Raw genomic sequence first — 60,948 nt, forward strand, 5'->3', positions numbered from 1 at the left:
ATGAATGTAAGCACAGCAGAAGTGTTATTTAGTAAGACAGTACAAGAATAGGAAGTGTGATGAGGACACTGACACATCAGCTGCTGATGAAGGCCTTATTGCTTCAGCTTTAGCATCAGTCTTAGATAGTCATCTTCTATGATGATTAAAAATACATTAAAAAGATATTTATTCACAAATATCATTGCTAGGCTCTGTTCTGACTGTACTCAAAATCTTTGCGGTTGTCCACACTGATATCTGCAAAATGGATTTGCATGTCCAGATGCACCAAGTCTGTGTGGGTTGCTGTATTAATGATATAGAGATCAGTGAAAACAGCTATAGTGGTAAAACGGTTTTCCAGAGGTCCTTCCATCGTTTCCTCTACAGAAGCTGCTGTTCTCCATGCTGTTCCTCCACACTGCTGCTAGCAGCAGCTTTGATTCTTCTAAGGACTTTATGGTTTTGTTGTGTATTACATTTCAGGTGGTTTTCAGTCTTTTTTTTTTTTTTCCAGAAAAAAAAAATTGAATGGCTGCAGATTTGTGATGTTGTAACTGCTGGTGTGTCCAACAGCCAATGAGGTAACCATAAAAGCAGCTTAAGAATTACAGGGGTCAGCGTTCAGAGATGTAAAAATGCATGTATAGCATTTTTAGAAATTACTTTTATGTAACTGAAAACTATGAGTACGCTGTTATCTTTTGTATAATTTAGCTCTGCATGTCCATTAACTATTAATGCATATTTTTTTGAGTTATGGTGCCCATAAAATTTTAAGGATAGGTATCTAGGTTTTTTTTGGCTATACAAGAGAACTTTTCATATGAGATGTGTTGTAAAGTTGTCATTGAGCGCATTTGCAGTTGTTAAAACACGGTCCTGTCCTGGCAAATTAATCCACTCCATCATCCCAAGAGTAAAATCCAGTCTAAACTTTCAGAGGTTTTGCTCGCTTAAAAAAAAAAGCAGACATTCTGTCAGATCCACTGATGAGGAAAGCAACAGAACATTTCTCGCATCTTGTCTCTAGTCTTAGCTGTCAAGTCTTCTTTTTTCTTTCTACAACCAGAGGGGAACACAGAAGTGACAAGAAAAGGAGGAGATAGATGCAAAGACAGAGAACGTGTGGTGGCAAACAAGCAGGGAGATGTAATCTTTTCACATGCTCAGATCAAGTGCACTTGGAAAACAATAGAAACTCAAAGGATTGTTAGCCCAGGCAGAAGTATGTATCTGCCATTTTGGGCACTGATGCACACAAAGACAATACAGTGATGCTAGCAGGATAACTAAAGGCAATTTAAAGTCCAATAGGCACTCACCAATTAAGACTTAAAAACTGAGCATACACATACACAAAATTTCAACCAATTATCACTTCGGAACAAAGCAGACTTCAGCCTACTCAGTGTGATCTGTGTCAACCATCAAACAAATTCGAGAAGGGGAAAAAATATCAACTGACACAGGAGCAGAAGAGGCACTCTTCATGCTTCCTTCTCATCTATTGTGTCTATGTGCACTGTCTTGGTTGACTCCAAGGGAGTTGAGGGCTAGGAGGCTAATAGGCTGGTGGCAAGCAACTTATAGGCATCTGGGGTTCTGGTTAGCGGGTAGTTGGCTAATGTGATGACTCAGGAGTTAGACCAGGCAGAAAACTAGTCAACCGCAGTAAAGTAGTTTTTAAGAATCTCTCATTTCCAGCCTTTACCACAGCTGACTAGTGTCCTGCCTGCCCTAACTCCTGAGTCATCACATCAGATTGTGACCAAGTCTGCAAGGCTCACATAGATTCTCAGATAAGGCTTGAAGGATGTTTCCTGCAAAGTACTGTGGGAGCAGTTTCTTTGTACTCCATCCTAGAGGCCCCTTTACAATCACCATAAATAAACCCAAGGGCACATGACAACTCAAAAAAGTCTTTAAATAATGATTCTGCTCAGTCCACAACTGGCCACAATATACCGATACACTGTCACACACTGTGTGAGACGTCCCTGCTTTTTTATCTTTTCGCTACTATCCATTTCTTCCTTAGAGATAAAGATTGTCCTTTAATATAGCATGACACAATGATGTGTCAGTATCTGCTGTGTGATTTGAAAGTTACTGCCTTGAATGTCTGCATGCTGTCAGGATATTTAAACAGTCTCCCATAGAAGTTAGAGGCACTCATTTACAGTCGCATGAAAGAAAGTGGGGTTGTCAGTTTTCGCCTACTTAATTCTTCTCCTTGCTATGAGCCAGAAGGCGGGTAGAATTCCATAATACCCAAGTGAGTGTGTAAGATGCCTCTCTAGACAGCGTACCTGCATAAGATGCTGCACTGCAGCTGATATACCATTATGCAGCTCTCTCTTTATTCCTCCCTCTCACAATGCACTTCCATCTCTATCAAAGGAGAGATCGGATTTTGTTTGTTGGTTAAATTTAATTTAGCGTTTTCCAGTTACATTTTCAGTTGCAAAATAATGTGCATGCCATGTCATATCTAAGTATTTGAATGTTTTGCTAAAGAAAAAATAACTCTGTGTGTGTTGATAAAAATGTGAGCAGCATCTAAATGATGGAATGAAGGAGTCATGCAATATGTCAGTAATATTTCAGGTTAAGCAAAATATCCCCAAATATTTTAGATATTAATTTTGAGGCAGTTAACAAAACGCCTGACTCTTTTAATGTGCACATTCCAACCAATTAAACTCGCGAGGGCATTCAACAAAAGCCATGTTCTTTTTTTCCTTGACAAGTTTGCACTCCCTGCCTCCATCAATGCCACAAATTCATCAAATATTCACACGATGCTGAATCACTTGAGGACAACTCTAAAAGTTACTGTTACCTTGGACGTGACTCTACAACAGAATTTACTTGCTCGCGAACCCATTATTTCTCCTGTAAAAGAATTGTTCACGACAATCCAATCTGCAGAGGAATTTTGCTATTCATAAAGAACACAAATTAAATCTCTCTTAGTCTCCCAGTCTGATCGATGTTGTGTGAGTGATTACAGTACAAGTGTTGTGCAAAACTGGACTGGAGTCTGTTTGCATGTGTTGTTAACAACACAAGAAACTATATTGATCATTTCACTTACTTTGGATTACATTTGATGAACACATTGACATAGATTTGTAGGTTTAAAGTTAAGGACTGTAGTTTACATTATATAAACCATGGCTACAGCTTTTAAATGCACACAAGTCGTAATGCTAATTATTGCTATTGTCAAACCAATGATCAATGTTAGGTAAAAATTTTGGAAGGCTGTATGAATTTTAACTGAAACTACACGAGAAGAAAACTGACCAACATTATACTGAGCTGATTATCTCAAGATTCACTGTCAGTCCAAGACTGACTTGACAGCAAACCTCCGATATCTGTCCATTTTATGCTCCTTATCAGGTCTCCAGATCATGAGGGTAGCAATTTAATCAGAGATACCCAGAAGTCACTCTCCCCAGACACCTCCTCCAGCTTTTCTAGTGGGACACTGAGGTATTTCCAACCTAATATTATCTCTCCTGAGCTTCCTGGTTAACCCCAGGACATCCTTCTAGTTGAACATGCCCAAAACATCTCACCTATAGGAGAAAGCCACCTCCGCTGACTGCTTTTAGTGTGAAGAGGTAGCAGCTCTACTCCAGGTGCTTCCCAGATGATGGAGGTCCTCACGCTATCTCTAAGGGACAGCCCAGATATTCTTCAGAGAAAGCTCATTCCCCATGTGTCCATCTAGTACAGGTGCTACACCAATCCATTTGTCATTCTACTGCGCTGTAGTTCTCCCTCCATCAAGAAATAGCCCCAAAATACTTGAACTCCCTCAGTTGGAGCAGCAACTCATTCTCAACCTGCAGCGGGCACAACACCCTTTCCCAATTGAATGTGGCATGTTGTATAGAGCACTTTGAGTACTCCGGGAGAGTAGAGCACGCTACATAAGAATCTGTCCATTTGCCGTTCACCCCACCTGTCAGACTGAGTTCGTCCTGTTATTTAAATGGAAAATGAAGCTGAAAGATAACTGTTTCTGACTCAGTAGAGAATTGTGCAGGGTGCATCATAGAGGCAAAACATGACGCAACAGAATCAAATAAAACAGAGAATGCTGTGGAATAGCAGCTCCACTGGAAACTACCCAGACGTGCATGTGAAGATGCCCTTGATGGGGAGATTGTTGAATTTTAAAGGGCCCCTTTACCAGAGCCTTTGCTTACCTGGACCTGAGTGGATGTTTTGTGTTTTGTGCGTATTATTGATATTTACATATATGTGTGTGTGTGTGTGTGGGGGGGGGGGGGGGGGGGGGTTGCTTGCGATTTGTGTGTTTATTAAGCAAAGCCATGTTCTCAGGAGAATTCTTGCTTTTCACATAATTTAAGCACATCCTTAACAAGCAATCCCATTATATAACCTTATGGTATAAAAGGCCCTCACCCTGTTTATCTTAATGATCCAAATAAGTCTAAATAAGTCAGCTACTTTCTTTTAATTTGTTGTCTTCCTTTTATCCTCTTGCCTTTGTCAGCAGCTATGTTAATGATGTTGACGGTGGCCTGCTTGGCTTCAGGCGTTGTTGATCAAATGCCAGTTAATAAATGGGATTTGAATAGCACTTGTTTACTGTCAACTCTCAGCTTATATCTGCTTCATTCTGTCTTTGTCCCCACCTATATGTGTGTGAGTGTGTTTGTTTGTAAGAGTTTGTGGGTGTGTGTGTGACTGTGTTACAGGTGGCCGCCCAGTAGGTGGGAAAATGCAGGAAGTCTGCTTGTCTGTGTCCACATGTATCAGACGCAGCATGTTTTTCCCTTTCAAAGGCGAGGTATCCTGTGTGTGTATGTGTGTGCGTGCATGTGTGTTTATGTATGTCGCCGATCACGTTGGGCGGCTGACTTCCAGGAACCCCTGCAGCAAAAACAGGCACTGTGTGTTTCCTGCTCTCGCACACCATTATCACAGGACACACACACACACGCATACACGGATCATTGCCCTATTCTCTTTTCCCTTGCAGGTTTCCTCAACGCCTATCCTTGTGCCTCCGGCTGTCAAGATGTTTCACTGTGATTGTCATGAGAGAACTTGCTCTCTGGGAGCAAACTAGAGAACACAAATAGGCGAGGAGTGACAGCATCCTCACAGCTCTGCCACTTTTTCTGACCACATTAGGTTGCTCACCTCGAGTGGGCACCTTTCTTCTGCACCTATTCTGACCTTTGGTGTATCTTATTCAGCTATGCGCTCACAACAGAACCTCCTTCCGTCATCGTGACTTACGTCTCATTTTCTTTTCCTGTCTCATTATCATTCAATATCACTTCCTTACCTTTCCATTCCTCACCTTCAGCATATCTATTCGCACATCCTATCACTCGTCTTGGCCCATTGCCTTTGTCAGAAGCTTGCAAAAGGACCTAGATGCAAAAATGTAAGTACAGCACGAGTGCTAGTGACACTATCTGTCGATATTGCCTTTGAGAACACAACCCACTCCTGAGACGGTGCAGATGAGAAGTAAGAGATGAGAGTAAGAAGAGAGAAAAAAGTGAGAAAGAGAAAAACTCAAAGAAAAACTATTGCAAACGATTGCCGTTAATGGCATCATTTTTACCACACAGTGATTGCATTGAGGAATTCACAAGCTTCACATTAACAATTCGCTAAATGCTTTACATTCAGCACACAACTGACAAATGTAGTAAGTTATGATGATGCTCCAAAATCCAGATGATCCAAAATGGCCAATGATTTCAACCTAAATCAGAATGTGACACAACACAACATTACACTGTCACGTCATAGCACACTGTCCTCCAATTAAGTGATGCATAGAAGAGGACTACAAGTGTACAAAAATTGCAGAATAAAATAAAACACAATGGAAATGATTACAACAGAATGCTTTATGAGATGTTGTGAACAGGCAATGGTGCATGACTTGTTCAACCGTGCAGTTCAAGTCGCCCGGTTGTTATCACCGAGTTGTAAACGTAGCTTCTGCTCTGTACTTTCGCTGGCTCTGCGGGTGAGATGATTTCCAGATGGTCCCGGGAAAGTGTTTGCCTTAGGTTACTGCAGGCCAGCCAGCTTGTGCCTTTTTCAGCTGAGAGAAAGATGGAGGTGCAGTGTGTGTGTGTGTGTGTGTGAAAGAGAGACAGAGAGAACGAGAGAGAGAGAGTGTACATAAAGTGGAGACATGGCTCACACAGCTCTACTTTTTTTTTTTTTTTTTTGGCTTCAGACATCCACACAATAGTAAACCAGGTCCTCGAGCACCCAGCTGGCTGGATTCGGTCCATGACACTCAACTGTGTGTGTAAGTGGTTCAGTGGTCAAAGGGCTCCCCAGACTAAAAAATAAAAAACTAGATCATTTATTTAGAAGATAAGAAGAATGAATGCATGTTTCTATCCCCTACTGTTAATTGCATTTTGATACCTCGCTGTGTGCCCTTTCAGCAGAAGAGGGCTCAGTGATGACTCAGTTAAAGGAGCACCTGCCAAACCTCCAACAAGCAAAAACAATGCAGAAAAATATGGTATTTACTTTGTGCATAAATTCATGAGAGCTCTCCTCATTGGTCGAAACATAGCTAGAGTTTTAATGTGGAAGTTTCTGTCACTGTTTAAGTAAAAAATCCTTTTCCCTGTCAGACCTGTGGAACTATATTTAGTAGCATTAGAGAACATTTTCCACGTCAATATAACAAGATTTTTGTTTTTTTTGAGATTCTGACATTTTCACTTGGGTTACATTTTACATGCAAATTGAAAATACAAATTCAAAGTATTTTCAGCATGGTATCCTAACAAAAACTCGGAATTTTAAGCACTTGGATGACGCCTCAGGGATATATTTTTAAAAGAGTAGCCTACACTGGACCGACTTACCCTTTAACTGAACTATGAAAGCTAATCGTGACTGCAATGGCTAATGATGCTGTTGAATATACATGTACTGGCATGTAAATTACGGCAGACTTGGAAAATCACCTACCTATCCAGTAATGACTAAAGGACTTTAGAAAGGAGTTTTAGGGGCTACCTCGCTTCAAGTGAAAATCCTTTAATGCCACAGACACTAAAGAAAACACTTCTGACCGGAAACTGCGTTTTCCAACCTGTTTAGGGCACACAGATGCTGGCTGCTGCCCAGTCGCCCCCACCTCCTCCTCCTCCTGCTCCCCTCCTCAGCAGCGCTTCAGTCCCGCCCATCGCCACCTGGCTCTGCTGCGCACCGCCGACTGGAGGCAGAGTGTCGCTACTCCTCTTCCCCACGCCAACGGAGAAGCAGAACACAAGGAGCCCGAGTCCGAGGGTGTGTGGATGATTTTTTTCTCACATATAAAAACTGATTTTTTTCCGGAATCGAAACTGACGCTTAAGGGATTTCGGAGGAAAGTAAGAAGACGGGTTTAAAAAAAGAAGAAGAAGAAGAACTCAGACAGGGTGCCCCTGCGCAGTACAGCATCCTCCCTCTGCATCTGTTTCTCATCTCTCCTCCTTTACCTCTGCGCTTTTTACAAGATTCCCGATTCTCCCACACTGCATATCCCCAGTGACTGATCACTTATTGCAAGCCGAGAGGTGCCCTTTTTCTTTCTTTTGTCGGAGTTTGAACCACATTTCTGAGCTGCTGGGAGTATACCACCAGAGCCCCTGAAAGCTGGCTGGACTGTAGTTTTCGTCTTCCCGATACAGGCGGATCATCGAGGGGACCTTGCGCGGAGTCAAAAGGACTGGAAATTATTTAGCCCTCTCACATCGACGTGCCGCATGGTGGGAATTTCTGCCTCTTTTCAGTGTAAGTGTTCTCTCTATTAATAATAATGTTAATATTTCCCAATTCACGCCTTATTGGAGTGTTTTGTGACTTCGTATGCACACGTGTGCGCCCGAATTACGAAATATATCACAAAATACTCAACACACCTAACTGAGATTTTGTTTTATTTCTACTTTGATATATATTTATATATTAATGTAAATTAAGCAGACTGCGCTGCAGTCCAAACCCCCCTAAAAATTATAATACAATAAATACATAATCGCCAGGGAGTGCATTTCTTTTTTGTTAGAGAAATGTTTTTATTGCCCGAGATTATGTGCAGATCTGTTTCACATAGAAACGGTGCGTTTGTTTTGTGCATAATCGTGTTTCATTCTAATGGGAGAAAAAGACCGAGCAATCAGCGCTGATGTGTCTCACATTACATTTATCGCTCAAAAAATTAGAGAAAGTGAAAATACTCCGGCTATTGCCTGCTAATTATCTAGAAATGTAATTAATGAAGACAGTTGGCTTTCTAGTTTGTTTAACCAGCATGCTGCTGTCTTAATAAAAAAAAAAAACAGCTCCCAGTTCAAGAGCTTGTGCCCAAGATGCGCAGCTGTTCTGGGGCAACAGGCAACTTAAGTTTACGGACCAAGTCTCGTCATCACCTTCGTTTCAGGTGGAGCAATCTTCACATTAAGTGTTGATCTTCGAAAGACATTACACAACGTCTTGGGAGTTTAAAAAATAAAAAGTCACAATTTTTATTATTCTCACTGCAGAAACGGAGACAAATATTACAAATATTTCCTGCAAGTAGTCAACAATAATCCTACTACTGACTACTTTATGTTTTTTTGGGGGGAGGGGGGGGTGTTTGTTTTACTTTTGCGTGAGGATTTTGAACTCAGCCTGAGCCTCTCAGTTCTGTTCAGTGTAGAGCTGCTTCTTCTAATCTTTGCCTGGGAGTCCTAGAAAGCATTTCTAGAGACTTTGCATTTCAGACTTTGAATTTGAAGTACAAAAAAAAAGAAAAAAGAAAAAAAAAGGAAACATCATCCGGAGCGCTGACACAACTCTCAAACGCATCTTCTCAAACCCATGTGAAGTTTCCTTCTCCACCCGCTGCGACTTTGTCATCATCACATAACCGAAAATCTCCAAAAACGGAAAACGGATTCCTCCCCCCCCCCTTTTTTTTTTTTTTTTTTTAATGGAGTGGCATAGGGTTGAAATTAAAGGCTTTGGGCTATATTTACTCCAGTGGGAATCTTTTCCCCCGACTGGGAAAAGAACAGACATGCGGGTTAGGGAGGGAGGCTGCTATGGCACAACATGCTGTCGATGCCCGACTGTTCTCACGGCTCAGATTAGAGAGAGAGGAAAATATCTTCTGGAAAACCATAGGGCTTTGGACATTTTTTAGGCATACCAAATGCTCCCCACACAGCATCGTACACATTTGTAGACGTCCAAGAGAGCGCTTGTTAAGTCCTGTCAAAGGCATGAAACAGAGCAGAGGTGGCTTTAGATGAGCTAAATAAGGGCGACCGGGTACAGAATGAGCAAGAGACACTGATATATACTGATCAACAAGAAAACAAAGTATGGCAGCAGTTTAAAAATGCTCCTCTCAAAGAGATATTTTATTGGGATATCATGATGCAGGTGTATCCTGTGTCTGTGAGTCTTTTAAGTCATTGAAATGAAGATTCAGGATTATTTTTAATTCTGTCTTTCTTTCTTTTAAATCCCTGTTTAGTCTAATAATTTACTGCAGTGGCGATGCCAGGTGATGTGGTTGTTCTGGCTGTCATTTATTATGCCATCAGTTGTTTGTTTCCCATCCTTTTAACACTGGGACTTCCATTAAAGTAGTGACTTGACTGAAAAGACCATTACCTGGAGTGTGTGTGTTTACAGAGATAAAGAGGGGGGGAGGGGGGGGGGGTAAATGAAAGGTAAACAAAGCTGCTGATGAGGGGAGAGTAAATGATAAGTGCTGTTTGCAGGTTATCTCTGCATTTGTGTGTGCGCGCACGTGATTGGACATGTGTGAGTGCGTGCTGCATGTGTGTGCACTGTATAAACAGGCTTGTATTAACGATAGCTGCTAAGTCTCTGCGGTCCATGCTCCCCAGCATTGCACTTCCAGGGGCCATCTGCCCAGCCACCAGCCTGCCTCACACCTGTTCTCCCTCCTCCTCCTTCCTTCCTTCCTCCTCCTCCTTCTCCTCCTCCCAGCTCTTGGGCTATAGGGTCAAATGCATCAGACCGCTGCTCACACACATGGACGGCCTTGCAAAAAATGATGGCAGCCATTTTATTCTCGCCTTCACACACAGCCAGAGAATCACACGTAGACGTACCTCTGGTTGGCAGATTGAACAAGTGATGCTGAGAAAGGCTGTGTGTGTCACATGCACACTTTCACAATGTGGCATAGATATCGTACACACACACACACATATGCACACACACTCTTTGGTTTCACTGTTTCCCCTGTTTTTTCATGTTAAGCGCTGGTAATAGCTTCCTAGCAATTTATACTACATATTTAAATCACAGCAACAAACAATGAAGTACTGCTTTTAGAAAGAGAGAGAGAGAGATTTTTTTCATGTCTCGCACAGAGTTACACTGAGACTCCAGTGCTGCGATGTAGTTACAAAGCACTTCTTTTAAGTGTGTCACACAGACGTTTGGATGCAGTCCAGGTTTGCTATACGGTGAATAAGTGATGATGACTCAACACAGTTCATATGCTGACTGTCTCAGGTTTAATACAATCCACTTCAAAAGCAGCGCAACCCGGATCACCTGTAATTTTTTCGGCATTCTCAATTGGCTCTATCAGAGCCAGATTCTAGTATACAGAACTTAACACAAGCTCCCTCGTTTGTATACAGCCTACAGTATATGCTCTAAATTATGTATGCTCTCAAAGATTTTTGGTTGTTTGTTTATTGTATAATTCAGTGCTTAGAATAAGTGGGCTTTCCTGGCGCTACTACTACTTGGGATTTTCACATAACTGCTGTGTCAATCTAGAAGGTCTGTTCTTATCTAACTCCACGAACAACATAAAAACTTTACAGTATTCGTCATTCTTTTCACTGGGTTTTGGTGCACATTTACCACAGCTGCTGTTACTGCAGAAATGTGTATAAAGATCGAGATGGTGGAGCCTTGGACACAGATTGGAACTGAAGCAATGCAGTCAGGGGGCAACTATCAGCTGCCGAACCAGATACTAAAATCAGTGTTGCATGCACTCCTTTAAGATGTATAGATCTCTTCTGATTATTCAGAGCTGTCTGTTATCAAGTCCCAGAGTGAATTATAGTGTGCGTGCACGTGCATGGGCATGCACATACGCATGAATGCTTTTGGAGATCGATAACCCCATTGATGGTTATCAGTGAGAGGGCAGTTCTCCTCACTGCTTATTGAATTTCATCGCCCATGAAAGAGCAGCGGTGGTATAAAAAGGACTTGCAGGTAGGTGTGTTTGTGTGTGTGTGCGTGTGTGTCCGTTTGCATTGTATACGCAGCGCTTGTGTGTCCACACTCTCTTGTGCTTACAGAAGCAAGAGGTCTTTGTTTTATTGTAGCTGTGAGATGGCCTTTACAGGGTCTGATTTAATGTCAAAGTGAACGGTGAGCGCCACAAACTGATTTTATTGGCCTTGTTCGTGTTTTTACTCTGGATAACATAAGACTTATAGGTCAAGTGAAGAAGAGGCCGACAGGGAAGGGCCTCACAGTTCATAATTTTTCATGGAGGATTTTTACCTTTCTAGCATTTTTTTAAATTATTATTTTAACTTACTTTTTCACTTAGCCAGAACTGATAATAGATTGGTTCCAGAGCAAATCTAAAAGCAGCCGTGTCATGGGAGATGTAGTTTTTTCATATGTTTAGGGTAAATGGTTAGCTGTATCTATTGCACTCAGGTTTCTGGGGCTTAAAGTACACACTCAAAATAGACACATCCAGGACAATATAAACCCACACACTGTCACACATGCAGAGCGCTTCCTCAGTCCTCTGTATACAGATGCGGATTGAGTTGCTAATTAACTCTACTTTCTCTAACTGTATCGCTCACAGACAGACCTCCACACAAACAAATGCACACATATAGAACCTCTCTCTTAGGCTTCTTGTCATGATGTCTGTCCCCTTGCTCTCGCTCCCTCTCCCTTGCTCTCTCTCTCTCTTTCTCTTCCACTGTTTATTTTCCTGCCTCCATCTGGAGTCGGCTGATATTGTAATCGCCCTAATGCACATTGCCTTCCCTTCTCTCTCTCGCTCTCTCTCTCTCAGTCACACACACACACACACACACACACACACACACACACACACACACACACACACACACACACACACACACACACACTTACTCAACACACATACATACAATGTGCCATCCTGACAAGCCCCTTTTCTTATTTCAAAAGATAAGCAACTGGATGTGATTGTGTGTGTGCGTGTGAGTGTGTGTGTGCAGGTGTCTATACAGTATGTCCAATGAATACAAAAGGACATACCCACGACTGTGTTTCCCCCTACACTCTGCCAAAGGTAATGATATTGAATAGGCGCTTCTTAGTGATGTGGAGCAGCGATAAAGTGACCAAGTGAAGATGTTACCCTTTATCTCTCACCTTCTCAATATTCACCTGTCGCCCAATTTACATTTAAAGATTAAACAGAGGACCTGGTGGGCTGGGGGTGGTTTATGTCTTCTGTAAAGATTCATCTGAAAAGGAACAGAGTGTACTGTATGTAAGAGAGTCTGAACTGCCATCTCTAAGCTTTTCTTCATGATTCAGCAGAGGTTTGAGATGCTATTCGGTGGGAATGTCTACAAGCACAAACAGACACACACACACACAAACGCTCGCACAAATCCCGAGGACACACAGAGAGGTTTGATTGATGGGAAGTATGAGCTGTGAAGCTGTGCGATTAGGAGCCTTTTTTCTCCCCAGTTCACGAGAGGACAATTGCTGAAGAATGGACCAGTTTGCTTTGCTACCAGTCCATAAAACCTGACCATAAAAGTCGTTTTTTTGTGTATGTGTGCGTGTGTGTGTGTGTGTGTGTGTATTAGAGAAAAGAGAGAGAGAGGCGGTGGAGTGGGCCCAGACAGACAGCGCTTAAAACAAACAAACAGGCAGGCAGAAAATCAGACAAATTGACAAAGAGAGACACAAAGAAAGAGGAAGTAGATAACAAAGAGAGTGAGAAACATCATCTCACCCCTGTCACGCTTTAGCGGTTTTTATCACCTAAACTGAGGTTGCTTCCTCTGTAAAAACTTCACATTGTTAACGCTGACCTAAATGAACCCGTGAGAATAATTCTCTCTTTTTTCCTTTTCTTTTTTTGTTTTACGAAAAGGGACTTATGTAATTTACGATCACCACCTCGGCTTATCAGCTTGGATATTTGATTTACAGCTCGGTTCACTCTCATTAATTTTGATGTATGGATTTGGACAGTACATTTTATGAAAAGGGCAGCCGCTAGATTGGAGCCCTGGCTTGGTAAAAAGGAGTGTAATTAAGATCAGCAGACAGGGAGAGAGAGAGAAAGAGAGAAGTGTAGATCAATAGATGCAGACAGTGGACCCTCTGTTTTTTTCCCTCCGAGTATTGACGTGCTCAGTCAATTACATCTAGAGAGTAGAAGAGAGAAGAAGAGATGGGGATGTGGGAGGCTGTGTGTTCAAAAATGCATGTTAGCAGACAGGAGCGTGCGCGTTGTATATTGCGGTGGTCTACTCTGATATTTGTATACAAGCGGAGGTTCAAACAGCTAGCACCAATCTACACTGTGTTTCTTTAATATTCATAATGAAATAGAATCGGCACCGGCAGAGCAATCACGTGCACGGCTGTTTTTTTGGACGTCCAGTCGCTGCCAGCCTTTTATGTCCCATGGGCAGACACAACTAAATCATTGTTTCCTCCCCTTGCTGGTTAAAATCACACCACTACAGCCAAATAATGAGGCCCTTTTCTTTTGTGCTTGAATTTGACTTGCATGATGGGTATTGTAGGAAGAGAGGGCTTCCAGCTGTTGTCAGTTAGTGTCACAGACAAACAGGGAGATGGGACAATGGGACGACGGCCGGTCGCTCCATCTGATTGTCTTGTTGTCAAACCAACAGCAGGTGCCTCAAATGATAAACGCAGAGTGTCAATTATTTCAAGGGAGGGCCATTTTAGAAATTGGTTCAAAGAGAAAGAGGGAGAGTGGCAGAAGGGACAGTGGGGGTAACATAAAAAAATGGAAGGAGCTGGTCCATTTTCTCCAAATGGGGCCAAGTAAAAAGCCCCATTTTGTTTAACTTCTAGTGCGTCCCGTCCATCCTGTCCATAAAATTTCAGTCCCTATACATGACCGCTCACTGCAGTCTAACCTTAAATGGCCCGAATCATTGCTTCATTGCTAGCTGTCGTGCTTGTTTGAACAGAAACAGAACAAAACCACAGTCGGTTTTATCTTTAAAAAAAGAAAAGTATATTTAATGGCAGTTGTGTCCACCCAAAAATTGAGAATTACACTTACAGGCTTCAACCTCACTGCTGTTTCTCTCAAAAGGGATAAAAAGTCTCTGAAAATGGAGAAAGCTCTCGCAGTTCAGTCAGACTGGGAGATTAGTTGTGAGGCTGTAGCTGTGTATCGATGAACAGATAGAGATCTGTAGAGCTCCCTCTCCTCACAAGTGTCCATGTGAATGTGTGTGTGTTTTTATATCTGCCTACAGTATAAAAACATATATCTTTTTGTCTGGCTTGCTCGCTGTCTGTAGTGTCATCTGATATACATCCATGACCCCAGCTGCTCTTATGGATTTGCGATTGACAGCCCTTTAATCAAGGCATCTGTTCCTCCCCTCTGTCGTACTCTAACCATATGGACGTGCCATCCTCAGCTGCGCATTTCATACTAGCAATAGACGATGGGTCTCCATGGTAACCGAACTCCGCTTTTAGAAATGGGATATGAATGATATGTTTTTGGGCCTCACATGTGCAGGGATGTACACACATGCGTCTATATTGCAATGTACCTTGACATTTATAGTGTTTCATATCGAGTTAGTCTGCATGATTGTGGACCCCATCCCGCGGCACTCTCTGAAGTTTTATGACTCCAACAGTGTGCAGACGTGTTTGCCTTCTCTACATGATAGAGCCATTTGTGGAAGAATCCAAGCTTCTTTTTTTTTTTCCAAGACTTAAACAGCTCCAGATTGCGGCAAAACTTTTTAGTCCTGGTAACACTGAGAGCAGCACAGCACAGGAGGGAGAAAGGCTCTCACGGAGCAATGAAAATCCAAGATAGAGAGAGAGCATAAATCCATCTCCTTTTGTAAGGTACCTTTTTTTTTTTTTTTTTTTTTTGCAGATGTTTCAAGATGTTTGGCTCAAGTGTTGGTAATTTTTTGCCCATCTGTCTTCTCTCCTCCCCCTATGTCTCTTTATCAACATCTGGTTTTCGGTGAGGCAGGGAAACAAGTATCCTTTATAAGCCAAGGGTTCCCAGTTCCCCCTCTGCTTGTGCTATTAACTTAACCTCAACTACTGCTCTCTCTCTCTGTGCACACATATTCACATATGCTAACCATTAGAAAGTCATACCATTCAGAAAATGTAATAACTTTCAGTTAGAGGCGGAGATAAAGTATTTTAGCTTTTTTTTTTTTTTTGTTCGCTCTTCACTTTTTCCATAGCTGCAAAGAATTCGAGGCTCTGGGTTTTTTTATGCCTCCCCTGAGGGAGGACAAATTACTGCCTAGATGTTAGTTTGAGGATGCTTTAGTGAGTGGAAAGCCCCTTCCCCTTAAGCATTTGGGTTGCACCCCTGGGTCTCCATCTGCACCTCTTCTACGCATTTATGAGTGACGAGCATAAAGCTGCTACTCAGGGTGATAGCATCAGAGATGCACTGCATCGTTTCACTTTGTAGGAATTTTATTTGAGCATGGATGCACACAAACATTTTGCCAGACACTTTAGCAGTGCAACAAAAGTACGATCTTAATTTCCTGTTTCCTCTTTGGCAGCATTAAATTGTCCACATAATAATTCACAGCTGTGCAGGGATCATGTACTGGAGTGCAGCTGCAACTTTATATTTGCTAATGTAGCTATCTCACACATAGGACTGAACTACACATATGTAAAAAAAAAATTAAAAATACACAGGTGTGCGCTTGCTAAATTGGTCTCTCATAAACTCAGACAGTGAGTGGCTGAATATGCAAACAAAGACAAAGCTCAGCACCATATGGCAGGGTTGTCAATCTAAAGTGAAGGCATGCAGAGCTCTCTTTGTGTTTGTTAGGTGGTCTACAAGTTTCTTGGTGTGCGTTTGATGTGATGAGTGATATTTTTAGCGTTATGTGGCATGCCATATTAACAGGCAGCCAGACACGCACACACACACAAACACATTCGTTCGCTGCCATTCCTCGTCAGAATGAACACAACATACACGCACCATCCTTTCCCACCACATACCCTTGTCCTATTTCTCGTCATTTAGTCACTTAACAAAAGCATGCTGAGCTCATTGTTACTGGCAATTATGTTCTATTAAATCAGTGTTGTTCTTGTAACACAACACCGTCTCATAAAATTTCATGAAGTGAACATTTATACTAAAATACGGCATCAAATGCATTTTAAGACCACAGCATGCAACATTTTTACCACTTCGTCAAAATGAAAGGCGTCTCAAACTGTTAAGAAAGTAGAGCTTTGGTTATTGCCAGCCATATGTAACAAAAGAGTGTAGACAATGAAGACAAGCAACCAAGTAGGGGAGTTAAAAACTACGCGCAGCAGAACCGGAGACAATCTGCATCTGTTTCTATATTTAGATAAAACACGACTCTTTGTATTTGCCACTTTGCCCCAGGCTACATGATGCAGCGACACAAAAGCATGTACACACACATGACAGATGCCCCGAACTGCTAAAGACGCTAATGCATTAGTCGTGCACCGCCCCGGGCTTTTGCCTGGCAGGGCAATGACAAGCCCAAGTCACCAGCTGATCAAGGGTAAGGGACACACGCAGCACACATGTACGTTCATCCTGATCCCATCATAAAAAAAGGATTACATTTCTACCTAAATGTAGCCAACATGTTTTAATAATTCAGTGCAACTCCTTAACACTTATTTCGTTGCTTTCTGTCTTTGACGATCTGTTCTGTATTTGATACTTGATATGGTGTTAATTTAAGTGGTTTTGATTCGAATGAACGAAGATGTTCACAGTCTGTCTGATCCAACCAACGTGTAACAAAACATAATAATAGTGTGTTGAAATGATTTTTGATCCTGGTTTTGGTTGCTTTTTATGTCTTGCAGACATCTGTTTGCTTGGCGCACTGAGTGTGTGTGTTTGTGTGTGTGTGTTTGCCTGTTTGTGTGTGTTATTTGGGTCGGGTAGTATCTTCATGGGGAATTGATTGCAAAGGATTAGAGTGTGATTACAAAAAGGGTGGGGAGCAGAGGCAGATACTGGGGTGCGAGAAAGGTGAACGGTGACAAGTGCAGCAAGGTGAAATGGGGAGAGGCAGTAGGGGAAAAATTAGATATCCATCATTTGAGGATGTAAGGTGCAGACAGTGGAAGTGTCTTTTCTAGAATAAAAATATCTACTATTTTGCTCTCTTTTGTCTAACATAGAGACAGATATATTCAAGAAATAATTATTTGAGATGAAATATTCAAAACACAGGGGCTTGGCTAATTATTGTAGACTAAATGCATTTGTTTAGGGCACGTTTCATCGGATTTGAGGCATCAGGGATAGAATAGCTGTGTTTTAGATTTTTAAAGAACACATTATTAGATGGTGAGAGTGAAGTTTTTGTGTTTGCAGATCTGATGTCACCTTGTTTGCCTGTGCCAGCTCGAGAACAAGAGTCTGAAAACAGAAAGTGGGAAACAGAGATGAGCTAGTAGGACATAGCCGTGAGTTACTTTAAACTGCTAAAGGGCCAAAGCCAGAAGCCACAGAGTCAAGCAACCGTGAGAGACGGAGGCAGTGACAGACAAAGGACAGAGAGAAATGACTCATATACAATGTTGAATAACATTTATGAGTTTCAAATTGCTTAGCTCGGATACAAGCTTCTGCTTTTAGACCTTGAGCTGCTGTCTCGTTTTTTTCTTCTTCCTCTTTTAGACAGCCAGTAATGCTAAACTGCATTTGGGGAAAAATAACACATGAAATCATTCAAGCTATATTTAACCAGCCCCTGTCAAGGAGTTCACACAGCAAGCGTTTACCACAACTGCATGTGAGCACCAGTATATACTACACACATATATATATCTGCCCTACTGTAATTGAGAATTATAGTACAAGGGGGGATTGTGAGGTTAGGCGAAAATACTGCATGGTATGTGGATGTGGATGGAAGCTTGTAAAATGTGACATTCCCTGCAGCTAAGAGTACTTAGCTGAGACTGCTTTATTTCACGATAAAGAATAGTTGGTTGTGTGTGCGTGTTTTTTTGTATATAACAAGAACAAAGACAAAACTGCTCTTGTGTATGTGTGCGTGTATGCTTCGTGAGGAAAGCAATTTTGAATTTATTGCTTCGTCTCATTTGAAATGTGTGCTTTCATTCCCGCGCGGCAAATTAAATCAGAATCTGGAATATGAATATGACAGTGTAAGAAAATTCATGAATCCACCAATACCATAAAATAGCCCCTGTACTAAAGGAAAATTGATATGGTATTAATTTCCCCATGAAAGGATACACTGGTGTATACGTGACACACAGACCTGAAACAGAAGCGATCTATTTCCTTTCACCACATATCACACGGGTAATGCATGCGCGGCACAGACGGATTTAGAAGCAGAAATACGTGTAGGTTATACATTCGTGTAACGGCGTGTGGCGTCGACATCCCTCTACCCCCTAAAAACCATCAATTCAGATGACGCTGAGAGGTTTAGATTTAGGACAGTCTGTCTTTGTCTCTATCTCTCTCTAGTGTCTGAGAACAGAAGTTATGGCACACTTGTGCAAGAGGAAGCAGCAAGGACACCGTGTTTTATTTTGCCAGCCAAGCCCAGTGACTCTAGTTCACAAGTTGCAAAGGAAAAAAAAAAAAAAAGATTTCATACTTATTTTAAAAAAAAAATTTCAATTCAGCTTTAGCAAAATTGCTTTTGGTGTCTGTAATCATCATTGGCAATAAAGCAGCCCCTCCTAAGCACGACTTCCAAAGCCAAAGTCGGCTTTCTGTGCAAAAATATATTCAGCATATTTTTTTTAAGTTCAGCAGCAGCTGTATCTATCCTGCATTCCTGGCCTGTTTCTTTTTTCTCTGTTTCCTTTTTGGTTCCTGCCATTGTCTCTTTATTCTTCAGTCTTCTTTCTTCTGTCACTCCGGTGATGACAGCCACCTATGAAATGCTAAAAAAACACTTTAGTACAATCTTTCTTTTTCTTTTCACTGCACGTGTATATATGTGTGTGCGCGTGTCCTTTGACAGTTGAGAGAGCATATCTGCTCCACTTGTTGTCATGGAAACAGTGGGCGCCATGTGCATGTGTCTGTGTTTTATTGAAGAGCACCCCCACCACCTCTAGCCCCCCTCCCAAAACAGAACTGGGAGCAGGTACACATCACGACCTGCTTCTCACTCTTATGTAATTTACTTCTTCCAGTTTGTCCCCGGGGTTAATTCCCATCATTAGGTTCAGAGACCAATGCTCCTCTGGACTGACTCACTGTTTGGGGCTCCAGGCAGTTTAAGAAAGCCAGATAGGACACGTCACTTGCCAGGGTGGGTGCCAGGTCCAAAAGCCACTGATCCCATCGCCATTCTCCAATCCTGCTTCCCTCTTATATCAACCACTCCCCCATGCACCTTGCATCCCACTGTTGCTGTCCCAGCATTAATTACCTGTAAACAAGCTTTAACTTCCTTAGAGAGAAGAGTAGCAGTATGTGTGTGTGTGTGTGTGTGTGCGCGTTTGTGTTATTTTTGTATGGGAGCAAGGCATTTATCTGAACAGCTCTACTTTCTTTCACACAGACACAAACATTGTCCCCTTTACACACATCCTGACCCCAACCAACCATCCCCACCCTTTCCCTTGCTGCTTGGGTTTGCATCCTTAAGGCTTACACACACACACACACACACACACACACACACACACACACACACACACACACACACACACACACACACACACACACACAACCACCTCCTCTTCTCCCTCCCAGGTTTCTTCTGGTTCCTGACCAGCAGGGCTATCTCTGGATGGCCGGAGGTTCCTCTCATTCTGCTGGCCCATTGTGTGGCGAGCTGGGCTGGGCTCTGGGCCCCAGAGGCCGGGAGGGGAGCCAGGAATGGCCTGGTTCCTGTTTCTGTACTAGTTAAAGGAACTGTGGCACCATTTCCATTAGTCCCACATAACGGCTATGAAGCTGATTTTAGGGCTATTTTTGTAGAAACAGTCACATCCATGCAAGTTGTTTTCCTCGTTTTGGGGGAACTGTGGCTTTGATAAGGGGAATTGGGTAGCTTAATTGGATGCCTTGGGTGTTAAAATGACTTAATAACACAATTTGTTCCACAGCTGTTGCAGGACAAATCTGTGTTTTACATGTGCAAAATGCAGCCCTCAAAATGGATGGTTTTCCTCTTGAGCAGGATTTAGTGGGAGAGACACAAATAGGCAGCGATGATATATAAATCTTGCGCTGGCAGATATTTTTTTTGTTTTTAAAAAGACACCACATTTGAAATATTTCTTTATGATTTATTTTGTTTGTTTTGCATAATTAAATCAGCAAACCTCTAAACCGATGCCTTAAAAATTTGAATTCCTTGCAACAATAACAGACACAGAGAGTTGTATTTTAAAGGATAATTTGTTACCTTTGGCCCGACGCTGATTTAATCAGCAATGTCTGACCAGAGGCAGTGATCCTCGAAGAAGCCTCAAAAAGTCCTTCTCCTTTCCCCACCTGTGTATGTGGCTTAGTTGACTGCACACTGTCACTACACACACTATTAATCACACACACACACAGAGGCGTGCACACACAAACATGACCATCATGCCTAGTGGCAGCTCTCACTATGAGCAGTCCTCTCTGTGCTTGGCTCACTGTGGTGTGTTGCATGGAGTGCTACACTAGCTAGTGCACTCGGTTAATTATGACTGCCAAGCCGGGCTGTCACAATGATTCACTATGGAAAGACGTAAAGGGGGAGGAAGAGGGGGAGGAGAGGGTTGGCAGGTGTACAGATGTATCGTTAGCGCCACCTAGTGATACAGGGCGAATGAAAAGCAGCTCTTGCTGAAGAAAGACTCGAAGGAGGCTCGGTTTTGACAAACTGTTTGTCATTCTGTCTGTATTGCTATGCATTTTTCTTTCCCCTTGTTTTCTCGCTATCATCTATTCTTTTCAAGCGTCCCCTTTTTCACTTTGCTCTCCTCTTCTCTTCCCTTCCCGTCTTCTGTATTGCTCCTCAATCTTTCAGCACCCTGGCACTCCCTTTTCTTGCCTGCTTGTTTCTTATTTTTTCTCCCTGTCACCACTCCTCTTGCCGATGTCAGTTGTGGTGTCTTGTGTTCTGTTGCGACAAATCAAGTGCTCCATTCATCTCCTGTCATCCGTGCTACAGAGAACTGTAAATGTGCACTCTCTCCCCTCCTCTGTCTCCTCTCCACTTTATCATCGCCGAGCAGATCAGATTGGAACTGGGCCAAGTCACTCAGTGGAGGATAAATAGAAGGTGGCTGGGTGTGAGGATATATAGGACTGGTGGAGGTTACCCTAGCTGGAATTAAATGCCATTGTGTTTATATGGTTTGTTTGCTATAGGTCCTTGAGACACAGTGGTAAATGCATTAAGACTGCGGATTCCTGAGCCTATGTTTGCGGTGCTCTAGAAATCAAGCATCGGTGCAAAGCAACATCAGATCAGGTGTCAGTAATCTGGAGCTATTTTGTGCCTTCAGGTGAGAAAACAAAATTGGTTTGTGCACAACCATTAACAACTCTTTCGACAGTTAAGCAAGTGGTTTGGAAACGAGCAGTCGAGATTGGAAGAATTCAGCAACCCATCCACCCACCCACCCACCCACACACACACACACACAGGGCCGCACACATGCATGCACCCACTGAAAAAAAGTCATTTGTTCTACCTCATTAGCATGTATTGTGGTGAGCGGGCGTAACACACTGAAAGGTGAAATGGGTCCGCCATGAATAGCACACCAGTCGGCAGAGGAGAGGGGAGGAAAAGGAGGGTGGAGGAGAATGGTGGGTGTGGAGGGCGGGGTGGGTTGAGGAGGGGGGGGGGGGGGGGGGGGGAGTGTCCAGATGGCTGGGGACCTGCCGCACACACAGGGAGCCTCTTGCTCGCTTTTTTTTTTCCGCCCCTCTGCTGATTGCACCTTTTCGACTACACTCACTTTCACTCGCTCTCTTTTTGCAGTTCGCTTGCCTTTTTCTCACTTCCATCAACACACAGGCACACAAAGGCCAAGCCCATATGTAACCTCCCTTCCTCCAGAGTTGCTGCTCAGATGCAGCCGTCGTGCTCGCGCGTGCACGCGGACGCACACATCAAATATTCTCAGAGGTAATGTGTGTCCAGGAGGCAGAGAGCAGTTGAGTGCAGCCCAGTGGAGCGCCTGTTGTGGCCAACTGCACCTCTATACAAGCTGGTCGCCTTCTTTCCTTTTCTCCGCCTTCTTGTCTCTTTTAACCACCTCCTCCTGCATCCTCTACATCAATTTTTCTGGCTTCCACCTTGTCATTCGACCTTTGTTTTTCTTCAGGCGTCTCTTTATTCCTGCTTTTCTCTTCTCCTCTCAAATGGGGTGACGCGTGTATGCCGATATACGCTTAATTAAAGATATACACTCGAGTTTGTTAGATAACACTAAGTGTTCACCTTAAAGTGTGACACATTTTGGAGAGATTTCACATATCCTCTCTCTTCAGTCTGATGACTGTGGTATGACTATGTTTGATGTGCAGCATTGAAACTGTTTCTGGCGAGTTACATCAGATTGCACTAAAGCTGAGGCCATCTTTGGTCGGTTTGCGAGAGGAAGAGAACTGACGTTTGCCCTGATGTTCCCTTTCCCTTTCTTTCTGTATTATGTAGCACTGCCAGAATATCTGTTCATTTATCTTCCCATCTGTGTGTGTCTGCGTATCAGTGTGCCAGTCTGTCACTGTCTCTTTCTCTCATCCTTCTCCTCTTGATTCTCCCCCCGCAGCCACCCCACCCTCTCTCTCCCCTTCTCTCCTCTACACTTTTGACTCTTTGCCTGTGTCTCTCTCAGACTATGTGTTCCCTCTGTGTCTGGTAGAGGATCACTAATAGTCTCCACTGGGGTGTAAACTGTGTGAGGTTCTGTGTATTCTGTAGCCTGTGCAGACACACACACACACAGGCACTCCTCACATGGAGACAGCACACAAGCAGGGGTTAGTGTGCAGGGAAGACAGAAAAGGGTGTAGCAGAATGGAGGCAGAACTGTCTAGCTTATTGGTGATGGTGTACAAACATAACCATGCATTGCTCTCTGCGACTAGCTAACTCTGTTCTCTCACGCACATATCACCCTGTGCCATTAAACATGCTGACGCTGAGTGGCCAGAAGCTGTCCCGTGGGACTTTGCTTTGTATGTGTCTGTGAGAGAAAGAGATTATTTTCTGTGTGTCTCACTCCATCAACTCCGCCATTCAAGTGCACCTCATTGACTTATCATTGAGTTGGCCCTCCAAAGCCCCATTGAGTTTACCAAGTCTTCCACAAAAAAAGTCACTTCAGTTCCTTCCAATAGAACCCCTCATCACACACACATACACACACCCTTCACCCACAAAATGATATACACAGGATGGCTCCACCCCACACAAAACAGCTTTGACGCTCCATTGAAATCTCCTTAGCAAAACGGTTTCTCCTCATCAGTATTGTGTGACTATTCAGTGCGTTAATGCGCCCGTATTAAGAAAGCCTTTTATTTGCCTGTTTTGAATTTAAGCACATATATTAACCCATATATAGAGAATGAGTCCTTATTAGCCTGCGTGGGGGAGGTGTCAGGAGGTTGCAGGAGGACACAGAAAGAAGGCTATACAGTACAGTATATGCAAGCTTACTTAAAGCCACAGTATTGACTTGTTTAATTCTTGAATGAAATAAGCCCCTGATGCTCATTCACAGACACACTCACACGCAGAGGGAGTAATTTAACTCAGCACGGTTTGTATCCCAGTTTGCGGTGCTGGTGCCACTGATGTATGTGTGTCTTTATTTTATTTGTATTTTTTTTTTTTTACAAAAGTGTTCAAATGGCAGGGGATGCCATTATAACAAACTGGTCAGATTATGGGTATTACAAACATAGACCAATGCAAACAACCATCAGTGTCTGTCTGCAGGGTTTTGCAAAGCTTTTGTTGCAGTCAGCTGGATTATGCGTTTTGGCAAGCCTCTCGACAAAGTAGTTGTTTGGTTGCCTACGTCGGCTGCTGTTGTTACCTGCTTTTGTTGCAGATGAGGCCGTGAAAGTGGGCCTGATTCCAGGCAGTTTTGGGCAGAGGAGAACAGATGATTTGAAAAGAGGCTTTAGCATCCTGCAACACATATGAGATGATTTCATTGATGCTTTAAGCCGGTAAAATCTCATCAGGTAAAAAATCTGATCATGTAGCCTGACTGTTATGGGCTGGTGATAGTTAGGATGAGATGTCTTCCTGTTACTACTGCCGAAGCTAATCAGTACGAGTTCTCTGGTTGCAGTAACTGGAAGTGGGATATGAAGTTAAGCTCCCAACAGTGTATTGAATAAACTCAAATGCATTCTATCAATTCCTGTCTCTGAAATGAAACTTGAGCTTAGAGAGAGAGACTGGGTTTGCTAGTGCTTTTAGGGGCCACGTGTCTCCGGAGAGCTGGAGCAGCTATTGCTTTTGTTTATACGCTCCCATACTCACATCTTCTCTCTTTCATCTCGTCTTTGTCTCTGTCCTAATATAATTCTTTTTCTCTCCTCCCTTACTGGCATTTTTAGCAGCTCACTGAGGGAACATTAGTGCTTGTTGTCTTGCACTAACATTAAGGCGCTTTGTCTCTGATCCTCCCTGTTGTGGGCACGCACACGTTCACGCTCAGGCGGCGTGGGACATAAATGTAGCTAAAAGGAGGATCGTGAAAATCTGCTGCCATTTTTGTCCTTTACACTCTTGAACCTGAGACACGGTTTACGAGGCTGCGTGAATGCGAGCGCCTCTGTTAGTTCGCATGTGTGCAGATGCCTGCAAGCTGACAGGGAGTGAAAGCCCAGACATATGTTAATCAGATGTTGCGATGATGGCAGAGCAGAAGGAGCGAGCGAGAGAGGGAGGGAGAAAGAGCACTGGAGGGAGGAATGAGGGGTAAAAAGAAAGGAAAGGCTCTTAAAGACAGAGTGAGAGAGGGGAGAGAAATGAGAGCCAGCTGAAGAAGAAGGATGCGGAGAGAAGATTTCAGGAGTAGTCTGGAGAAAATGACAGGAAGTGCTGCAGTGATTAATTTTCTTACTGCTAAACCACTGCTGAGAATCGATTAGTTTAACTGAAGGGGCCCACACAATAAGTTTCAGGTCACTAAACAAAAGTGATTAATGTTTCCTGTAGGCACATGAGATATACATACTAACACACACAGTGCACAAGGAGGTGTTTTTTGTTTCTTTAGATCTTTAGTATGACATTGCTGCCCAATTTAAACCCAGGAGCACCATTTAATTGTTTGCCTTAAGGATCAGACAAATGAAGCTTAATGAAGGGCTGAACATTCACTATTAAAGCTGCTGAAATCATTTCTTTGTATTAAAAACTATATCTTCAAGTGAGCCTCCAGATATGCAGCTTCCCTTTGCACCATGGAAAGGCTGCTAACTGTTTGTTTCTACTCCCGTGAGCTGAAAACTTTATCAGTTTTAAATTTTATAAAATTCTGATAACTTCAGTTGCCAAAAGCAATAATTCAAAGCGATAAAATTAAAAGTAAAGGGGATAAGACAGAGTTTCAGTTTTATAGGTGGGATGAGTCTTATTTAACTGACAGCGCTGACACGAGTCAGTTGCTTTATTTTGTTTGAATTCAGAAGATTCTGCACACTACCCAGCTTGATGTCTGTTCTCAGATTTCATGAATCCAGTGTCCGCTGTTCATCCTAACAACAGGGCTCTAACACCTGGTTATGATTCAGCCGTAAGCACGAGCGTCGTCGGGAGCTCCGACAGCTGTTTTTGACATAGCTCGTGTATTCTGTGATGACTCTTGGGTCATGAAGGCAACTCATGAGTTGACTCATTGGACACATTTTCAACTTTGTTTGTCCTTTGTTATGTTCATGGCTATCTATTATCATATCATTTATTTGCTGGAGGTCCGTCGTTCTCTTCAAATACTGTCAACTGTTGCTAATCACCAACTAACCCTGCTGATTTTGTCCTTTGTGTTTATAGCAGTTTTCAACCAATGTTTTGGTTGAAGTAATGCCACCATTTGAAATGTGTGTGCATGATCCAGGTATAAGGAATAATAGATAGATAGATAGATAGATAGATAGATAGATAGATAGATAGATAGATAGATAGATAGATAGATAGATAGATAGATAGATAGATAGATAGATAGATAGATAGATAGATAGATAGATAGATAGATAGATAGATAGATAGATAGATAGATAGATAGATAGATAGATAGATAGATAGATAGATAGATAGATAGATAGATAGATAGATAGATAGATAGATAGATAGATAGATAGATAGATAGATAGATAGATAGATAGATAGATAGATAGATAGGATTTGGTGTCTAGATTGTGTGAATGGATTATTACTTTATCATGGCCTGTCCTAGTAACTGAAAATCAATTTAAAAACTGAATAACTTCATCTAATTTTTCATCTATTTTACACATGAATCGGTATTTAAATTCTACTCTGTATTGCAATGTCGACACCTTACCTGGTTGTGTGAGAACACAGGGACCATAGTGGCGAGAGAGTGAGTTGCTTAGGAAACAGAAAAGGCAGAGAAACAGGGATAAATAATTAGAGAGAAAGAGGGGGAATCCACGACGGAGAGGAGGCAAGAGCAGAGATGTGGGCCATTTTTACTCAAGAGAGTTCAGAGGGGGTCGGAGAAGCCTGCTCCAAATGGATTTTCCTTGTTTGTAATGAGGCTACTTCTTCCAGTGCATGTGGGGCTTTTGGAGGAGTTGGACGGAAAGAAGGACAGCAAGGCGAGCAGATAGAGGAGTAAGAGGGTGAAAATGGTTGGAAGTTGTAAAGAGAGGGCAGGGAGTAGGAAGCACAAGGAGGAGGGATTGCAACTGAAGGAGAAAGAGGCTGCAGAGAGAAAGAATAATAGGAGTGCAATAGTGTTCGGTCATAGATCTTTCTGATGATGTTATGCAGTTGCCAAAGGGTGGGGGGAGGGAGAGAATGGGGAGAAAGGGAGGTAGGAAAGGATAGATGGTGGGAGAAACAATCAGTTACTGCAGGTAGTGGTGACCAGTGAGAGGGAAAGAAATAAATGGAACATGGAATAGAAAGAGAGGGCAGATTTGTGACTGAAAATATTACAGCTGTTGTGCTGCAGAGGAGGAAAGGAATAGCTTGGTGGTATTCCAAATGTGAAGCTGTTAAACTGCGATGTAGAAATGTTAAGATGAATGGAACGGCATCTGGAAAATTACAGCTATTTTTCAACAAATGAGCTAATTGTCTAAATCCCTTGTGAATATACTCCGGCACAAAAAAAGGACATGCGCTGCATGTAGAGCACTTGTGTCTTTCTTTGGCCTTCATTTTCAAACAGTGGTTCAGAGGCTTTAAATGAGAAACATATGAGAGAGGTTCACCCAAGGAAAACTCTGGTAAAGACAGTGACCTGCTTTAGCTTCTCTTTGAAGTGAATTCCACAGTCCTGTGCTCATATTACCTTCCTACTTCTGTTCTCCTCCTCCTCTTTATTTCCTCTCCTCTCCCTTTTACTCTTATCAATTTAAACTGCTCTTGTCATTTCATTTCTTTCTCTACATTGGTTTTCACTCTTTTGCTCTCGTATTCATTCACTCTCCTCTGAAGAGGAACACTATGTAACAGACTGAGATTGATATTTTCTTTCTCTTGTTCTCACTTTTTTTAGTATCTTTCTTTGATTTTACATGACTTATGTGGTGTACTGAGAGATGGTTTGTGTCCTCAGTGAAAGACTAATCCTGATTTTACTGCATTCACACTTTATTCAGTATTAGTGAATCACTTAAGGATATCTTATAGTTCCTCATCTATATATCTGATTGGCCCAGACTGCCCAACTCAAGTAAAAAACAGAGAGACTCGGTAGACTCGCTGTCTTGCTCAGTTCAACCTGAAAACAACCTGCCAAATAATGACACTTCCTAATCCTATACGTGGGGAGAAATCCAAAGAAAATACATGTCAAGTGTCAGTGCACAGGTAGCAATGACATAACGTAGGGATCTCTGGCCTGAAGAACTCATCTGATAAGACGGGGAACGATGAGAGAAAGTGTGGAAAGGAGGAAAGGGACCGCGCGTTTATGAAAGCAAAAACAAGGGCAGAGAACGAAGCAGAGGGAGAAGTCAGAGGCAGCGCACAGATGGTGAGCTGTCAGCGGCCGGCTGTGCCTGTGTGTGTGCGTGTGTGTACCTTCATATGTGTGTGCGCTGTTCATACCATGCATATTTGTGGATTCTACATAAATGTGGAGTGCATGTCTGCCCTTGCTTTCTTGTGTGCATCCATGCATGTGTGTGTGTCTGTGCGTGTCTGTGCCCTCTGAGCTGAGGAGAGGTACTGTATGTGCGCAGAGCTGTTCTTCCCAGATGGCACTGGCAAACAGACACTGCAAGGCTGGCGGAGCTGGCACGCCCACCTAGTGCACAGTTGGCACTGCCCGCCACCATGCTTTCCCCTATGTACCGGGGGCGAGAGTACCTGCTGCCAGCCGCCTAAGCTCATTGACTGGCAGGCTGTCTAACTACTGACTTTTTTCCATTGGTAAAGTTTCTCTGGCTTTGTTGGATCCCAAGAGAGCGTTCCTTTGACCCTAAATGAATGTAAAACCTCCTGGTTTTTTAGAATCCGCCAGTCAGGAACAGCATTTCATGAGTATGTTACAACAGAAGCTGCAGCCAATGCAGAAACACAAAGTCAAGACATGAGGCAATATCAGACAACCTGTCACAAGAGTTCACGTCACAATTTAGGCATTTTAAATGGTTTCAGTTGCACGCTGCTGCATTCTAGTAAAGTCAGCTGTGGCAGGCAGAGCTTTCATTCATTGCATGTCTTAACTTTATTGTGCCCTGACTAAACAGCGATGTGTCTTAACACACTGCTATGATCATGCTGATCTATAGGCCTCTGCTGGCAGGTTTCCAGTACTGGAGGCTTTCCAGCTGAACGCCTTGATGTTTTCGTTGTGCGCATGAAGAAAACACGCAGAAACATACAACACTGAATAGCTACCAACATAAAAGACCATGTTAGTGCGAATGCTCGTGTGTGTGTCTGTGTTGCAGATGCGTTTGAATACATTTATCTGTCTATGTGTGTGGGCTTGGGTGATGCGGGAGTGATGGTGGATTTTATATTTTGCATGCCATGAACAGGACGTGTAAAGTAAGTACAGATGTATGGAAGCGTGTGTAACTGTGATCCTCTGCTGTGTGTACTCTGTGTGTGTGCGCGCGTGTGTGTGAACGAGGAAGCAGCTGTGCGAGCGGCAAGTGTGCGCCAGGTCGACAACACTTAAAGCAGAACCAAGGCACGTGTGTGTGTGTGTGCTTGCGTCCGCATGTGTGTCTCTATTCTGGAGCATATGTGTGTGCGCGTGTCACAGTGCGCATGTGTTTGTATTCTTGTGTGTATGCGGGAGGGGTGGGGAATTTGGCCACCCATCTGTGCTAGGCTATTTCGCTACTGTTTCTGCAGGCATACACACACAGACACTGTCACACACACATACACACACACACACTGTGGAGCACTGTGCCAGGCAAGCTGTTCACTAGCTGGCGCTGGCAACGCTCCAGAGAGAGTGGTGGCATCCATCTGTAGCACTGGAGAGTGGTTAGGCTGTGTCTGAGTCTATGTGTGTGTGTGTGTGTGTGTGTGTGTGTGTGTGTGTGTGTGTGTGTGTGTGTGTGTGTGTGTGTGTGTTTGTGTTGCCACAGAAAAGCAAAACAATGGGACTGTCTTGATGATGCTATTAGTAGTATCAGTCGTGGGTGTGGGGACAGAGTTCAGAGATGTGCTGGTTGAAAAACTGAGGCTGTTTGATGGACACGGGGGATGGATGTGGCGAGGATAGCGATCTGAGGCGCCTCCTGCTGAACAAAGACGACAACATGTGATGCTAATACCCAGAAATGCTAGAAAACTAATGGACTGTCACAAATAATATCTCACATTTGTATATGGAAAATTAAAAATAAAGTATCAAACCTAAAATTTATGGCCAGTTTATGATTATTTTTTACTGAACTAAAGATTAAGATCTCACATTAACACATGATTATTTAAATAAAATGCAGATTGTAGACACTGGAACTGTACAGTCCTGTCAATGATGCTTCAATGGTATTGTGGGCCATGTTTAGCTCCTTTCTTCTCGCCTGTCAGTGGACTCAGATGGCTGCGTGCTGACAGGGATGCGAGACAGTGAAAGGTGAAAGAGCCCAGTAGAAAGGATGTAACAGTTAGATGAAAGGAGACAAAGACACATCGCTGACCTAAAATGGGCTGTGGTGACACTGGGCATGTGTGTGTTTGCGCGCAAGCAGAGGCCATCCCTCTGCCACCTTCGCCTCCAGCCATACTTTACTCACAGCCACTCAGAGCCATTAGCAAACCACAGTCACTGTGTCACCCACAAGAACACAGGTACACACACACACACATGCGATGTAAGCTTAGAAATGCCCCGATCCAAGGTCTCACCAACCACCGCTCCCTGCTCACCAGATGTGACTAAGACCCTGTTTTTAAACATCTTCCCCCCGCAGGGCAGAGGAGGCAGCAGTGGGGGTAGAAGGGGAAGGAGAGTAAGAAGGCAAAGGAGTAGTGGTTTTCAGAGAAGAGGTGGTAAGGGCTAAAGGTTTTTTTCCCTCTGTTTTGCAAATCTGGTTCTATTTAGCACAGCCCTGGAACACATTTCATAAATTGCAGACATATTTTTTCAGAGTGGTTTTGGGGAAGATAGTTAACCGGCAGTAATTTCCAACACATGGCAGCCGTCATGTGATATTTTGAAAACACCAGGCAGACAAGCTTGTTCCCTCTCCCCCAGGAACCCCCACTCTCTTACTGTTAGCCTATGCCCTCTTTTTTCTGTTCTTGTCCTCTGCCTCCTGTATTTGATTTCCCATCTGTGTCTCATATGCCCTAAATGTTATCTCTTGTTTACAGGCTCTCCCTTCAGCATCCTTACCTCTCTTTTCTCAGCTCTTTCTTGATCTGTTTCCCACATCTGTTTTCAACCCTCACCCTTTCATCCATGTCTGTTTTCCTACATGTCACACTAAATAACTGTACTCTCACTTAGCGTCCATTGTATATCACTCGACTCATGCGCCCCCTTTATCCATCCTTCCTCTAACTGGGTGTCTCCGTCTCTCTCCACGTGGTAAGAGATAACTGTCATGTAAAACACGACGGCCTTTACTGTCTGTTGAAAATTGATCTTGCTGCTGAGGCCTGGAATATATTATATAATATTCCTTTCAGCATGGACACGCACACAGATACAAATTGGGTTCCATCTGGCTTACGGCTCCAACACACTGTAAGCTTTCAGCAATCTTATATATTTTATTGAAATCCGCACTGTGGATCTAATAAATCTGGGTAGGACATCAAGTTAGATATAGACTGTGTGATGATAATACCAACTGAATCGTGGGCTGCAGTGCCCAGCTGTGCTCCAGTATTGCTACTTCCTTCATGTTGCAGTCACGATAACAGCTGGGACACACATCATACAAACAAACGTAACGCCGCAACTGTTGGTTGGTTTGCTGGTTAGCAGACGTAGGTCATGGCAGCAGTCAAACTGTGAGATGTCAGTACCCTCTGGCCCAGGCCATGCAGTGACCAGCTTGGAACCTCTCTCTCTGTGCAACAACCTAAAACATCATCATGATTCCTTCACATTGGTAGCGAGGAACTCCACATATATTTATAATAAAGCCAGAGGCCAGAGGGTTTGATATGGGAAAGGCCTCATTCACTCTGATACCTTTAAAGGAGGTTGGCAAGCAGAGAAAAAAGGGGCGCAAGAGTGGCTCATGGAAACAAAAGCAAATATGCGTTATTTATAGTGTCCGAGGTGTGGTCCAGCTCCTGAAATTCAGATGTATTATCTCCAATTGAGCGAACATAAAATGGAAATAATGCATGCGAGCCTGTATCATTGTGAATTAGTGTGCTTGTGTTTAGAGATGGAGTGGCTATATGAGTGATTTTAAGCTGTACTTGAGCTACAGACCTGAACAGTTCTCATAAGGGGTTTGTGTATAAATGTGCAGCCTGTTCATAGCGGTTATTGTAGCGCTGACATATATGCATGTCAAAACGCACAACCTATATCGAGGTTCAAAAAGCAATTTCGCTGCTCTACACTGTAGACTAAAGAGGTTACAGACTGGCTGTGTGGGAAGCTTTAGAAAATAAAGCCATGTGTCATCGGCATTAGGATGTGTGCTGAGAGTTTTGTGTGAGTCCTTTGCTGGCGAAGAGTCTTGCCTGGGAAAACGCCCAGACCCATTTGGGCTCACTTTGCTCTGTGTCAGCATGGCATCAGAAATGAACCAAACTGTATACAGAAAGCAGTTTCCAATAGGCTGGCTTCCATCAAGTGACCAAACATGGCTCACCGAGGCTTACATGTGATTTACATCATTCTATTTTTTCCCCCCAAAACACACCATTTATATCATTATTTAGACATCATGTTGTTAATGAAAATGACAAGCCAGCTTTATATAAATAAACGATGTCTTTGATGGAGTATTCTAAATATGTTGAGCCCCGTTTGGCCCCACTGTGGAAAAATGTCAGATGGAATTAACATTTCTATTTCCATCAGCACTTTAATAATGGTAAACTCTGCTCATAATGGCGGTAAATCTCCCGAACTCGCTGTTTGTCACTCTGCAGCTTGTCTTTACTTTTACCTCTCGCCGACCCTAGTCTTCTGTCACACACATCCATTGCTCATCTTTACTTTTAAAAGAGCTCGTAGTTCAGCTTTGCCTGGCAACAAGATGTGGCAGGAGTACTTTCGATTTGAGAGGATGCATAACGGGCACTGTGAATCATTTTTATTGTTCCTTAACACTTGCTTCCCCTCTCTGTGCAAGTGAGACTTTTTCTTTTCAACAGATGGGTAAAACAGACATTACTATAAATCTGACTTAAAGAAAGAAAAAAAAAGAGCTTCTGATGCTATACACCACATATGTTTTATTGACCGCTGTGTGTGTATGTGTGCAAACGTGAGTGTAGGTCTGAAAGATCGACGTGTTTTTGTATGCATATATGCACGTATATGTGTGTGTTAAAGTTTGTGTGGTGGAACAGATGGTGCTCAGACCTCTGTGTGCAGTTGAGAAATCTCCGTATGTTGCACTGAGAGAAAAATAAAGATATGGTGGGAGATGAAAAAGACTGTCAGCATTGATCCAGAGCCAGTCTGTTTGCAAAGTTTTAGTGCTGTATTGTACCACATTTTCACTGTTACACTCATCAACGGGGAAAGATTAGGGATGGGAATCCATATTGTTCAATTTCCTGGGAAGATTATCTTTTCCTTTAAACAGTGTTTTTCTTTTTTAGACAGCTGTACAAATGTTGTCAATGTACTTCCTTCACATAGAAAGTTAACCAGAAATTGATAATACATGACCAAGCAATAATCTAATCGATATGGCATCGGTATCTATAAAATGATATCCAAACCAACCCCTCCAGGCAGCACAAGCACACAAGAAACTGATCATTAATATAATCACAAAGGGTGGGAATGATAAATATGATTCAGTTCAGGTCCCCTATTCTCATCATTCAAATCTATTGCAAGTAAACACAACCTTTAACCCCCAAACTTCCAGAATCACCAGTGAGCCATATTTCAGTGAAGCAAACACCCAGGTGTAACATACATCAATAGTAAGATGATGGACTCTTAAACTACTTCACCAGCTGGCCGGTCAGGACAACATTGGAAGTTATTAGTTCTTTTTTTTTCTTCACTGTGTTAAATGACTCAACTATCAGTCCATGTCTCAACCCCATCTCTGATTACACCGAAATATAAATGATGGATGTTTAACACGAGGGAAACCAACATCACCTTCTTCATTTGTGGTAAATGTTAAACGAACACGTAAAGCAATCGTTTAAAGCAATTAAACACATAATTGCTATTGACAGTTTGCTGACTTTAACAAGCAGAAACTACATTGTGTGCACTGGACATGCATAATTTAAGACAACGTTGCTGATATTAAGCGTTAAGCAAAAACCAACAGTGAACTTTCAGGAACAATATGTGATCACCAGTGAGTGTTTGCAAAGGGATTGACTGAAGACAGGAAGAAAAGTGGGGGGAGAAAAGCACGAAGGTAACGAAGGTAACGAAGGAAAGAGGGGGAAAAAAGGAGGCGAGGAGCGAGAACAAGGTGGTGAAAATAAAGTCAAAACTGATGCGCTGATGGTGGTGCTGCTTTCCTCTGCATTTGAATCCACTGCATCTGCTGTGGAGGAAAATAAATAAGACAATGGAGATCAGATGTGTGTGTGCGTGTGTGTGTCTGTGTGAGAAGGACTGAGAATTGTGTTGTTTTGCTATCAGTGTGTACATGCATCCCTGCAGCTGTGTGTCTGTGTATGTATTTGTGTTTTTGTGGGCTTGTGGTAGGGCGTTGCATCCATACATCTTCTTGACAAGCGGGTGGACTTTGATGGGACATGCTCTGCATACTGCTCCATCTGGCTGTGCGTGCATGTATGTGTGTGTGCATGTGTGTGTGTCTGTGTCTGCGTGATATTCCACTTGCATACAGATAAGATTCCTCTTGTTTCTCTGCGTACTCTGTCTGAATCTCAATCATCCTACCTGTCGCCCAGCGCTGTTCTTTAACACATCTGCCCTTTCATTCTCTCTCTCTCTTTTACCGCTCTTTGGTCCCTACTCCCCACATCTGTACCCAGCACACAGAGCAATCACCGCACACCACTATCACACCATCTCAGTATCGTTTCATCTCTTTCATTACTACACAATTACCTATCCGCCATGCTCCCTCTCTTCACACATCAATGTGCGCTATGTGCTGGAATAACCCGCTCTATCGTGCACAGCCGTGGGCACGTTGTGGAGACCAGTGCTCAAGCCACAGGCGTCCTGTGGCTTCGGTGCCTCGTGGTTTTCACTTCAGCACCTACACATCGGTGTTCCCAGTGAGGGTATTACACATCAAGATTACAGGGTTGCCGGTGTGTTCAAGGCACACGTGGGCCAGTGTGCATGCACTTTTCCATGTAATGATGGTATCTTACAGTATGTCTGACTAATACAATTGTGCGCTCACGCAGGCGCCAGCGCACGGTAAATTGTTTATGCCACAGCCGCCAACTCTCGAAAATTCACCCAGCATGATTGAAATCCATTGTCGTTTTGAAGAATGGGATTTGCCTGTGTGAAGTAGTCTCAAGTGGCATATTACTGCCACTGTTATCACATCATTTTCTGGGTCTCCACTGGTACTCTCGGCGCGCACACATACACATTCGCAGAACCACGCGTACACACGGAGGCAATTCTAGCTTATGAAGTGTGTAATGGAGATTGTTTGACTCTATCGCCCGATGATAGACTTTGAAGTCATTGTGGCCTCGATGAATAATCTAAAATATCAAGGTTAGGCAATGTTGCTCTCATTTCGCAAGGTGATTTGAATACGAAATGACCTCCCAGTTTTGCGTGCGATGATGAAATGTGCGAGGTTTTGATATCACATTGTTTTTTTTGCCTTGAGTTATGGGTTAGCAAAGTCCTCCCTGTAACATATTGAACTGTTTCTCAGGGACCACGTTCCTCCTAGATATCGTTCATTGCAACAATCCTGTTTTAAGCGAGTGATGTAACTTGCGTGTAACCTTAGAAAAGGCATGTATCACAAGTCAGCGGGGGGATAAAATCTCCTTTCTTTGAGCTCGGCTGTAAGAGGGTACGGGCGAGAGGGAGAGAAAGACGAAGAAAGGAAGAAAAAAAAAGCGAGAAAGAGGGAGCGATTTTTGCAAACACTGAGGATCACGTAATCACGGACGATGCGAACGGGTGATGTAAGTGTGAAGACATCCCTGTGAGTGGCAGGTAGTTGTCCAGGGCTCTGCCTCATTTCTAGGCTTGATTAAAGTTACAAACCAGAGCAGATCGAGCTTTGCTTTGTTATTTTAACGGGAGGGATGTTTGGCATGATTTGAAGAACACAGCATATTCAGTCACTGTTGTCTTAGTCTGCAGTTGTTGTTTTTTCAAATTTTTGTGTGCCTTTATGACAATGAACGACAATCCAAGTAAGCAGTGCTTAGATATAAAGAGCTACCAGCAGAATAATGGTGGCTCACACTCCAAGCTGACTCAATACACAGCAGACCGTGCAAATATAAGGCTACTCCTTATGCAAAATCCTAATTCAGTCAGATATCAGTGAAATAACCTTCGACACTTTCAATATAATACCACAGTAGAAATATGCATTTGTGCGCACATTCCCATCAGTTTTTAACTTTCTTTTATTCAGGCCGCCTATATTCCAAATATTTCCGCTAAGAGCTCCTTTAGGGTGCTTTAGATAAAACTGCGCAGGAAGTGGTTATTGTGCGAGACATTAATCACTGTCATCTAGCGTGATCGATAAGCTCAGCACCTCGGCATGCATAAAGTGTGCTAGTGAAATAGCACACATTGGAGAGACTCTTGTGTGCCTTCATAGCTAATTGGTGCCTCTTCAACAACTGTTCTCATCCTCTTCAATCCATTAATTCCTAGACAACAGCACTTCTGAGAAGCCGTAAAGTGAGTTAGCCAAAGTCAAAGCACTCATCACCCCCCTTTCCATTAAAGCTCCGCACATCAATACCTGTCCACTCCTGGAGTACCGTCGTCTGGCCACAGATCTGATGTTATCCCTACATGATGTAACCGGCGGTTCACTAACAGGCCTAATAAATGGACAATGCATGTGCCTGTCCATTAACTTCTAACATGGTGTATTACACTTGAGAAGCCCAACTTTTTCAAGGTTGTTTAAGGGTGCTTTTTGGATTGAATTATGCATGAGGGAGGGAGTACTTCCTATCGTTCAGCTATGTAATAAAATGAGCCTGTCTGATTGTCCTTCAGCTCTGATACATATTTTTTTTAATTTAACAGTATACGTGACATATTGGCTCATGAAAATGGATAGCACACAGGTGTAAGGTTTGCTTTGACTTGTTTTCAGGAACGTGCTAGAGTTTTAAGATGTATCTGTATTTTTTTCCCAAAACTGGGTAAATTACCTTGTGTAGGGAGAATTGCCATTGATTCAAGGGGCATAGCAATTGTAGAGTGAATAGCTGGATGCCGCCTTTGTTGGTTAGTATGAAGCCATTGATGTTATTCTGGTTATGTACTTTGCAATCAAACCAGAGACAGACGATGCTGTTTGTAAGTCACATACCTGTAACTTTGTGTGGGGGTTTGTGTGTGCAAGAAACTGTTATTGCCTGGATACACGTGTGTGTACGCATGTGTGTGTGTGTGTGTGTGTGTGTGTGTGCAAAGGTTTCACACTAATTCATTCTTCATCCTTCATCTTCTTTACCTGAGGGACAGCAGATGAGTTTTGAATGCTTTCAGGGTTTGTTTCCCTCATCTCTAGCTGATGACTACCATCCAATCATGACATTGACCCAGGTGTTATTCTCCAATTACAAGCCTGTAACCAAACTCATCTTTTCATACCACCGCAGGGCCCAGAGTTCCATGCAGGAGTCCGCGTGGATTTGAAGTTACGTATTACATATTGTGCATCAAATAGACATGTTATAGGCTTGTAATGTTGAAAATTGTATCTTTTTTTAAGTCATGGTGCTGCAGCTGTAAAAATGCTCCAATTCTAGTTGTTCTACTTGGTGGAAAAACTGCATCCTGTTATATCATAATATTATAATATGGATTTTGTTTAATAAGGCGTTACTAAAAGTCTATTTCAGATAGCGTTGTGCTGATGCGAGCCATTTTGTGTATCCATTTTCCTAACTAATCACAAAGTTTCCTGATTTGCAGCCTTTCTATACAGAACTTATAGATGAAGTGAACTGAGCCAGAAATTATCACACAATTATAGAAAAAAAAGCACCATACAGACCTTTGGAAAGCACGAGCCATTGAAACAGAATAAGCACAACCATGTGTGATATAGCGGCTTTATTTAATTTATGCTTGTTAAGTATATACATGCAGGGCCTTTTTGTTTGACTGGAAAATTATGAATTACCTTGGGTCCTGTCACCGAGCCATCTTTTTTAATGACCTTGTATTTTCGTAGATCATATTTTAGGAAAGTATAGAGGATATGATAGCTGGCAGCCAGAGGTAAGACTATACGTTTCCACTAGCTATGTCTTGAGTTTATAAAATAAATAGTCCAGATTTTTTCATATTATGGTGAAATTGGAGCAGTAAAGCTTTCACAGTCTGGGCAGGAAAGGTTGTTTGTGTGGGTGCGCAAGGAAAGAGGTAGAAAGAGAGTGGAAGCAGGAGAGTCAATGTAAAGGACAGTAAGTAGAAAGGGTTCAATAGTCTCTCTGCTCGCTATACTTTTCTTTTCATATTGACTTTTCTTTAACCTCCCTTCCTCTGTTCTCTGCTTAGCTAATCAAATTTTTCCCACTAATATGCACTTTGTATCCAATCATAGTGCTCTGCTGTGCAATGTGCAACCTTTTCCTCTAAATTCCAATCAAGCTCTCCATCACCAAGTTAAAGCTAAGTCAGTAGTAATCTTACATCTCTGTGTTCTGCATTGATGGTGTAACTGAATGTGACCCTAAAAGCATTTTAGGCTCAAGGTCATCTGGCTTTTAGTTGCCTTCCTGCATCCATAAGAGTCACACGGTCTCTAATATGTGCCAGTGTGGTGTGAGACAAATGTATTCAATCCTCCCAGGTACTCTTCAGTTGACAATGATAGGACAGTTAGAAGGCAGGAGTGCTGTCTTTATCCCTCCTTTCCTCTTTTTTGATCATCTGAGTGTAAGAATCTTAGGGATTACTGGAAAATCCTTTACAGTTTTGAATATCTTGGGCAAAAATGACTTATGATTATTTCTTTGTGATTACACACAATTACCCTAGCAGCTACAGCTTAATTAAATTAAAATAAACCTTTGTTTCTTTGTATGTGAAAGCCTGGAGAAGCTAATCGTTGTTCTTGAACAGGCTGCTGGTCATGATGATTCGCGCCGACATGTTGTATGTCTTGTTACAGCATTGATTCTTTTATCGAGCTACCTGAAATTCCTTCGGCTTACTTTCCAAACATGTTGAATAAATAAAGAAGCCCTAAACGTTCAATCGCAGGCAGAGATTTGGAGCACTTTTTAGAATTTTGGTGACATCTCCATCTCTCACTCGCCTGTCTTCTAAAGTCAAGCTGGCGTGACTAAAATACTTCACACATACTTCGTCACAGTGCACTTTGGCTGCAGTGCTTTTGAGATTTGGGCCTGGCTAACAGGCTTAGGCTCCTCTGTCTCTCTCACGGCAGTATTTCTCCTTCTTTTTACCTAAACGTAACATTATGGCACTGTGGATCCAAGCAATCAGAAAGCACCAAGGCCAACGTTTACTATTTGTGTTCTGTGGCGTATGTAGTATATGCTTTACTTAGTTGAATGCACAAATGCTTTAAAAATTTCCAGAGGAACAGAAGTGAAAATATAAGATGGTGTAACAACATACGCATTAAAAACGTACTCACAAACACATTTTGGGATTTTGGTCAAATGAATGATGGGAAACACCCGGGGGGGGGAACATGCACAATATCTTTGCACTTTTACCACACTGTGATGCATTTTGGAGTCAAATCAGATCTATTCACACTGGTTACAGCAAAGTTCCCAATGTCATAGATAATACTTTACTTTCTCTTGCAGCTCCTCCTTCCTCCTTTTCACACTGTGCCACAGATACATTTGATAAGAGTCTGTTCACTTTGTGATAGGCTTGTTACTGCTGTTGCAGAGAGAAGTTGTATATCTTGTCTTGCACATTTTATATGGTCATTTAACTGGTGAGCACAAAGCAAATTTATTAAGTGGAAACGGTCATGTCCGAGAAAATGTTTTGCTTAAAAAAAACTGTCGTCTTTAGTGTTTTGTTTGACTGTTTTATTTAATGTCTAATTAGTTTATAGGCTATCTGGTTGTCTGCTGTGATGCTGTCTCAAACAGATGTGAATATACTATCCAGAGATTCAAGCATTAAGGCAGTGTGAGAGTGGGTATGTGTATTAGTTTGAGTGTAATGAGCACTGCAGTCATTAGCTGGGACGGGGAAGGGGTGTGGGCTGCAGGATGGCACAGATGGTGGTGGAATGAGACCCGGACTCACTGCAGATTTATGCTTCTCTCTCAGGTGTCTGTCTGTGTGTCTCTGCTTGCTCACTCTCATTTCTCATTTCAAAGTCAGACACTGTGTGCCAAATGCGTAAGATGAGGGGAGCCATCTCTTTCCACATCGAGTCTCTCTGGGGCTCCTCACAAACATTTTGTCATCAAAATACATTCTGCTGCCCTTTGTACTGTACGTGCATTTGTGTCGTTTTTGTAGGCATACATTTGCACGATTTCCATTAATCAACGAGAATAATTCAGCTCTTTTTGAATAGCAACAGCTTATCAAGAGCATATGTTCTAACTGTGAAGATTTGGAAAAATAAATGCTCATTTTATATTTGATCTCAGACGCATATTAAAAAAAAATGATGGGCTCCTGTTTACGACCGTGTTGCATCACCTCTTCTTTTAACAACACGATAAGCGATCGGGAACTGCCATCGTTTGGAAATCAAAATATTTTCCCGTTCTCGCTTGGTGTGCGATTTCATCTGCTTGTAAGTTTGAGAGCTAATTTGTTGTATTTTTCCATATTGCGCCAAATCTTTTTATCTGGTGACACAACTGAACTGCAAGGCAAACCAATGCTGTTGTAATAAAGCTAGAATCTGGTTTATCATTGTCTTCCTGACATGTCATCACATCAGTGCCATCTGGATGGCAGCATAAATTGCTTCAAAAACCTGTTCAGCATTAATGGCGCCCTCAAAAATGTATTAAATGAGCTTGGCCAAAGAAAAGTTGGTGGCTTTTTTGGCTCTTCTCTTTATATCATTTATATATAAATACCTTTTATGATCCATCTATCTTCTGTCACGGGGAGAAGCAGCCAAAGCAGAGGCACACAGATCTCCATCCCTCCTGCCATCTTCACCAGCTGTTCATGGATTGAAGAGGTTGGACACTAAGTCGTTCACAAGCCAGCTGAGAGATTTAATCTCTCCAGTGTGTCCTTGATCTGCCCCAGGGACTGCTCGATAGCACACATCAGGAAAAGCAAATTTAGGAGGTGCTCAGGAGGCATCCTAGTTACATGCTCAAGCCACGTCAAGTGACTCTCTTCAATGTGTCAGAGTAGCAGTTCTACTCTGAGCCTCTCCCAAACAACTGAACTCATCATCCTATCTTTGAGAGAGAACCCAGATACCCAACTGAGAAAGCCACTTTTGCCGCTTGTATCCGTACTGTATCCCACCTGGCACAGAATGCGAGGCGACAAAAATGCTGCTCGTTTCTACTTCACGGTATTTTGCTTTAATATTTTCTGTCTTCTTTGTCTTTGCTCAGATCGCACTGGGAAGCGCTCCATCATGCCCGACTCACCTGCGGACGTCAAGACACAGTCCAGGTTGACCCCCCCTACCATGCCACCCCCACCCAGTACACAAGGAGCACCCCGTAACAGCTCCTACACACCAACTACATGTGAGTAAGCAAAGAGGACGTGTTTATTGCTGATTGCTGATATAAGAAAACCTACTTTTATTGCAGACCGTGACCATGCTGCAAATATGGTCCAGTGTTACAGTGAGAGAAATAATGTGACTACTTTTGCTATTAATGGCCAACCAGCAACAGCCTGCTGATGAGTAGGAAGGAGGTCAGAAAATTACCTTCCTATAAATGTTCCCAGCATTGCTCAAAGATCACAAAGAAAAAAACAAAGCAAATAATCTTAACACAGTTAATATTTTACACTAATGTCACAGCTCAGTCATGTCCCGGCTGGGTGTATGGTTGGAGGTATAACAATCATATAAAAATTGCACTCTAAAAATGGTGATTGACAGTAGATTTGCAGAAGCTCATACATATCAACGCAGTTCCAGCATGCGAGTTATCATGGTGGACGTGTGGGACTCGTGAGACCCTCTTATCAAGTTGCATTGAGCCTTTTCAATTCTTTCCCAACAAGTTCATTAACACCCATGCTTACAAACTGTTGGAGCAATGCCATGACACGCACATAGCTTGTGACGAGCAAATTACACCCTAGTATTCACTCAGAAGAGCATACTTAACCACTTGCATGAAGAGCACTAGAATCAAAGAATCAGAGGCCCTGTGTGCTCAGAGCACTTGAGTCTGCATTGGTACTGCTGGTACTTTGCAACGGCTGAATTATTTTGTTCATTTTTAATCACATACCCCTTTTTTCATTTATGTTATTTACTTTCTCTCTCTCCCTTTGCATCTGTCTGTCTGTTTCGCTCTCTCTCTCTGCTGCAAACGCTCACACACCACAATTAACATTGGGGCTTCCGTGCAATGAGGGAGGAAAGGCCCAACTCTCTCATTACACATGCCAAAGGTTTTAACAAAGCAGTATGCTTTGATTTCCATCCGACGTAATTGTTACCAGATGCAGTTTGAGCATCTCGTCTCTCTCCTCTCTTTACAGTGGTGGGTTTGGACGGCGGCCAGAGGGGGAGTGAGTGGATCGCTAGTCACAACCTAATCTCATTAGAGAGAGAGCTTTATGCTGCCTTGTATCTCTTTGTACAGCAACTCCCCCAACACACACACAGACACGTATAGCTTCCGCGCTGTGGAGGACAGGGGGGGGTCTCACTGTCACCGGCATGTTTAGAGCTTCGGGAAGAACAGAAAAGGGAGACGGAGGTAGAGAGAGGCAACGTGTCTCCAAATACAGAAATATGTTTTTATGGGAGGATGCCGTGAAGGTTCAAAGGAGGCGCACTAATTGGAAACAAATGCGGACGCTTGCGGATGATTTTAGGGGAATGCGCATCGTTTGAAATCACTGGAAATCACAAAGCTGTTGTTTCCTCCATGATTTGTACGTAGCGGGAGGAAATCCAGTGTTACTTTAACAGTAATGTGATTTTATCAGAAATAAAATTTACAAAAATAATAAGAAATGACGTCAAGAAAATGCAATTAGCAAATGCCGTGCTTTCCTGTCTGTTGCTCACATTATTCTCTATGTCCTTATCTCACACAGTAACCAACGGCAGTAGCCACTCCCCAACGGCGCTCAACGGCGCTCCATCTCCCCCAAATGGTTACAGCAATGGTCCTAGCTCATCCTCCTCATCGTCTCTGGCCAACCAACAGCTGCCTCCAGCCTGTGGTGCCCGACAGCTCAGCAAGCTCAAGCGCTTCCTCACTACTCTACAGCAGTTTGGGAACGACATCTCACCTGAAATTGGCGAAAGAGTCCGCACGTTGGTGCTGGGATTAGTGGTAAGAACCTTTGGTGTCTGTGAGCTGGATCAGTGTTCTTAGAGAGGAAGTAACTGCTTGGTGCTGTTAAAATGTGTTAATATGTGTAAATACAGTATTGTGCAACAATCTTGAGTGAATCTTTATTTCCTTATATTTTGATTCCAAGAAGTCAGACTTTCTTGTAATTTTTTAAAGTGGTCTTGGGCAGTAGTAAGTCCTTCAATCAAACATAAACAACTTAGTGAAGAACACATTTTAAATTATATCTTTAGGCACTTTGTTACTAGCATCCTTTCAAGAAAATCTTGAATTTCTGATGCCAATGATAACACAGTTTGACAGGTTTAAATAGCATGTTTTCAACAACAAGTATAGGCATATTAGTGTATCTTGGAAGATTTTGAACAAGTAAAAGAACAAAAGAAGAAGTGGCAGGCCTTAAAAAAAATATCTCCAGCAGATGAGCGTTGGCTCAAAACCTTTGTAGAGTTTCTGCCTTCAAAACTGATATCGATCGGTGACGTTAAAACTCATTCTTGAGGATCACACAATGCCTGGCAAACAGAGAAAATACAGCAGTGACATGAGGCTGGCAGTATCCATCTTTATACAGCTGATCGACAATGAATTTAACTACACTGCTGTGATTTCAACTGAAATGTAACAACGTGGAAACGACGGCGATATGGATTAGACTTCCCATTCCAGCATCAAACTAATGTTGTCACTAAGGGTGTGCAGGTGTCTGACAACCTAACATAACTCACCCAGTTGCATATTAAAACTGTTATTTATGTAGCTAATGAATAGATGTAATTGCAATCAAGTGATGACTGTGGCTTTAAGAGGATGCTCAAATTAAAGCATTACTGCTAATCACACTTCTAACCCTAATTAAGATCCAGCAAATAGAGGGAATAAAACAGCATTTGATATTCAACATGTAAATCAGAATTTGTCTGAGTTCGTCAATTATGAGAAAAATGTAGGAAAAGATTGAAAAATATGAAGGTTTTAAGTACAGCACATTCTTTACTGGAAATTCACATTGGTACCACGAATGTTAATATTGGCATTTCTGCAAAATATACATCGAGTACATTTGATAAGACAGATGTGTTTCCCAGTTTAGTTGACACAGTTATGCTAAGGATATATCAGGGAAAGGATTTGGTGTAAAATACAATGTGCAAATCTGGAGATTTACCACACATCTTTGTGATCTGAGAAATTTTGAGCTTAATGAGCAGGGGAATACAGAAATAATGATTGAATGTTGTGCAGAAAAGAGGAGGAGGCGGAGGAGAAGGAGGGAGGAATTTTTTTAATTAGCCACATAGAGCATAACCTCCTTTTGGCTTCACTATGTTTATTTTTCTCACCGTCTGCATACGCACATGCCTCTCCTGTGTCCTTTTGGTTTGCATACCTCCCCGCCATACACCCCCCGTCTTCCTCTCCCGCTCACTGTCTCTCTGTCCCTCCCCCTGCCTCGCTGAAAAGAGTGACACCGTTAATTAGCTGGTTGTGTGCTTGGGAGAGGGAGAGAGGGAGACTCGGGAGGTTTCACTAGCTGTCAAGAACAGCCCCTACGCAATCTGGGCGAACAGATGTAAGACTGAATGTAACAAAATTCAGGTCTGGGAAATAACGCTGAGAGTGTTGGGTGGAAAAATAATATCTGCAGCTTTTTTTTATGCTCTCTGTGTTGCTTGATTTTTCTCTCCTCCCCCCATTTATTTTTTGGGGGGTTTTTTTATTGAAGATTCCTCTGCCATGTGCAAGCACACCTTTTTCCATCTCTGCTTTTTTTTACCTCTTCCTTTGTATTCTGGGAATACCTCATGCTGAAAATTAAAAATAGTGACACTGTCTTGTCAGACACTGATGTAGTTTTCAGCAACTAGACTTTATTTGGGTGCTAAAGTTGACAAGTTGCAATGCGTAACCCACTTTTTGACCGACCCCCCCACTGCTTCAGACACTTAAACCATCTCCACATTTGCACTATTACAGGAAAAAAAAGCACACATGCTCAATAAAAGTGCACACACATGCACACACTGTTTTTCTTCACAATCTCCTGCTGCTGAAATGTATTTTGGTTATTCTTCTCTGTGATCAGTAAAAAAAAGAGAGAGAGTTGTACATAAATGATAAAACATTGATCCAGAAAAGAATGCTTGCCATGCACACATGTACAACAGAAAAGTTGTGTGAATACCCCATGATTAGTTTGATTAGCATAAATTATTAAATGCAGTGCATTATTATCCATGTCCCCGATGTCTTCCAGATATAGAAAATCCTCATTGTGTTTCAGCTTCTGATTATAATTCACGAGCGGACATGTGGTAATGTGAAAATAGAGTGGAAAGCCACAAGCAACTATACTTAAATGATTAAATAAATACAGAGATAACTGTTTTTAAATGAGCCTGTATCTCACGTATGATAAACTCCATCAGCGTTCGTACAAAAGCCTTTTTAATCAGACACATTTGTCCTTCGTGCAGGATGTGTTTGGATGATGTGACTCCTGTATGTGCGTTTGTTTCTGATGGAAGGAGATGTGTGCCTTTGTTTTCTGTGGCTCTTTTTCACTGTGGCCTGCCCATATGCTTCCTATTACAAAACCCAAAATGCTCAGTCCAGGCCAGGATATAGCTTAGCTTCCAATAAGTAATATTATCACTTAATGCCTTCCACATGGATTCATGTGTTTGTTTTTTGTGTCTCTCTCTTCTCCAGAATTCCACTCTGACCATCGAAGAATTTCACTCCAAGCTGCAAGAAGCCACCAACTTCCCTCTGCGACCTTTTGTCATACCCTTTCTGAAGGTAGAGGCATTTCAGTACACGTTTACAACAAGAAGGTTGCCCGCCTGTTTGTTTGATCAATGAAATCTGGAAAGCATTTAGCCGGCACAGATTCCAGATGTGCATACTTATGTTCACGATATTTATCCCTGTTGTTGCTCTTTTTTTTCCTTTTCTTTCTTTTTTGAGTCTCTCTTCTTTTTTGCACTTTTATCCCGTCTTTCATCCATCCCTCACTTGTTTATTTCTTGCTTCTTACTCACTTTCTCTGCTGTTGACGAGAAGCTTTCAGGGTTTTCTTCTTTTCTTTTGCTCAGTCTGTCTATATAGTGCAAAACGCTGACACAAGGCAGAATTTTTTCTTATAAGAGTGTTTGGATGGAAAGAAGTTGTTGTTTTTTAAAGATAAACACAGTGAATATACTGAAACAGAATGACTGTGGTTTTATCCCCAAGGACAACGTATCTATTTATGTCCTCCTCATCTTCATATTGGTCTTTGGCTTGTTTTTGTCATTATTTCCCTTATTCCCACTAAGCTGCATTTCAACCATTAACATGGTATGTTACTAGAGGAAAGAACACTTTCTTAAGCATCTGTGCCCTTCCCTCAGTCACAACAGCATATCTCTCATATCTATCACAGTGTGGAAGATAAAAGTGAAGGAGATGAAATTATTTCTATTTGTATCCACAAAGGGAATAATGTTTATTTAATGTGTGGTTTGTGTGAGATAGGTGCATGTAGTGCTTTTTGGTGCATATTCTGAAGGCTAAACTAGGGGCTGAGACTGGGGGCAGTAGCGTGATTTGTTATGATAGTCACGGATGACAAATGAGACTGAGGTTTATACTGAGCAGCAGGTGGGTCCAGGTGAAGTGGAGATCAATATCAGTGAGCTACTGAAAGATGGAGAGCAGCGACGGGTGTAATATTTAACGCATCACTCATTTTTTGTTCTTTTGCACACCTCTGTAAAGGTAAAAAGCTCCATTTTTTTCCTGTTTTCTTCTCCAGTCTTCTTCTTGATTTGCATCAGTCTTTCTTATGGACTCTCTGCTATTTGTAACTGAGCAATCTGGGAACCCATCCGCTATTGTCTCATGACTAATCTCTGGGGACAATGGTGAATATTTCAGTGCTTCCAATGTAGCCAGCGGATATCCGGATCAAAACTTCCCGTCTGGGCATTGTTTATGAATGCAAATCAGCTTTTTCTATTCAGTTTTTTTTTAAAAAGCAAATAAAAAACTAAATCATCATCAGACCATAGGTTGCGGTACCAAAAATCTGGTAATTTCTCTACAGATTCTGCCTTATAAAGGTTAGAATTATCTAAAAAAAGAAAAAAAAAACTTGAATTAATAGAGATTCTGAGTGACAGATGGGTAAATGTTACTTTTGAAAACACAGGCGGCATCTTTTCCCAACACAATAGCCTCTCACTTTACATGGTGCACTCACATCTGCATTTGCAGATGTGTGCATGTGTCAACTGACATTCACAAGTTTATGTTATCCACCAAGGGTCAGCGTGGTTATGGGCAGCAGAAATTGGTCCCACTAGAACTGCCATTACTCTTTGTTAACGATACAAACAGGAGCTTTGTATCCACCCCCTCTCTTTCCTACATCACTCCCTTGCCCTTAAGTTTTCTTCATTTTCTTTCGCTTCTTGTGAAAGATTTTTTTTCTCCCTCTGCCTCCTTCTGTCCTTATCCCTTTCGTTTCTCTGTTTATCTACTGTTCTCCATCCATCCATCCTCCAGTCCCTCCTTCCCTTTTCCTCTCCTCGCCAGATGGTTATTGTATCACTGGGATGGCTGCGGAATCAAAGATGCAACTCTCTTTTTTTTTCCTCCATCGCTCCTTCTCAGCCCCTCTCTTTCTCCCCAGTCTAATTTTAGTGTCTTCCCACTGCGGGGCCTTTAATGCCAGCTACCATATGGTAGCAGAGAGCAACTGGAGGTGTGGGGGAGCTTTTATAGGTGCGTCGAAGCACAGCTGCAACAATGCATGTCAGGGCTCAAGGTTTTTCATTACGCTAATGTTATACCGAGTCAATCCCACCAACTACCCACCCCCTCTCGAATTCACTCAACTCTTTTTTCCTTTTCTCTTAATGCTAAACCGCAAATTGGTTGGGATTCTTTACTGGAAGGAGGCAATCATAAACCACACAATGGCTGTGACGTGATGTGCTGGCGAGATGCGGGCCACACGATTCTTAAAAGATATGAATGCGTCTCAGCCTTCCACTTAAAGTTGTGCCATTTTTTAAAGTTCGCTCTTTTTCTTGCGTCAGATTCAAGTGTGAGTAGTGCTGCGAGACGGGGGAATAAACACATACAGGTGTGTGTGTGTGTGTGTGTGTGTGTGTGTGTGTGTGTGTGTGTGTGTGTGTGTGTGTGTGTGTGTGTGTGTGTGTGTGTATGAGAGTGAAGGAGAAGGAGAGAGTCTGTTGCGATAGAAAATAATTGAAATAGGGCAAAATAGACATGCAAAAAACGAAGTCACCTTTCTCTTCCAACTGCAAATTATACAGAGAGAACAGAAAGTTGATGAAGTGCAGCACATCCTAAATGTGGCATATTCTGAATTGTTTTTTGGCACCGTTTGACAAAATGACAAAAGCAGTATTTGAACAATAAATCACCCCAAGTAGAATTTAGCTGTGGCTGCTGAACATTACTTGAAATGTGCCTTTTCCCCCCCTTTTTTTGGTACAAGTGCAGATGTTGGTTAACATAAGTATGCGGAAGCAAATCGCCGCACTTTATCATATGAAAAATGATCCAGTCTCTTCAGTGGTCTGCATTTCTTGACTCAGTCTTTTTGTTAATGTATCCCACATCTCCTCTGGCAATTAGGATGACCTCTAATTAATATAAGATGAGTTCACCAGGGTCAAAGCAATTTATTTTATGCTCTCTCTCTCTTTTTTTTCCTTTTTCCAGAGGGTAATTATGATCATAAACTATTAACGGACCATTAACTCGGGCAGGTAAAGCGAAGGCCAGCGGCTGGCATTTCTCTTACTGCAGCCAATTACTAGAGAGAGATTTTCATGTGATTACAACATTAATACTACTAAACAAAACATGGCCCAGTTCAGGTAGTGTTACTTCTGTGTGCAGCTGCAGGAAACAGAAGAACAAAGGAGTGAAGACTGTGAGGAAGATTACAACAAAAAAAAACAAAAAGGAAAGGAACCACAAAAGAAGCAGGAGACTTGCGAGAGAGATTATGATAGTGAGGACAAAGCAAAGATTAACGGACCTAAAACTTGCAAAGATGGCCTCTCCAAAGGCTCTTGTGATGTGCCTCGCCAAAATAGCCCCCACTCTCATTCTAAGCCTGCTTGACGCAACACTTTCATCTTCTTGCCTCATAATGCACGCCATCAGATGTCTTTGAAGTCGATGTTCGCATACCTGCATGGCCCCGTAACTCCACACAAGAAAGTAGACCCCCTTGTTACAGTATGCCAAAGAGTTTGAAAATAGCTGCTGTGTTTTTTTAAATTTTATGCCACAGAGAGACTTTACGGCCGCTAATGCACTCTGGGTCTCAGAAAGCTGCGGTGGTTCAGGAATAATGAGCAAAGAGGGGTGAGATGGTATGGGAGACATGGATCTCTTCTTACAATAAAGTGGTATTTGGAATAAAAATCTTATAAGACATTGGCTTTTATGTGTGATTCAGTTCTTTGTGTGGGATGGTAACATGTCGGGTGGTAGGACTGTGTGTTGTCTACATTTCCTGAGCATTAATATGATTACATTTACCTTTGTTACAACGTAAAGCACTCAGAGCAGAGCATAATGTTTCTGTAAGTCATAAGTGCCACTTTTATTACTTTTAGTACATTTTTATCACTTTTTGCACCTCCAAAGTTTCAATATTGTGTTTCAGAGATAAGAAGTTTTAGTAAACAGTAACCAGCTCACAGTCTGAATGATTGTTCACCGAAGGAGACTTACCTGAAAATGTCTTTATAAATGTTGTGAGGCTGAAAGGCACGCATTCCTCACATTCTTGTACCTCCTTTGAGCTCTCAGGAAACAGTCATCAGCATTCTTGTGAATTTCCCGTAATAATCAAGTGTTGTTTCCTCCCGCAGGCCAACCTGCCGCTCCTTCAGAGGGAGCTGCTGCACTGTGCCAGGCTGGCCAAGCAGAACCCGGCTCAGTACCTGGCCCAGCATGAGCAGCTACTCCTGGACACCAGCACCACCTCCCCAGTAGACTCCTCAGAGCTCTTGCTGGATGTGAATGAGAACGGCAAAAGGAGGACACCAGACAGGTGGGTGACTCATAAAACCAGAACATCACTCTCAAATTTTACTATTTCATCATTTTAAGTGTTTAATAAATCTTGATTTGGGTTGGAATTCTTAGAGGATAGCTGGAATTTGTGGGTAGAGCTTATACATTTACCAGCTCCTGGGATGAAACTTTTTTTTACCCTCTATTGTTTGAGCTCATGCATAAATCCCTTTGAGGATGCCTGCATCCCCATGCGCCCCTGCATTACTCCACAGACACAAGCTGAGCTAACGCAAGGCAATAGTGTCATGTGCAAATGTATGTACGGGAAGCGTCTGCCAGTGCGCCACCGGGTCTCATGATGTGCTCCGTTGGACAGCTCAGCTCCTGGCTTCTGCTCTTAATGGGCCAGAACTGAGGAGAACATGAGATGGGAAAAGTAGACCTGGCTACACCCAGGCACACATACGCAGGGAAAAAAGACGGAAGACAGCTGTGCCGTAATGAAAAGCATGAATAGATGTGTCACTGAATGTGTATGAAGCCCTCCGATTTGTGTGTTTTTGATTCCAAACTTATAAAGTTATTTCCACGCTTGCTCGGGTGTGTAAGTACAAAGTGTGTGCCTGTGTTTGTACGAGTCTCCACATCACTTCAACTCCCCCCACCCCAGCCAAATCATTACATCCGTTTGCTGTCACGGACTTTGGTAATGACTCAATGTTCCTTGCTCTAATGGACAAGCACTGAGACGTTCCATCCAGAAACACACAGCACCGTAAAAAAAGGGGGGGAAAAGCTATCTTCCTCTCTGTCTGGCACAGAAAAAATCTATCCAGACCAATGGTGTGTGTAAGTGCATGTTCAAGAATGTAGCTCATTTGCTGCCCCAGTAAAACAAATTTGAGGTGATAGAGCTGCGATATGAACAAACCATAAGATCAGACTATAAATCTAGAGTTTGGCTTTACACTCTTCTCTAATCAGAATAACAGAGGCTAACAAGCCTGCAGCAAAGTCTATTAGACATGCACAGACCCATACAGAACTGGGTTTTTTTTGCACTGGAGTTTGTGAACATATATCTGATGTGGGAGCTGCAGACTACAATGTATGTATTGTTTTGTGAAATAAAATCCCCGGGGGTCAGAATTTTTAATACAGGCAGGGGAGACGGAAATGTACATTTTATATTTGCTGAGGGACAAAAATGCTGAATGTGATATTAATAATTCTCACCTCTCTTTTCCCCAAACACTCGGCTATGCAGACTTTTTCTGTAATACCTGCACATTTGCAGGGCGTCTGGTGCATAGGGGAGTGAGCTTAGTAGAAAAGGTGCGCGTATAAATGTGAGAGGGAATATGCGGAAGGTGGGGGGGGAGTAGGCATCTGTATTCAGTGTGAAAACGCAGTCTTTGTGTGAATGCGTGTGTCTGTGTTTGTGCACGATTCTGGATCCAGTGTGAACGTGTGAGCGTGCTTTGTGTGTACGTGCGTGTGGTGTATGTGTGTGTGTGTGTGTGTCTCTGCGTGAACGTGTGTGTGCCTAGGGAGATGGGCTGATAACATATACAGATGAGGCTCCAGCACCAATATGGCTGGCTAAGCACCTCTGGTTTCTGCTTACCCTGCTCTGCACTTATTGGAGCCTGTGTCAGAATATTGGAATTTGAATGAGAATTCTTAATTACAGACAACAATGCACTATCAATGCATTCTGATTAATACCATCGCCTGCAGAAAACAGACCAGGAAAATTAGAGTATAGCCTTAGATACTGTGTATGCTCAAAAAGCCAGTATTTAAATATCGTCTGAGAGTACAGTATTACTGATGATCGTACTCTAATAGCAATGCCTCTGTGCACATTACATTTTAGTGCATTTCCAGAATATTAATTCCATCTGTGGCATACAGCATAATCATACACAACAGGCTATTTCTTCCTTCCAAAAGAAATCTAGTCAGTAAATAATATTCCTGCATTGTTTCAAATTTAAAGTTAAATAAACATATTAAAAATATAAATTGGTGCCTTTTAATCGCATCATCGTAAAGAAAATTTTAACTGTATTCAAAAATAAGCGCGCAAATTACCACGTGTGTATCGTTTAACAGGGCGTGCACACCGGGGTATTGCACAGGTGACTGTAAATGTGTTCACAGGCGTATACTTTAGTGCCTGTAGATATAAATATTGTTGCAGTAGCAAGGCTGGGCAGAAAAGAGTGGGGGGGTGGGGGTGGATGGATGAGTCGAGGGAGACGGAGAGATGGACGGATGCAAGGGAAAGAGCATATGGAGAGCTGTGGATGAGCATTAGGAGCCCATAAAAACAGCTCATTAAGAAGTTCAATCTGTTCATCGGAGAGAGAGAGAGAGAGAGAGGGAGATGGGAACGGAGAGGAGAGAGGCAGACAGAGAGAGAGAGAGGAAACTGGTGGACTGCAGATAGCGGGGGAGGTTGGCAAGTTGTAACTGTGAAGTGACAAAAGTGAGAACACACACAAAAAGGCATACAGAGCACACGTGTGAGAGCGTGCTCACACAATAACACACCTGGCCACATTAATCTTTGGAAGCAGGCTAACAAAAATCCACCTGATCCCCTGAAAACTACTTGTGTGAGTATGTATGCAAGCATGCGAGCACACACATTCAGGCTTATTTGTGTGTGTGTCTGTGAATAGACATGTTTTCAATAAAAAAATTCCAAAAGGAATCCAGGAAAAGTAGCCTTTCATTGCAAGTGCTTTGTCTGGTAGGTTGGACTCAAATATTTCCAACAGCACAAGGGGGCGGACCAGTTGTTGTACTGATATGCTTCAGGTCTGGCTCTTGTATGAAATAACTGTAACAAACACATTTTGTATCACTTATTTTTACAAAATAGGTGTGATGTAAATATCACACTGATTTGTTCCTGTGTCGTCCGCTCTCCTCTCTTTTATTTCCTTTTTTCCCAATCCAATGCACCTCAGGAAGCCTTTTGTTATCTGCAGAGCTGTCACTAGAAATTGTTCGAGCTTGGTAATAACAGCAAAGATTTATGCCAGCTTTGGCCCTGTATTCTGTCTAAAATATTAAAACAAGTGAAAAATGCTGCCGGTACTTAAAAAAAAAAAAAGAAACTAAGAAAAAAATTACGACCTTATTAAATAAGGAAATTATCCCACGTCACTGTTTGAAAGAGTCTAAGCAACAACGACAGCCACATTACTCATTTGTCTGCATCTCCACTCAGAACCAAAGAGAACGGCTTTGAACGAGACAGCGCTCTGCATCCGGACGTTCACCCCAGCAAACGGCCCTGCACTATAAGTCCTGCCCAGCGTTTCAGCCCATCCAATGGACTCTCCTACCAACCCAATGGTCTGCCTCACCCAGGCCCACTCCCTCCACAGCACTACAGGCTAGACGACATGGCCATTGCCCATCACTACCGCGACACCTACAGACACCCGGCGTCTAATCACCGAGAGATCCGGGAGAGAGCAAGGCCCATTGGTGAGGATACTGAGGATTACATTTGTGTACACGACTGTATATCTCAGAGCACAAGATCACTTTACATACATTTCACCGGTTTCTCATATCTTTATAGTCCACTGAGATGAATAACTATTACAATAATCAATCAGATTATCATTATAATCAGTGAGACTCAGAAGCCACAGACGTCATAAAAAGTGAGATACATTAACACTCCGCAGACGCACATTTAGATGTGAGATCATCATATTAGATCCTTTTTTCTTTTTGCATAAAGCTGGCCTTGATGAAGCTGTGATAATGACTTGGGCTCTATTTTAAAAATAGGAGACACATTTAGCATGTCTCACCTTGTGATGGATGTTTACTGGAGGAGAAGCTCAGTCATCTGAGTCCTGCCCTCGGGGTGGGAGAGCGATATGGAGATAGCAGAGAAAAGGGGGAGTGTGGGAGCAGGGAAAAGAAATGAATAGAGAAAGAGTGCCAAACTGAATTCAAATGAAAAGGGGAGCAATGGCTTGATGGAGTAATTGATTGTGTCATGCTGAGTTGCTGTTTGCTTATCTGTCTATCTTTCATTCTTGCAGGTATGCATGCAGGTACCAGGCAGGAGGAAGTGATTGACCACAGGCTGACAGACAGAGAATGGGCTGAGGAGTGGAAGCACCTTGACCATGTAAGAAAAGTAATAACAATTTTATTACTATACTCTACAGTTTTGTCTTTGTAAGTTCTCTGAGTATCAGTTCGTATGAAATTGTTATCTAGCAGATCTTGTGGCGAGTCTTTATTAAAGTTTGGATGCTTTTAAGTTTCTTTATGAGCTCAGTCAAAACGATGTTTGAAATTACATGTATGTGACGAACCCTACCCTTGACAAAGACACCTTCTTTGAATTCAAACCAGCCCATTCATCCTGTCTATGTGTAAACTCAGCGCTGTGTCTGCTCCCTGTCACCTCCAGCTGCTCAACTGCATCATGGACATGGTGGAAAAAACAAGGCGCTCACTGACGGTACTGCGGCGGTGCCAGGAGGCTGACCGTGAGGAGCTCAACTACTGGATCCGACGATACAGCGATGCCGAGGAGCAGAAGAAAGGCGCTGTTAGCGGGCAGTCAAGGCAGCAGAGCCCTGCAGCACAAGAAAACACAACTTCAGGTATGGATTCACTTACATGCCCGAAGTATTATTGTTAAATTATAATTAATATGCATGTCTGCCGGTTTTAAGCTTGTTGTTCATCTTTTAAGATTACTGATTTTCAGTTTTTTGGTGTAATCTGTGCAACTTTAATTGTTCTTTAAAGGTATCTATATTAAATACAGACTCTAAAGGTGTCAGCTGATGTGCATTACCTTGCAGTCTGTTAGGTCTCTTAAAGCAAGGATTATACTCTGCAACCTTCTGAGAGGGTTTGTGCAGACCTCCATGTGCCTGCCTGTTTTTGTGACCACACAGACTTATCTGTGGAGAATTTATATGACAATGTGCCAACTAGGCATGTGCCCAGCCAGGAGACTTCAAAGAAGTAAAACAGAAATGACTGTTGGGTCTCCAGCTGTCCCTGTCTGCAATGGAATATATCCGAGGCTTAAGGCTCGGAAGTTTTTAAACCACTATTAAAGAAGCTCAAATCTAAAATGAGTCCAAAATTAATTATTATTAGCTGTAAGATCTTTGTTGTATTTTATGAATTAATAATATTGCATGTGGAGTCCCCCAGAGTTCAAATCTAGGCCCCCTATTTTTACATTAAATATGTGTACACTGGCTGATAATAAGTCAGTTTCATTGCACTGGTCTCAAAAAGTCCTTTGGAACATAGAAAAAAAGCCAAAATGTTAACACACACACACACAGTTTTGTGTACTATGCCATTGATGGATCTCTGGTTACCACGTCTGTATGTTTGTGTCTTTCCAGAAATTCACCGGGAGCTCCTGCACCGGCCTGTCTCTGGCTACGTCCCTGAAGAGATCTGGAAAAAAGCTGGTGAGCAGCACTCCCATGCCTCTGATCAGTGCACGTAAACACAGTTCCTCTATTTTTCCCCTAATCTGTCTGAAGGCTTTATGCTTTATGGAACTCGAGGCCATGTTTAGGTAGATGAACGAGAAAGGCTCCTTTAAACCTGCTCTCTCCCCTTTTCATCCCAGTGTAGTCTATTGTCTGCAACACAAAACCTTGCTAGATTTGCATTAAAGTCAGGTTATCTATATCTGATTCTGTAGGAAGTTTCATCACTACGCACTGCACACTCAGAATATGATGTCAGGCCTTACAAGGATTTTATTGCAGTCAAATAAGGGACATAAGGAGCTTTTACAGCTGGCCCAGTGGTCTCCTGTCAAAAGTGGCAAGATTTGGTTTCAATTTGCTTTTGGCACTTTTTTTATCCCCTTAATGAGAGACACTGCAGCTATCCTACTTAACAGTTTAGAAACTCCTTAATGTTTTAATAACCCGAGTAAAATCAGCACTTGCATTCATTTTTTATAGCTTATACAAACAGCATTGTGTCACTGTTATCACTCTGAAAACCTGAGGGTTCACTCTTTGAGATTTTGTATTCTCCACCAGTGATACAGTATATCTGCCTTTTAAACCCCCTGGAGAAAAGAAATTGTCCCCTTGCTTGACCAAGCATGATGTGTGAGATACTCAGAACAAGTAATATGCATTTAAATTGAATTGAGTATCACCATCGGGACTCTGCCTCCTCTCCAGTACTCTCTTTCCCCTCACCAGCTCGATCTTCCATCTAAGGCATTTGGTGTGTAATCACAATTCCATGCACAAGGCATATATCACAAGGCACCGGGGCAATTTCCATGACTTCAAGCAGCATAGTAGGTTAAAGACAAAAGCACCCTGGTTTAAAAACTCGCCTCAATCACAGTGGAGAGAAAATGTTTCTGTCTTTATAAAAGCATGCAGTCGGTCTGATATCGAAAACAGATTTTACATTTTTAACGCCGGTGTAATATGTACTAAGAAAGTGAAGCATATTTGTCAGGCATAAAGCTGTATTTTATCTTTTGTCTGTCAGATAAAAGGTGCCTCTTACTTTTCACTCTATTTGCCTTATCCTCAGTATTTTCCGTTATCCATTTCATTCATATTCTGGCTTAGGAGAGACTGATTTAAATGTGACCCGGGGAGGATTGCAAAATAGGATTTTTAACACAATGGAGTGCAGCGGCGAATACGTCTGTTTGAAATGGGCAAAATGTTTACAGTTGGTGATAAATATTCAAGCACCTTGCACGGTGTCCTACCGGTTTCCCACTTCCCCTCACCACATGGGCCTCTGGGATCACAATGGAAATGCATAATTTAAATATAAATTGCCTGATTTGCATACACAATTAGTCAAGTTACAGGCTTGATGGGAGCAAACAAAAAAGCCCTCCTTTTGCTTTGACGTTCTGTAGGAATTCCACCGCTTAACACCCACGCGGAAGGTTATTCATTCCTCAAAACAAGGATAAAATAACATATTGCTCCGGCTGAAAAGCACGTTTTGTGAGTGATTACCTGCGATTAATCAGCTCGTGTTCTCGTGAGAATATCCTCGGGATATTCTTTTCCAAATTATAATATATAAGATCAAGATCTTCCAGGAACATTGAACTTTACATTAATATGTCACACACTGATGTAAATATGCCTATTTAGACATTTAAAAGGTTCTTAAAAAGAAATTAATCAGTGTTTGAACGAAATCGTAATAGTTTAATTAAATCAGCTGACGAGTGTCCCCGTTATCCTGTCAGCCTACAACATTTAGACTTGATGTGCTCTTAAATCTTGTCAGATATTAAATAAATGATAAAATACTAATATTAAATATTCTAAGCTGAAAGTTGGCCTTGAAATATAAAATAAACATGAATAGTTAAAGTAGTTTTCTTTGCCGTGTGAAATAATCCATTGCAGATTTTGTTTTCTAGTTTGCATCTTCTAGATGTGTTAAAACAGTGATGCAAGTTTAGACATAGTGTGCATTTAAAACATGCATGTTTGGACTGATGGAGTAATTGAATTCATCTGTAGTTGGAGAAATATATTTTTTTTGTTGTAATTTGTTGCTTTGTTTGATTCTCCCATGAATAAATACAGACAGCAGGAGAGCTGAGTAGCGAAAACATTTGTGTGCAGTTGAGTTTAGCACGCGCTGCGGACTTAAACACACATCAAGACGAGCTCAGCCTGCAGCTCATTGAACGCGCTTTAGCTAGGAGAGAGCGCAAGAGAGCTTTTCTACTGAGATGTTTTGCAGACTCCCATTGGTTGTTAAAGTGGGAGTGAGTTGCAGTCTCTGCTGTTGCCACATTTTGAGATATTGCTGTGGAGTCAGCCCTTATGGGTCTCTTGCAGTTGCCTGTCTTGCTGCCTCAGAAGCTGAGCATCTGACTGAAAGCATAACAGGAAAAAAAAAAAAGCTTCTAGCCAGAATATGAAAACTGCTCATCCACGCAACTTCAGACTCAGCACTGCTCTCTCCTGAAGTAGATGGGATGAACGACTGGAGAGCAGAACGAAAACCTGACAGAGACACAAACAAGCACAATGAGACTGTGAATATTCTAAAGGGTTGTTTAGAATGGCATATAGCAATTTGGAATCAGCAGCAGCGAGTATGTTATTCCTGTTTAAAAAACGATGGTGTACTCGTACTGAAAATACAGTCCAGTGAAAAATGCACGCGCTACATTGCAGGTACGGGAGGCTTGACTTCCTCTGTCTCCACACTCTTTCCAGAAGAGGCTGTGAATGAGGTGAAGCGGCAGGCCATGTCAGAGCTGCAGAAAGCCGTGTCAGAGGCCGAGCGCAAGGCTCACGAAATGATCAGCAGCGAGCGGGCCAAGATGGAGCGAACAGTGGCCGAAGCCAAGCGCCAGGCAGCCGAAGAGGCGCTCTCCATAATCAACCAGCAGGAGGATTCCAGCGAGGTAGAAGCGAATGTACACATTCTCAGTCTTTCATCATCAGTGTCATTATCGTCTTTTTGTGTCTGGCTTTTGATGCAAGCTGTGGTGGATTATACAGATGCTGTGGGGTTTTTATTACTATTTTAGAAAAAATATTACATAGTGCACATTTTTGTAAAACCTGATTATCCACCCCTTATGTGTTAGTGCATATGGAAGAGCAAAATGAAGTAAGGCAAGGATAATCAAGCACCTATTACCCCCGAGTAGCTACTTTACAGTGCTTGGAAGGGTGCTACCATTTGAGCTGAGAGGAAATAAGTAAAAGCATTTGGTAATCTCCATTAGAGACCTGAAAGTTTAATCATTTAACTGAGAGGGAACTCTGCCGTTCATGTGACATTAATTGCAGGAGCGATGTTTGTAACAGAGAAGCGCCCCAGAGGAGAACTTTCAGAGGTTGTTTATAACTTTGTTCTCCTCTTTCCTCTGGCTATGCAGGCGCCCTGACATGCTCTCCTTGCGGTTTCCAAGATATATAAGTGGCCCTAAGTGTAACAAGAGATTTTTTTTTTTATCTGTCTGTGGTTTGGGTCAGGCTTAAGCGCCAAGCATAGAAGTAGAGGCTTCTTTCATGGTATCCTGTGTGGTGTACCACTTTCTGCTGCTAATCTTCACGTTGTATTTGCCAGTTCCCAGTTTAATGTGGAATTTTCTTTACTTTTGGTTACAATGTGTGATTAGATTTTCATGTGAAAAGAGCATTAAACCATTACAAATTGGTTTTTGTCTGACTGCTACTTTTTGGAGTTATTTGACTTTGTCTCTTTCTGTCCGTCAGAGCTGCTGGAACTGCGGACGCAAGGCCAGTGAGACATGCAGCGGCTGCAACACGGCACGCTACTGCGGCTCCTTCTGCCAGCATAAAGACTGGGAGAAGCATCACCATGTGTGCGGTCAGACCCTGCAGGCTCAGCAGCAGCAGCAGGCCAGCCAGCAGCAGGGAGGGGTTCCGGGTTCAGAGACCCCCGCTCCCATCAGCTCCTCCGCTTGCACCCCAAGCAGCGGGACCGGGAGTCCGGCTGCTACCCCCCCTGCTGCCACCCCTCGCTCATCCACCCCTAGCACCCCGTCCTCCTCTGCCCTTGATGGCACACCACGCTAAGAAACTCACACAGAGGTAGGAGGCAAAGGCTTCCCAGGTGTAACAGCCAGCCCACAACCCGACAACTACCGTGGCTGTCTACATTGCCCTGCAAAGATGCTTAGATACTAGAATGAGACGGCAATACTTCTATCTTGCAGCGTAGTCATAGAAGGAGGAAGTCCATAATCAGGTCATATTGACTTGCCATGACTTTAAAGAAACACAAAGATATTCTTTGTTTTGAATGAATGAATTTAAAAGTTGACATTCTTTTACTGTTACACTTGCTATTCTTGTTGACTGTTTGTCCTTGTACCTGTTGTTGTTAAAGTTGTCGTCATTGTAGCTTATCTTATTTTCCCCTGTAAATATGAAGAGACTGATCAGAGATAGCCGTGAACTCAAGACAAGTATATCTGACCTGCCCTTTTCAAACGTTTTTATTTTTCATCCTGGAGTCAGTGGTTATTTCCTTCCTGTACACGAGACTAGTCAACCTCAGACATTTA

The 60,948-nt window shown here is 42.5% G+C and overlaps 1 protein-coding gene across 4 annotated transcripts; it reads left to right on the plus strand.

Moving 5' to 3' along the window:
• Positions 1-7,245: 7,245 nt before the first annotated feature.
• Positions 7,246-60,688, plus strand: runx1t1 (RUNX1 partner transcriptional co-repressor 1). Of its 4 annotated transcripts, none has more exons than XM_026155663.2 (11): positions 7,246-7,797; positions 41,871-42,008; positions 43,549-43,790; positions 46,524-46,613; positions 50,717-50,898; positions 54,109-54,371; positions 54,944-55,041; positions 55,321-55,516; positions 56,282-56,350; positions 59,081-59,313; positions 60,134-60,688. In XM_026155663.2, exons 1-11 carry the CDS (start codon positions 7,770-7,772, stop codon positions 60,455-60,457), a joined length of 1,863 nt encoding a protein of 620 aa, XP_026011448.1. In that variant the 5' UTR covers positions 7,246-7,769; the 3' UTR covers positions 60,458-60,688. The 4 variants fall into 4 exon arrangements, with proteins under 4 accessions (XP_026011448.1, XP_026011451.1, XP_026011450.1 ...); XM_026155666.2 differs by having other exon boundaries at positions 59,123-59,313; XM_026155665.2 differs by having other exon boundaries at positions 54,944-55,032.
• The last annotated feature ends 260 nt before the right edge of the window (positions 60,689-60,948 follow it).

This window comes from Astatotilapia calliptera, chromosome 22 (genome assembly GCF_964374335.1).
Source record: "Astatotilapia calliptera chromosome 22, fAstCal68.1, whole genome shotgun sequence".
NCBI classification, from domain to species: Eukaryota; Metazoa; Chordata; class Actinopteri; order Cichliformes; family Cichlidae; genus Astatotilapia; species Astatotilapia calliptera.

Coding starts and splice junctions, on each gene's coding strand:
- runx1t1 (XM_026155663.2), top strand. CDS start 7,770: ATGGTGGGAATTTCTGCCTCTTTTCAGT. Junction 42,009..43,548: donor CTCCTACACACCAACTACAT/GTGAGTAAGCAA, acceptor TATCTCACACAG/TAACCAACGGCAGTAGCCAC. Junction 54,372..54,943: donor GGAGAGAGCAAGGCCCATTG/GTGAGGATACTG, acceptor TCATTCTTGCAG/GTATGCATGCAGGTACCAGG.